The sequence below is a fragment of the Bufo bufo genome, chromosome 6 (assembly GCF_905171765.1).
Source record: "Bufo bufo chromosome 6, aBufBuf1.1, whole genome shotgun sequence".
Taxonomy (NCBI): domain Eukaryota; kingdom Metazoa; phylum Chordata; class Amphibia; order Anura; family Bufonidae; genus Bufo; species Bufo bufo.
This window is the reverse complement of record NC_053394.1, coordinates 337,126,940-337,199,028: the sequence shown is the minus strand read 5'-3', so window position 1 is coordinate 337,199,028 and position 72,089 is coordinate 337,126,940. Positions and strand designations below refer to the sequence as shown.

The 72,089-nt window shown below is 43.4% G+C and overlaps 1 protein-coding gene across 1 annotated transcript; it reads left to right on the top strand.

Moving 5' to 3' along the window:
- The first annotated feature begins 22,453 nt into the window (after window positions 1–22,453).
- Window positions 22,454–69,596, top strand: GGT7 (gamma-glutamyltransferase 7). Its single transcript, XM_040437721.1, has 15 exons — window positions 22,454–22,610; window positions 42,263–42,489; window positions 47,862–48,013; window positions 49,190–49,304; window positions 49,883–49,950; window positions 51,217–51,290; window positions 54,114–54,307; window positions 57,231–57,318; window positions 57,485–57,612; window positions 58,804–58,892; window positions 62,221–62,373; window positions 62,568–62,685; window positions 64,250–64,387; window positions 65,091–65,190; window positions 68,672–69,596. Exons 1-15 carry the CDS (start codon window positions 22,454–22,456, stop codon window positions 68,833–68,835), a joined length of 1,965 nt encoding a protein of 654 aa, XP_040293655.1. The 3' UTR covers window positions 68,836–69,596.
- Window positions 69,597–72,089: the final 2,493 nt, after the last annotated feature.

Here is a 72,089-nt window from a genome sequence, read left to right as displayed (position 1 = left end):
GAGCAGCAATTAAGCATAATAAGCACCAATTAGGCAGATTTAAAAGGACTGTGATACTCAGCTCCTTCTAGACATTTACTGGTGTGTTTACAAACATGGTGAAGTCAAGAGAATGGTCCAGGAAGACAAGAGAAGAGGTGATTTCTCTTCACAGGAAGGGCAATGGCTATAAGAAGATTGCAAAGATGTTAAACATACCAAGAGACACCATAGGAAGCATCATTCGCAAATTCAAGGCAAAGGGCACTGTTGAAACGCTACCTGGTCGTGGCAGAAAGAAGATGCTGACTTCGACTGCTGTGCGCTACCTGAAGCGCAAAGTGGAGAAAAGTCCCCGTGTGACTGCTGAGGAACTGAAAAAAGATTTGTCAGATGTGGGTACTGAAGTTTCAGCTCAGACAATAAGGCGCACACTGCGTAATGAAGGCCTCCATGCCAGAACTCCCAGGCGCACCCCCTTGCTGTCTCCAAAGAATAAGAAGAGTCGACTGCAATATGCCAAAAGTCATGTGGACAAACCACAAAAGTGTTCTGTGGACTGATGAAACAAAATTAGAACTGTTTGGGCCCATGGATCAACGCTATTGTTACGCTGAGCGCTCGGGGTCCCCTGCTGGCCTCGGAGCGCTCACAGCGTATGCCCCCAGGCAGCACTCCAGCGTCTCCCGTGTGCGTCCTCGCTCTCCAGGGCGCGCGCGCGCGCCGGGACTCTTAGATTCAAAGGACCAGTGCACCAGTGATTGGTGCCTGGTCCAAAAGGGTTATTAAGGGTTAAGGTTGTGAGAGGCAGTGCTGACTTAATTAGGCTGCACCTGTGCACTGCCCATTTATACCTTCTCCTCCCACAGCTTTCTGCCGGATCTTTGTGCCTTGTGCCTCAGAGATAGCGTTCCCTACGATGTTAGTTTGCCTTACCTGTTGCCGTACCCATTGCTACCGTCCACTCGCCTTTGAACCTTTGCCGCCTGCCCTGACCGCTGCTACGTCCGACTACGCTCTTACCTTCTCCCTGTGTACCACGCCTTATCAGCTGCCAGAGAGGTCGAGTTGTTACTAGGGGACACGACCTGGTAGTTACCGCCGCGGCAAATCCACCCCGCCTTGCGGCGGACTCTGGTGAAGACCAGTAACTGCTTAGAACCGGTCCTCTAGTACTACCCGCGCCATCGCCTCTCTGGTCCAGAGGATTCACTACCTGTCCTGCCGGTTCGTGACAGTAAGATCCGGCCATGAATCCCGCTGATGTTCCCCTGCCAAGCCTGGAGGACCTCACCACCATTGTGGCCCAGCAGGGTCAACAGCTGGCCCAGTTGACCGCTATGTTGCAGCAGCTCCTGCCTTCTCTGCAACAGCTAGCTCCTCCGTCTCCTCTTGCTGCATCACCTCCGCCTGCAGTTACCACCGGTTCCAGAATCCGTTTGTCCTTACCAGACAAATATGACGGAGATCCTAAGCAGTGCCGTGGGTTCTTGTCGCAGTGCTCTCTCCACCTCGAGCTTCTGTCCGACCAGTTTCCTTCTGAGCGAGCCAAGGTAGCCTTTATACTCAGTTTACTGTCCGGGAAGGCCCTGGCCTGGGCTACACCACTATGGGACCGCGCAGATCCTGCCACCGCTTCCGTCCAGAGCTTCTGCCTAGAGTTCCGGAATGTTTTTGAGGAGCCTGCCCGGGTTACCTCCGCAGAGACTGCCTTACTAAATTTGACCCAAGGAGGTTCTTCCGTGGGTGACTATGCCATTCAGTTCCGCACCCTGGCCTCTGAGCTGAACTGGAACAATGAAGCCCTTTGCGCCACCTTCAAGAAAGGACTTAACAGTGAAGTAAAGGACGTTCTGGCTGCACGTGAGCTTCCTTCCACTCTTAGTGACCTCATCTGGCTGGCCACTAGGATAGACAAACGTTTCGCCGAAAGACAAGAGGAACTCCTCCTTGAAAAGGAAAAAGCTCGTCCTAGACGCTTTCCTCGTCTGGCTCCCGTTTTTCCGCATCCACCTCAACCCGCTACTGGGTTTTCCGCCGTGGAAGCCATGCAGGTGGATCGGTCACGCTTGACTCCGCAAGAACGAAGCCGCCCAGAAACGAGAACCTGTGTCTGTACTGTGCCAGTACCGAGCACTTGCTTAGAGATTGTCCTCTCCGTCCACCGCGTTCGGGAAACGCTCGCACCTATTAAGCGTGGGAGAGGCGTTGCTAGGTGTGGATTCTTCCTCTCCACGTCTCATCATACCCGTGCAGTTGATCATCTCTTCCAAGTCCTCTTTCTCCGCAGCCGCCTTCTTGGATTCCGGTTCAGCTGGCAACTTCATTCACGCCTCCTTGGTTGACAAGTACCGTATTCCAGTAATCCATCTACCCAAGCCGTTTTTCATCTCTACTGTTAACGGTGAGAGACTCTCAGCCACCGTGCAGTTCCGTACCCAGCCTCTGCAGATGGACATCGGAATATTTCATACCGAGACTTTAGAGTTCTTTGTCCTTCCCTTCTGTTCCTCCGAACTCCTCCTGGGTCTGCCGTGGCTTCAACGTCATAGCCCTGTCCTGAATTGGTCCACCGGTGAGATCCTGCGTTGGGGCTCCTCCTGTTCGGACCGCTGTCTCAAGCCTGCTCTGGTCAAACGGAACCCGCAAGTTTCTCCGCCTTCTGGGCTGCCCAAGCCATACCATTCCTTCACGGATGTCTTCTGCAAGAAACAAGCTGAGATTCTTCCTCCTCACCGTTCCTATGATTGCCCGATCGACCTGATACTCGGTTCTACTCCACCTCGGGGCAGAATTTATCCTCTCTCACCTCCTGAGACTCTTGCCATGTCCGACTATATACGTGAGAACCTACAGAGAGGATTCATAAGAAAATCTTCTTCTCCTGCTGGGGCCGGTTTTTTCTTCGTGACTAAAAAAGACGGCTCCCTCCGCCCCTGCATTGACTACAGAGGTCTTAATAAAATTACCATCAAGAACCGTTACCCTCTGCCTCTAATCTCTGAGCTATTTGATCGTCTCCGAGGGGCTAAGATCTTCACTAAATTGGACCTTCGAGGGGCCTATAATCTGATCCGTATCCGTGAGGGAGACAAATGGAAGACCGCCTTTAACACAAGGGACGGCCATTTCGAGTATTTGGTGATGCCCTTCGGCCTCTGCAACGCACCTGCTGTCTTCCAGGAATTCGTCAATGATATTTTCAGGGACTTACTTTACACCTGCGTGGTCGTATACCTGGATGATATCCTCATCTTTTCCTCCAATTTGGATCAACACCGGGTCCATGTGCAACAAGTTCTTACTCGTCTTAGGAGAAATCGCCTGTACGCTAAACTTGAAAAATGTATTTTTGAACGGACCTCCCTGCCTTTCCTGGGATACATTATCTCAGCCCAAGGACTTCAAATGGACCCAGCCAAACTCTCGGCGGTTCTGGATTGGCCACGTCCCTCTGGTCTCCGAGCCATACAAAGATTTCTGGGCTTTGCGAATTACTACAGGCAATTCATCCCTCACTATTCCACTCTGGTAGCTCCTATCGTGGCCCTCACTAGAAAAGGAGCTAACCCCAAATCCTGGCCTTCCCAAGCCGAGGAAGCCTTCCAGTCCCTGAAATCCACCTTTGCCTCTGCACCCGTTCTCTCTAGACCAGATTCCACCAAGCCCTTCTCTCTTGAAGTGGATGCCTCCTCGGTGGGAGCCGGAGCTGTCCTCACCCAGAAGTCTTCCAGGGGCAAGACTTCAACTTGTGGCTTCTTTTCTAAAACATTCTCTTCCGCAGAGAGAAATTACTCCATTGGGGACAGGGAACTGCTGGCTATTAAATTGGCACTGGAGGAATGGAGACATTTACTCGAGGGCGCCACACATCCTGTGTACATCTTCACGGACCACAAGAACCTGGCTTATCTCCAGTCTGCTCAGAGATTAAATCCCCGTCAGGCTCGTTGGTCTCTGTTCTTCGCCCGCTTTAACTTTGAGATCCATTTCCGTCCGGCTTGTAAGAACATTAGGGCAGATGCTCTGTCTCGCTCCTCTGATGTGGTGGGCAACGAGTTAACACCTCGATATATTATCCCTCCAGAACGCCTTATTACAGTCGCTCCCGTGGACCTGCGCCTTCTTGCTCCTGGCAAATCCTACGTACCTCCACGTCAGCGGCTGCGAATTCTCAAGTGGGGCCACGCCTCCCCTTTTGCCGGTCATCCAGGGGTGCTAAAGTCTCTCCAACTAATCTCCCAAAGGTACTGGTGGTCTTCTCTGGAGAAAGATGTCTCGGACTTCGTCCAGGCCTGTACGATTTGCGCCCGGGATAAATCGCCTCGCCAGAAACCAGCGGGTCTCCTCTTGCCTCTACCTGTTCCTGAAGTTCCCTGGTCTCACATCTCCATGGACTTTATTACAGATCTTCCCTCCTCCCATGGCAAGTCCGTTATTTGGGTCGTGGTGGATCGCTTCTCCAAGATGGCTCACTTTGTACCCCTGCCCGGTCTACCCTCTGCACCCATGTTGGCCAAACAATTTTTCCAACACATCTTCCGTCTCCATGGCCTTCCCAAACATATTGTCTCGGATCGTGGGGTACAATTCGTCTCCAAATTCTGGAGGGCTCTATGTGCTCAGCTCGGGATCAAATTGGACTTTTCTTCTTCGTACCATCCTCAGTCTAACGGCCAAGTAGAACGGGTGAACCAGATTTTGGGTGACTATCTGCGTCACTTTGTATCCTCACGCCATGACGACTGGGCTGATCTACTTCCCTGGGCGGAGTTCTCCTACAACTACAAACAATCCTCTGCCTCTAACAAGTCTCCTTTCCTTGTAGTTTTTGGCCGTCATCCTCTTCCATCTCTGCCGCAGTCTCCCACTCCTTCTTCTGTACCTGCCGTTGACAGTCTTGTACAGGATTTTTCCTCCATCTGGCGAGAAACCCACGCTGCTCTCCTCAGGGCTTCCGCCCGTATGAAGGTTCAAGCTGACAAGAGACGCAGATCTCCACCGGAATTTCGTCCGGGTGACAAGGTGTGGCTCTCCTCTAGGTACATCCGATTTAGGGTCCCAAGTTACAAGTTGGGCCCTCGTTTCTTGGGACCCTATAAAATCAAGAGTCGTATCAATCAAGTTTCTTATCAGCTCCATCTTCCTCCCTCCCTCCGAATCCATAACTCCTTCCATGTCTCCCTTCTTAAACCTGCTGTCTTTAACCGTTTTTCTCCCAAGCTTGTTTCTCCCTCCCCTGTCGCCGGCACCTCCGATATATTCTCTGTCAAGGAGATCTTGGCGTCCAAGATCTCCCGGGGGAAAAGATTTTTTTTGGTCGACTGGGTGGGCTGCGGTCCTGAGGAGAGGTCATGGGAGCCGGAGGAGAACATCCTGGACCGCAGTCTCATCCGCAAGTTCTTCGGTACAAAAAAGGGAGGGAGACCAAAGGGGGGGGTACTGTTACGCTGAGCGCTCCGGGTCCCCTGCTGGCCTCGGAGCGCTCACAGCGTATGCCCCCAGGCAGCACTCCAGCGTCTCGGCGTGTGCATCCTCGCTCTTTAGGGCGCGCGCGCCGGGACTCTTAGATTCAAAGGACCAGTGCACCAGTGATTGGTGCCTGGTCCAAAGGGGTTATTAAGGGTTAAGGTTGTGAGAGGCAGTGCTGACTTAATTAGGCTGCACCTGTGCACTGCCCATTTATACCTTCTCCTCACACAGCTTTCTGCCGGATCTTTGTGCCTTGTGCCTCAGAGATAGCGTTCCCTACGATGTTAGTTTGCCTTACCTGTTGTCGTACCCATTGCTACCGTCCACTCGCCTTTGAACCTTTGCCGCCTGCCCTGACCGCTGCTACGTCTGACTACGCTCTTACCTTCTCCCTGTGTACCATGCCTTATCAGCTGCCGGAGAGGTCGAGTTGTTACTAGGGGACACGACCTGGTAGTTACCGCCGCGGCAAATCCACCCGGCCTTGCGGCGGGCTCTGGTGAAGACTAGTAACTGCTTAGAACCGGTCCTCTAGTACTACCCGCGCCATCGCCTCTCTGGTCCAGAGGATTCACTACCTGTACTGCCGGTTCGTGACAGCTATGTTTGGAGGAGGAAGAACAAGGCCTATGAAGAAAAGAACACCTTGCCTACTGTGAAGCATGGCGGGGGGTCAATCATGCTTTCGGGCTGTTTTGCTTCTACAGGTACAGGGAAGCTTCAGCGTGTGCAAGGTACCATGAATTCTCTTCAGTACCAGGAGATATTGGATGAAAATGTGATGCAGTCCGTCACAAACCTGAGGCTTGGGAGACGTTGGACCTTTCAACAGGACAATGATCCCAAGCATACCTCCAAGTCCACTAGAGTATGGTTGTAGAATAAAGGCTGGAACATTTTGAAGTGGCCATCGCAATCACCAGACTTAAATCCGATTGAGAACCTCTGGTGGGACTTAAAGAAAGCAGTTGCAGCGCGCAAGCCTAAGAATGTGACTGAACTGGAGGCTTTTGCCCATGAAGAATGGACGAAGATACCCGTAGATCGCTGCAAGACACTTGTGTCAAGCTATGCTTCACGTTTAAAAGCTGTTATAACTGGAAAAGGATGTTGTACTAAGTACTAAGATTGAATGTCACTTGGGGGTTGAATAAAACTGATAATGATGTGAGCACAGAAAATACATTTGTGGTTATTTCATTATAAATGTTATGTTATATTTGTCTGACTTACAAGTGCCTCATTGATTTAATTGTAAACAAGATGACTGAAATGATCAAAATCAATGTCAAACTGGCCAAAACACTCAATTTCAGTGGGGGTTGAATAATTTTGAACACAACTGTATGTGTAGTAAGTACTTAGACAACCACTAAAGGTGTGGGATAATCACAACCCACAAACATTGGCCTTTTAGCCCCATAACTTTGTTGCGTCTATAGTTATACCTATTAATGAGGGGGGTATGCTAATTTATTATTTTAACTCGGTTCTAGAGACCTGATTATCAGGCAGTTGTGTCCTGGGGACATGTATCAGACTATCAGATGATAAGGACTGCATCCATGAGAAGATCTTGTAGCTTTATTGGGTATATTGATGATTTGTGATTTTTCTGCTTCTTGATATTTATGATGTTTTCTACTGGTCACAACTGGAAAAAAAAACAGCCTGGGGTTAAGAAGGCAATAGCAGCAGATCGGATCACCAGAGGTCTGAGACAAAATGAGGCGCAGAATAAACCATCCCCTGATCTTCACCAGTGACCTCTGCTAGAAGGTATTGGTCTCAAGTAGAGATGGCCTTGCGGTTTGCCCGGCGGTCGTTTTGCGGCGAACTTTGCGTGTTCGTGATTCGCCGAACATGCGAACATATGGAGATATTCGCACCCGCCATATTCTTTTACATTGTGAAGAACTTTGACCCATGACACATCCTTTAGGTGGTACAGGACAGCCAATTGAGACATTTCAGCACATGGACATATCCCCTACCTTATAAATAAACCCGATCTGGCCACCATTTTACATTCAGTGTTTTGCCAGTGTAGGGAGAGGTTGCTGTGTGGCGCATGGACAGGCTGTTAGGGACACCAAACGCTAGCTAATAGGGCCACAAAAGTCCTTTTAAGGACTGGTATAGGTGTGCTATCGATAGGTGTGATACACAGACGGTTGCGATATACTTATAATATACTTTTATAATGAGTCAAAAACACATAGATCTATATAGTGATTACCTGGAAGTCAGGGGCCTAGGGGCTAGGGGCTTACTAGGGCCATTTTTATATAGGGTAAGGTTCCGGACGGGGTCGCTCTTATCAGGGCGGGTGGTCTGTGGTTAGGCTATCAGGGCCAGAATAGCATCCCCCTGTATGGCAATATCAGGGACAGTTCTTTGCCCACCCTGTCCTTTAATACCACATCATCATCTGGCCCAGGGATGGATGGTTTTTGCTTTCCCTCCGGGATTCATGGATGTGCACTGGAACCCCCGGGATTGTGGTAGGACATATGGTTTCTGATTTGGTGCCGCCGAGCACCTGATTTAGTGCCGCCGAGCACTTGTTATTGCCTACCACATCTATGCTTTTTGTTTAACTTTAATAATTTAATTTATTTTCATTTTGAGGGATATCTTTTCCATTCACACGTCCGCAAAATGGGTCCGCATCCGTTCCGCAATTTTGCGGAACGGGTGCAGACCCATTAATTTTCAATGGGGCCGGAATGTGCTGTCCGCATCCGCATTTCCGGATCCGCACTTCCGTTTCCGCAAAAAAATAGAACATGTCCTATTCTTGTCCGCAATTGCAGACAAGATTAGGCATTTTCTATTATAGTGCCGGCGATGTGCGGTCCACAAATTGCGGAATGCACATTGCCGATGTCCGTGTTTTGCGGATCCGCAAAACACTTACGGACGTGTGAATGGACCCTCATAGTAACATTATTAAAGGTTACATTTATCTTTATGTATATTCTAATGGATTGCCTTCCTTGTACAATGTAATAATATACTTTCTATGTTAGACAGTATATTATAGTGCATTTGTATTGTGCGGCAGTTGTGTGCGGTTCTGCTGCGATACTACAGGTATATAGAGGGACAAGCGTTATTGGAACAAATAATTTCTACTGGTGTGATATACCAGTTGCCCCCCAAAAAAAATGATTGAAGCGGGGTGTTATATACCAATATACTTTCTTTATAGTGCATTTGCGCATGCGCGTACGCGAAAATTATATTGCCAATATTTTATATTGAAAAAAATTATAAATGGAGATCGCAAATTCGAATAATACATCTGGTATGTCGCTGTACATGCTGTGGGACTATTTGTGCACTTCTATTAATTATTTCTTGACTGGAAATATGAGCTGAAGGTTTTTCAGGTTCGCCTGCCATTATAATGAATGGGACCCGCCGCGAACTTGCGGTTCGCGAACATTTGATCGTGTTAGCGCGATCGTGATCGCAAACCGTCCCGGCAGATGTTCGTCCATCACTAGTCTCAAGAACTAAAAAGATCTCTAAATAGGGTAAGGTAAGATCCTTGTTACCTAAACGTAATGTGATTTATGACAGGAGCTCATAATAATAACAGACATGATGCCAAATTCTGGAGACACTAGAGTGATGACACAGAATAATTTAGGGTTTAGATTCTCCCCGAAGATTAGCAGAGCAGTGGCCATTAGTAGAAAATCATCCAAATCGCCTGATACATGGCATATAAATATTATAAAATTCTAACTGACTGCAGTCACTACTAGGGGGAGCTCCCATTGACCGTGATATGTAGATCACCTTGAGCAATGGCTCCCAGAAGTTTAACTATGGAAGTGTGTAAGGAAGCAGGGGTTTTGATGATTTGTATCAGGAAAACTGAGCTCCAAACCCTATAAAAATATATGAAAATAAATCAGCCCACGATTATAAGGTATATTCTGTTTATGTTGGACACAGGAGTGGGTCCCAGAACAAGAATAACAGCTATAACCATCAATGACATTGATAAGCGCTGGTATCGCTGTTAGAAACACAGGCCCAAGTTTAATACAGTTAAAAGGATTACAATGACCCACACAGGGCCGGTGCAAGGATTTTTGCCGCCCTAGGCAAGATAAAAATTGCCTTTCCCCCCCCCCCCCCTTTATCAGACATCACATATGTTCCACCCCTTTCTCAGCTTTTAAATTAAAAGAACTGCTATGCTTCCCTTACGGTTAATCCGGCTTCTTGTAGCCGTCTCTTTTTGCGGAACGGAATTGTGGACCCATACATTTCTATGGGGCCGCCTGAAAAAAATAGAACATGTCCTATTCTTGTCCACAATAGTGGACAAGAATAGGCATATTCTCTTAGTGTCGGCAATGTGCGGTTCGCAAAATGCGGAACGCACATTGCCGCTGTCCGTGTTTGTGGATCCGCAAAACACACACAGATGTGTGAATGGACCCTAAATGTGAGGTAAATTAGTTTTCAATGTAGTATTAATAACTAAACAATTAAATAATAAACATATTGCATTGTCTACTTACCACCAGGACAATAAGATGATCTGGTCTCTGGCTGCAGTCTGGCTCTTGGTCTAGCTCTGGGGACTCCCTTGTCACTCTCTTCTCCCCCCTCCCTCCCTTGTCACTCCCCCCCCCCTCCCTCCCTTGTCACTCTCATTCCCCCCCTCCCTTGTCACTCTTATTTCCATTCCCCCCCTTGTCACTCTCATTTCCATTCCCCCCCTTGTCACTCTCATTTCCATCCCCCCCTTTAACACTCTCATTTCCATCCCCCCCTTTAACACTCTCATTTCCATTCCCCCCCCTTTAACACTCTCATTTCCATCCCCCCCTTGTCACTCTCATTTCCATCCCCCCCTTGTCACTCTCATTTCCATCCCCCCTTGTCACTCTCATTTCCATCCCCCCCCTTGTCACTCTCATTTCCATTCCCCCCCCTTGTCACTCTCATTTCCATTCCCCCCCCCTTGTCACTCTCATTTCCGTTCCCCCCCCCCCCCCCCCCCCGTCACCTCTAATGTAGCGTGGCCGAGCTCTGTTCGGTCCGCGGTACAGGAGCATTTGTTTCCTGTACCCGGCCGGACTGAAAGGAAGTGCAGACTAAGTGAGCACTTCCTTTCAGTCCGGCCAGGTACAGGAAACAAAAGCTCCTGTACCGCGGACCGAACAGAGCTCGGCCATGCTACATTAACAGCACTGAGCAGACACAGCAGGCGCAGGCAGGCTGCGCAGCACTGAGCCGGCGGCCGGAGATTTTTTAGAGGAGCGGCAAGCGCTCAGCCGCTCAGGAGGCGCAGCATGAGGGGTGCCGCCGGCCGGCCGAACTTATAACCAATTTTTTTTTTTTTTTACACCACACCGCAACGGGCGCCCCCTGCTAAATGGCGCCCTAGGCGACTGCCTAAGTCGCCTTACTGGTGGCGCCGGCCCTGGACCCACAGTGACTGGGAGTAAATTGTGTGCCACTTACATGAAATTTTCCACTGCTCCGTGTTCAGTCATAATCAGTGGACGTGATGACTCTACCACAAGTCAGCGACATGGTGGCCACCGTGTCAGGATCAGATGACCTGCGCATCAGCAAGAGGCAGATTCCGGGCTCGGTCTATGCACTCACCCACCAGACTTTCTGCAGTCAGAATATCACTAAAGAAGTAAGTTTCCTGCTGCATCAAATAACCACTGGACTTGACATTCACCGGACTTTCCGCAGACAGATGTATTCATCAAAGAAGTGAGTTTTCTGCTGCATTAAGAGGCAGATTCCGGGCTCGGTCTCTGCATTCACCACTGGACTTTCCGCAGTCAGATGTATTCACCGCAGAAGTAAGTTTCCTGCTGCATCAAAAGGCAGATTCCAGGCTTGGTCTCTGCAGACGTCAACACACTTGACATTCACCATTAATTCAAGGAAAAATCTACCGTCCTTGTCACGTGCCATCGTTTTCCTCCACCGCCTAGGGAAAGGGCAGTCCTTCAACCATGGTTCCCTAGAGGTTTCCTCCACTGGGGTTTTTTCCTCTCCTGAGTCAGCAGTCCCATAGAGAGTGAACACGCTCGACCTGCCACTTTATTCATAAGGGGACACAGGATCCGGTTCTCGTGATCAGTGGTGGTCCCAGATATTCTGTGGATAGGGGAAAGCTTTGTATTGACATAAACTATCTCCGGATCACATACCCATTGAAGTCAACAGGTCAGCAAAAAATGTGGATGTAACATGGACCACATCCATATTTTTTGCGGACCCATTGACTTTGATTTGCAGACCGCAAAACAGATATGGTTGTGTGCATGGGGTCTTATACAGATTCTAATAAAAAAAATAAAAAAATAAACAGGTACAGTCAGCGGTGTACCTCCAACGGAGGCAGACCACACAGCTGCTATGGGGCCCCTGGAGGAAGGGGGCCCGGTCTTGGACAAAAGACCCTGCCTCCTAATTACTTCATTCTTGGTCCTGTCTTGAGTCCCTGTCCAGGGCTCAGGCTCTACTTTGCAGCTCCCTGCTTCCTTTGTCCTGTCCTCTGGGCCCCCTTTTACTCATTGGGATTTCATTCCTCTGCAAGCAACTTGCAAATGACAGTATAGAGAATGACGAGAGTGACTTTAGGTGAGAAGTGACTGTGCTGTCAGTAATATGGGTTTTGGGTGTGAAGTGAACCCCCAGTTCTGATGCAGAGTTTTACTTTCTCAGCTCTTCAGATGAACCTGAATCTTCACCCTCTCAGTCACTGAAACAGTGTAACGCCACCATGCCCTGCTCTGTGCACTCAGGTACAGTTAGTGTCTCTGTGTCAGCTTCATGCACTGATGTAGCGACACATTGTTTGTCCTGCTTTACACTGCAGCTTAGCTCCGTAAGGGCATTACCAACACATAATTAGCAATCACAACAAATCTTTTCCCTTAAAGGGAGTCTGTCACCACAATTTGCCCTTATAGACCACTTACATAGCACTATAGCATAACTATAGATCTGTCAAATGGTACCTTTGTCTTTTTGTTTGGATGTTCACCAGGGGCAAAAACAGAGTTTTATTCATATGTAAATGAGGGCTCGCAAGTGCCCAGGGGCGGCGTTCGGGCTGTAAGTGCCCAGGCCGGTCTGCCTTCTTCTCACATAACCCCTCCCCAGCCTGTTGCTTGGCCCGCCCTGTAAGCCTCTTACATCATCCAGTGTACTGGCCGATATCCCGCCCGCGCATGCGCACTGCATGGGATGATGCTGCTGCCCACAATCGTCATCACAGTGCGCATGCGCCGGCGGGATATCGGCCAGTACACTGGATGACGTAAGAGGCTTACAGGGCGGGCCAAGCAACAGGCTGGGGAGGGGTTATGTGAGAAGAAGGCAGACCGGCCTGGGCACTTACAGCCCGAACGCCGCCCCTGGGCACTTGCGAGCCCTCATTTACATATGAATAAAACTCAGTTTTTGCCCCTGGTGAACATCCAAACAAAAAGACAAAGGTACCATTTGACAGATCTATAGTTATGCTACAGTGCTATGTAAGTGGTCTATAAGGGCAAATTGTGGTGACAGACTCCCTTTAAACTAGTATGATAGTGTGCACCCTGACTTATTGGTCTGCATCACAGTTACTGACCTAATTGTAATTAACCTACCTTTAGCCCTACACAACCGCACATCTCCTGACCTGTTTTGACCAGGGCTGTGGAGTCGATAGATAAATGCTCCGACTCCAACTCCGACTCCTCAGTTTTTGGTACTTCCGACTCCTCTGTATTTGTTATGCGAATGTATTTTATACATTCCTTGAAGGAAAGAAAGGCAACATACATGTCATTACCACAGAACTACTGTCTAGGAAGCTGCTGCCTTCTCCTTTGTGTGCTGATCTTCTGCTGAAGATCGGGCAGTGGGAGGATCCAGGAAGGGGCAGGGGAAGGGGCATTTATTTAAAACATGATTTCCCTAGTAGAATCCCATAGTCATGTTTAAAGGTTAAGCTAACAATCTGAGTTTACAAGTTTTTATAGCCTTAGCTGAATGACAGCAGTTTTTCAAATGGTTTACAGCTTCTGTCTTGAACTATTGACTATCCATTCCCTTCACTTATACAAGTGTCTCTAGTCCTGCAAAAAACATATTTACTTGATCAGTTATCAGTGAGAGGCTAGGTTAACCATGGGCGTTGCGTTCCCTGTAACAGCGGAACACAACACAATGGAAAGTATAAGTATTGCCGCTCCTTAACTGTGCGTTGCGTGCCATATAGTGAAGCATATGAAAAGCATGCTTCTTCATGGTCACTTAACGTGTTTGTTTTGCGGTAACGTGACACACTGCATGCATTGGCCTTTATTCTTACAGTAGAGAAGTACCGTATTTTTCTCAAAAGTGGGGGGGAAATAGCAGTGCGTCTTATGGGGGCGAATGCTGCGACCGTACGGTGAATAGGCTGAGAGGGAGGAGGGGCTGGGGGCCGGCATCTGTTTCTGTAATGGCAGCGGGGTCCGGTGCAGTCACTGTATTCTACTACACCGGGCCCCGCTCACTGTAGTATACGGTAATCATATCTAACTTGTGGGTATTGTTAAAGTATTCCAATCATCTTAAATCTAGCGCTGTACTGCTTACTACTAACTTCTTGGCAGTCAGGAGGCCGGGTGGGCGCTCGTAGCGTAGCTCACGGCGTCACGCGCCTGCTCCGCCCACTTTATGAATGAAGCAGGCACCGGGCCCCGCTGCCATTACAGAAACAGATGCCGGCCCCCATTCACTACACAGGGACACTGTTATGGGGGGGATCTGTGGATGACACATAAGATAAGATGCTATATATGTGTCATCCACAGATGCCCCCACAATGATCCCCCATAACAGTGCCATCCACATATGCCCCCATAACAGTGCCATCCACATATGCCCCCATAACAGTGCCATCCACAGATGCCCCCATAACAGTGACATCCACAGATGCCCCCATAACAGTGACATCCACAGACCACCATTAGTTCAAAACCCACTAAAAGCACACCTTTTGGTTCAAAATATTTTTTTTCTTATTTTCCTCCTCAAAAACCTAGGTGCATCTTATGGGCAGGTGCATTTATAGGGCGAAAAATACGGTAATTAATTATAACTTTTTGTGAATTGGGACATTTAAACTTGATTTTTTAAAATGTTATTCCAATTTAAATCTAGTAGGATTCGGAGTCGGTTCATTTTTTGCCGACTCCGACTCCAGGTACCTAAAATTGCCTCCGACTCCTCGCCTCCGACTCCACAGCCCTGGTTTTGACGCCTTTGTAAAAAGCCATTGCTTCTTCACTTTCCAGGACAATATATATTTACTTTAAAATAACCCAAACCATCTAAGTTAGATGCGAGTTCTCAAAATATTGCAGATTACCTAGCTGGGATCGCTACCCCGCGGCTTTCGATGGACAGTGCGGCCCACTTAGACCAACCTCTGTCATTGACTGAACTAGAGGTTCGATGGTTTACCGGCGGAGTTCTTTAAAAACTATAGCACTCTACTATTACCACAGTTGCTATCTCTATTTAATGACTCCCTTCAAAAAAGAGAACTGCCCGCTTCTATGAAGGAGGCAATAATAGTTGTATTGCCAAAGCCTGGGAAAGACCTGACTCTCCCCGAGTCGTATAGACCGATCTCCCTACTAACTTCTTATGTTAAGATACTGGCGAAGGTCCTAGCAAATAGGTTACAAGCAGTCATCTCGACCATTATACATAGTGATCAAGCTGGTTTTATGCCTGATAAATCTACCTCGATTAACCCTAGACAGCTATTTCTTAATATTCAGAGGCGGTCGGAATCGGAAGGGGGTCGGGCCATACTGTCCCTGGATGCCGCCAAAGCCTTTGATAGTGTTGAATGGGTATATCTATGGGAGGTGCTGCGAGTCATGGGATTTGGGGGCACCTTTATTTCTTGGGTCCAACTATTATATTGCGGCCCTAAAGCTGGGATCAGAGCTAATGGTGGTACATCAGAAGTGTTTGAGTTGGGAAGAGGTACACGTCAGGGATGCCCGCTGTCCCCTCTTCTATTCACCATTGCAATTGAGCCACTTGCATGCTTACTTCGATCTTCAGATAGAATTGTGGGATTCCCCATGGGAGCAAGGGAGGAACGCGTGTCCCTGTATGCAGATGACATGCTCATATACATGGGAGATGTTGAAGGATCGTTGGACCCCATAATGTCTTATAAAGGACTTTGCAGACAGGCCTGGTCTTCGTATAAATTGGGACAAGTCCATTCTGTTTCCGTTAGACCTGGCCCCTGCTAGCTTCTTTCTCCCATCCACTCAGCTGCAAGTCGCCCACAACGTCAAGTATTTGGGAATCGTGGTTTCATCAAACATTGGGCATTACGTGAAAAACAATATAGAGCCACTCCTGAACAACATGTCTGAAAAAATCTATGCTTGGTGTAAGCTCCCAATGTCTGAAATAGGTAGAAGTAGCCTCCTGAAAATGATACTTATACCGAAACCTATGTATGTCCTACATAACTCCCCTGTGTGGATTCCACAACGGACCTTTTTTAGAATACAAAGGTTGTTTAGAAGCTTGATTTGCCGCAAAAAACGGGCCAGGATCCGGCTGGATATTTTACAGAGAGGGAAAGATGCAGGGGGTCTCTCTATTCCTAATCCATGGTTTTATTTTATTGGCTCACAGATGCAGAAGTTGAGGGGTTGGGAGAGGACTCCTGGGGATAATGCATCTGCATTACTGAAATAAATGGACTTTTGCACAATATTCAAATTTTTTGAGTTTCACCTGTAAGGTTTGGCATAAGTGTTGTCACTTGCTGTCTATACGGGGCTTTACTCAGGTCACTCCTCTGTGGAGAAACCCTCAGTTGTCTGAAATATTTCGCCTGGAAGGGTTCTCTCCATGGGAACGTAAGGGTGTGAGGTTTTTGTATCAGCTGCAAAGAGATGGTGTGTTTAAATCATTTGAGCAATTCAGGAATGAGTTTGCCCTTCCCCATACGGCCTTTTATCAATTTTTGCAGTTACGACATGCATTCTAGGCTCAGGCAAAGCCTATGTCGCTTACATGCACAACAGTTTCACTGTTAAAACAAATTCTCACAAGTGACTCCTCGAGTGGACTACTATCATCCATATTGTAGGAAAGCGCAAGGGGCCGTCATTGACGGAAGGTATGTGTCACCGAGATTCCTGGCCTCGGTGAGGTAAGAGCCAGTAATTTTAAGTGTCAGCGGCAGCTAGTGCTGACACTATTGGTTATTTAGTGTGGCTGTAAAGCCGATCCGGGCCGGCTCTTACTGGGAGCAGCCAAAGTGCAGGGTGGGTGGCTGTTCCCCACTTTCCAGGCCGGGTTTTGGTTAGGGATATAAAAACCCAGCCAGCAGTCTCAGCTGTGTGGATTATCCTCCATTTCACAGCTGCATTGCTGGGAAGCAGGCCCTAAAGCCTGTTGGGGACTGCTACTGCCAAAACCGCTGACAAGGTGAATGCTTTTTGTTCTGTGGACTTGCCATGGTGTGAATGAACACCAAGACGACGAACTGTCATTTTTGTTTATGTGTGAATAAACACTGCACGGACTCCATCCTTTCTGTTCAAGATCGGTGTTAGGAACGATGCTTCCTGCCCTAGATGTGGGGAGAGTCCTGCATCCCTGATGCATATGTTCTGGGAATATACAGAGCTTAGGAATTTTTTGACAGGTGTGTTAACCTGTATTAAAGAAGCATATCAAATTGTGGTCCCGCCTGGTCCGAGGATGTGTGTGCTGGGAATATTGGACATTTAAAAACCGAAATTCACGCTTGGGAGTGCATCGTCTGCTCTTCCAGGCCAGGAAATGAATTGCTAACTACCGACTTAGACCCCAGCCCTCATCTGGGGCTGAATTTTTTAATAGAATGGCTGAGATCCTCCGCCTGGAAAAAGGTCTATATATTAAAAGATAATGCTTGGCCAAGTTTACCAAAGTATGGGCCAAATGGGTAGCGTATAGGACTGCTGCGACATAGCTTGGTTTATGGTTCTCTTGGCCGTGTTGGGAGGAATGGTCTCAGAGATACATGCGGTTTTGAAACATGCATACGCGTGACCGGAACTGGGAAGGGAAATTATGGTAGGTGACTTGGAGTGGAGGTGCTTACTGAAGAGTTTATCTTGGAAGGGATGGAGGTTGAGCTCATACTTAGAGTGTCGGCAATATCTTCCTCGGTGCTCTGATACGCTATACCTATATTAGTGGTGTGGTGCCCGTCTCATCGCTGGATGGGGGGTGGGTGGGAGGGATAGGGGCGGTTTATTATATACTAATATGTAATACAGTTGCAATGGTAGTTTTCTGTATCATTTGATTGTATGATGGGGTCTTTTTTTATTTCTGTATATTGAAAAATTATTAATAAAAACTATCTGATAAAAAAATAATAACCCAAACCTGTGTGTCTACTCCCCGAAAATAGATATTTTTTGTATGATATCTTAAAAACAAGACATTTTTTCTTTCTATACCACATGTTAAACACAGGAAGACATCTTCCACCAAAACATATCGTTTTTGGACCTTTTTTAATTTCAAAAAGCATAACAAATCTGAATGTGGGATACCGGACATTCAGGAGGAATCCTCATGGGATTATTAACATTCCTATGAGCGCTCTTTTGGTCTTCTTCATCACTAGGCAGATTTGATCTGGGTATTGATGTGGCTCGATTGGTCATCTAAAGATCCTATACGTACTTACCAACGTTAAGGTTGGTAAAATTGGGGCATCCAAAACCCCACTTGGGAATGCCCCAACAGTCACACCGATGAACAAAAGGGTGACCATGTTTTGAACTTTTGACTTTGAGGCTCCATATTTAATCACCCATTATAGCTTTGAACGTGAGACTACCATCATTTTATAGACAATCATCTTGGCTATCTCATACATAAATTGAACTTGCATTGGTTTAGCATATGATTAGTTATGCAGATTCTTGTCATGTAACTGCATTGTTACTGTTTTGCTCCTGGTGGTGGATCAATTTTTTTCTTCTTGTATACTACAAATTACAACCTGTGTTTTATTAGGTTGATTTCCAAGGGAAAGGTCACTGGTTTGAATCAAGGAGCAGCCATGAAGAAGATTTCCCAAGAAAAGAAAAACAGCATCATCAAGCTCATTGATAGCGGGATCTCTGCCAAGAAAATTGCCAAACTGCATCATATGAGCGCCATGACAGTTGGAAGAATTAACAATTAAGTCTGTCCATCCATTCCAAAGCCAAGAGGTGGACACCCAAGCAAAATATCAGAGTCAACAAGTAGGCTCATCACAAGATCTATCAGTTCTGGTGCGACAAACATGGCAGTGGAGGTGGCTCATATGCTTCGTAATAGTGAGTTCTCAGGCGTCCATGCAAGCACCGTGCAACGCACATTACACAAGTCTGGAATGGTGGCCCGAAAAAGGTGAAGAAGCCTCGACTTCGATATTGTCGTAAGAAGCGTCATCTTGAGTTTGTAAAAAAGTACCTACAGTGAACAGTTAAAGATTGGAACCCGGTGATTTGGAGCGATGAAATGAAAGTCAGTAGACTGGGCTCGGATGGGTGCAAATGGGTCTGGAAGAAACAAGGGAAAAGGGGGCCAACAGATCGAGAAATTGAAGAAACTATCAAGTTTGTTGGAGGAAGCCTGATAATATAGGGTTGTTTCACAGCCAAAGGCGTTGGACACTTGACCAGGATCGATGGTGGTCTCAATGCTGAGCTATATGTATGTATTCTACAAGATGAGTTACTTCATACACTTGAGTACTACGGGTATGAAAAGGACGACATAGTATTCCAGCAGGACAACGACCTGAAGCATATGTTGAGATTGGCGAAGAAATGGTTCAATGACAATGAAGTAGAGGTGCTGGATTGGCCCCCACAGACCCCAGACGTCAACCCAATCGGACACTTGTGGGTAGAGTTGAAGAAAAACCAATATGCACCAACATTGGAAACGTGTAGAAGAGACCTGGGAACAGATTTTGGTTAAGACATGCTTCAACTGATCAAGAGCATAACCAGAAGGATTCAGGCAGTGTACTAAGGGTACTCTCACACTAGCGTTTTTGTTTTCTGGTATTGAGTTCCGTCCTAGGGGCTCTATACTGGAAAAAAAACTGATCAGTTTTATCCTAATGCATTCTGAATGCATCAGTTCAGTCCCTCTTACATTTTTTGGCCCGAGATGCTGCAGTTTTCTCTCCGGCCAAAAATACTGAACACTTGCCAGAATGCCGGCATTAATTTACATTGAAATGCATTAATGCCGGATCCGGCCCCAAGTGTTCTGGCAAAACGGATTCGTTCTTTCCGTCCACGCATGCGCAGACCATTAAATATGTGAAAAAAATAAATACCAGATCCGTTTTTCTGGATGACAACCAGAAAGATGGATCCGGTATTGCAATGCATTTGTGAGACGGATCCCCATCCGTCTCACAGATTGCCAGTTCCGACGGGCAGTTCTGGCGACGGAACTACCTGCCGGAATCCTCTGCCGCAAGTGTGAAAGTACCCTAACAAAATAATAAAAATTTTAATTTAGAATCGTAGGAGCAAAACATTAACAATGCAGTTACATGACAAGAATCCACATAATTAATCATAGGCGAAATAGTTGCAAGTCCAATTTACAGTATGTATAAGATAGCCAAGATGATTGTCTATAAAATGATGGTAGTCTGACATTCAAAGCTGTAGTGGATGGTGAGATATGGAGCCTGAAAGTCAAAAGTTCAAAACATTGTTACCCTTTTGCTCGTCAGTGTATGGGCGGGATTACTGTTAGTCCTGCCAATTCCGGCCTGGGACAGCCTGAATTTGCCGGGACTGTGTCTGAAAATCAGAAAAAGTCCCTGCAAATTCGGGACAGTTGCCAATTATGCCCATAGTGAGGTTAGTGCATGGGGAAGAATGTAAGTAACAGCAGGCTTTGGGCAATGGGCTATTTTAGAGCAGCTCCGCAGGCTGGTTGTGCTTTTCGTTCATCCAGGCTTGAAGAGTTTACTGGCCCACCTGCCCTCCCGGTTTATTTTCTGTTATGGTTCCAGTCCAGCTTGGGTTTGGCTAAAGTCATTCTAAGTTTGCATGGGCTTAATATCGTTTAATTCTTAAGACTGAGGCCTGAGATTATGACTGGGTTTCTGCTTATGTTTTCAATTATCTGTAGTGGATGGCACTCCTTATTGTAGCTTTCGGTGCTCAGTGGTAAATTCAATACGGATATGAGTAAAGACCACGGCACTCGTATTTGAAATGATCAAGGATAATTCATTTATTGTCCATCCCAAGAATAAATCATATGACACTGGCCAACGTTTCCACCCGACATGTCCACCCGATGCCTCCAAATCTCCACTACTAAGGCCGTGAACAAGGTCCTGGTGGACCGAAACGTTGGCCAGTGTCATATGATTTATTCTTGGGATGGACAATAAATGAATTATCCTTGATCATTTCAAATACGAGTGCCGTGGTCTTTACTCATATCTTTTTACAGTTAATAAAGTAGTCTGTAGCCATTTTAAAGGGGTTCTGTACCTTTTTTATTACTGATGAGCTACCCTTTGGATAGGCCATCATCATCTGATTGGCGGGGATCTGACACCCACTCATCAGCTGTTTGATAAGACAGTGGCACTTGCCGTAGCACCCCGGCCTTCTCGCTGTTTCCCGCAGCTGAACCAGGACACGTACGTAGTCCTGCCGTGCGGGAAACAACGAGAATGCCGCTGCTCTACTGTGAGCGCCGCTGCCTTCTCAAACAGCTGATCGGCAGAGGTCCCGGGTGTTTGACCTCCGCCAATCAAAAAGGTACAAAACCCCTTTAATCCACTGTTTGTTTTCTATTTATTACTTTATTTGTATTTGCTATGTTATATAATACTGTGTCTTATTAAACAGGCTGTTTGTTCCACCCTCCCAACTACTATCCAATCATTGTCAGGTTGACATTACCAATGCTGTCTACAGGGGTGTAACTACCATAGTGGCAGACCATGCGACTGCTATGGGGCCCAGGGCAAGAGGGGGCCCAGTCTTAGTTGGGATCATCCCCTCTTCTACTGGAGGTGAAAACTTGGTCAGGACTCTGCCCTCTAAAGGAACAACTTTTAGCAAATGAGGCAGTCGAGAAATGGCTCAAGGGTCGTTGAAAAGGGTTTCGGCGGAAACCCTTCTGTCCTGTGTGGGGGGCCTGGTTTGATCCTTGCTATGGGACCCTTACTGCTCTATGTACGCCACTGCTGTCTTGGTCATGATATAGTCCTAGGAGACCCCAGAGTGTCATACACAACTTTTTAGGGCAATTGGGGAACTTCCGATTTGGGTCGAATTTATTCGGACCGATTGAAATCTGACTGCTGAATTGATACAATCGGAACCAAAACGCATTTCAGCAAATTTGCTCATCTCTATCAGGAACCTTTCTAACAAAAAGGGATTGCGCAAAGCATCGGACACTTGTAAGATCTGCCGCCTGGTTATGTAGCATGCCTCTTCGATGGGCGCATCAATAACATGAGTATATTATACTATATGTACCATGATATACTGTAACATTAGCAGCTTGGTACACCAGGAGCTGCTATGGCTTCTGGCAAAGCACATTCAGCCATGCAGCTTCCTTCCTCCTCCCCCTACTCTTTGTATCCCTACAGGGGAGAATGGAGGAGCAGGACAAAAGCAAGTATCCCTGGGTTTCTTGGAGTAATTCTGCATCAGTGCTGGATAACCATGGCTGCTTCTGGTTGTCCTGCCTCCATTTAAAGGGTCTCTTTGTAGTGACAGCCCCCTGACTGACCGTCAAAACAGGCTGGTAGCCTCTGTGATCACCTGTCCTCATCACAAATGACTGTTCGGACTACTGCCACCTGCCGGTGTCTCTGCTGCTCTGCAGCTCCCACCCTCCACAGCAGTGGTGACGTCACAGGCTAGTGGAGATGGCTGAGCCGGGCCCTGGGCGATCTCTGGGCTCGTATTCCCCTGTAGACTACATGAGCATCACCAGCTTTCCCCGTCTACCAGAAGAGGAAACCGGGGGAGAGCCTGTGCCGAGAGCTGGGGAGGATGATACCTTCCTGGGGGAGCATGACTCCGGTAATCTGCTGTTGTCTTGCTCGGTGTAATAAATCATGTGTACACATAGAGCATGTCTACACTGATATCCATCATCATCCCATGTAGTGTCAGTGCATGCATCATCCATGTTATCCCTGCATCATATGGACCAGTGATGTCATTTCTCCATCACATGTGTCTGAGAACCAGTATCTGTCTCCATCACATCCAGTATATCTCACTAATACATGTACCTGTGTATATCATCTCCTCACTACATATTCCAGTGTATATCATCTCATTGTATACCAGTGTATATCATCTCATCGTATACCAGTGTATATCATCTCCTCATATACCAGTATATATCATCTCATCATATACCAGTGTATATCATCTCCTTGTATACCAGTGTATATCATCTCATCGTATACCAGTGTATATCATCTCCTCAAATACCAGTATATATCATCTCATCATATACCAGTGTATATCATCTCCTTGTATACCAGTGTATATCATCTCATCGTATACCAGTGTATATCATCTCTTCATATACCAGTATATATCATCTCATCATATACCAGTGTATATCTTCTCCTTGTATACAAGTGTATATCATCTCATCGTATACCAGTGTATATCATCTCTTCATAAACCAGTATATATCATCTCATCATATACCAGTGTATATCATCTCCTTGTATACCAGTGTATATCATCTCATCGTATACCAGTGTATATCATCTCCTCATATACCAGTATATATCATCTCATCATATACCATTGTATATCATCTCCTTGTATACCAGTGTATATCATCTCATCATATACCAGTGTATATCATCTCCTTGTATACCAGTGTATATCATCTCATCATATACCAGTATATCATCTCCTCATATACCAGTGTATATCATCTCCTCATATACCAGTGTATATCATCTCCTCATATACCAGTATATATCATCTCATCATATACCATTGTATATCATCTCCTCATATACCAGTATATATCATCTCATCATATACCATTGTATATCATCTCCTTGTATACCAGTATATATCATCTCATCATATACCAGTGTATATCATCTCCTCATATACCAGTGTATATCATCTCCTCATATACCAGTATATATCATCTCATCATATACCATTGTATATCATCTCCTTGTATACCAGTGTATATCATCTCATCGTATAGCAGTGTATATCATCTCCTCATATACCAGTATATATCATCTCATCATATACCATTGTATATCATCTCCTTGTATACCAGTGTATATCATCTCATCATATATCAGTGTATATCATCTCCTCATATACCAGTGTATATCATCTCCTTGTATACCAGTATATATCATTTCATCATATACCAGTGTATATCATCTCCTCAAATACCAGTGTATATCATCTCATCATATACCAGTGTATATCATCTCCTCAAATACCAGTGTATATCATCTCATCACTACATATACCACAGTATATATCATCTCCTCATATACCAGTATATATCATATCATCATATACCAGTGTATATAATCTCCTCATATAACAGTATATATGATCTTATCATATACCAGTGTATACCATCTCCTTACTACATATACCAGTGTATATCATCTCCTCACATACCAGTATATATCATAGCATCATATACCAGTGTATATCATCTCATCATATACCAGTGAATATCATCTTTTCATATACCAGTATATATCATCTCATCATATACCAGTGTATATCCTCTCATTACATATACCAGTGTATATCATCTCCTCACTACATATACCAGTGTATATCACTTTATTATATACCAGTGTATATCGTCTCACTACATGTACCAGTGTATATCATCTCATCATAAACCAGTGTATATCATCCCCTCACTACATATACCAGTGTATATTGTCTTACTACATGTACCAGTGTATATCATCTCATCATATACCAGTGTCTATCATCTCACTACATATACCAGTAAATATCATCTCATCATATACCAGTGTATGTCATCTCCTTGTATACCAGTATATATCATCTCATCATATACCAGTGTATATCATCTCCTCAAATACCAGTGTATATCATCTCATCATATACCAGTGTATATCATCTCCTCAAATACCAGTGTATATCATCTCATCACTACATATACCAGTATATATCATCTCCTCATATACCAGTATATATCATATCATCATATACCAGTGTATATAATCTCCTCATATAACAGTATATATGATCTTATCATATACCAGTGTATACCATCTCCTTACTACATATACCAGTGTATATCATCTCCTCACATACCAGTATATATCATAGCATCATATACCAGTGTATATCATCTCATCATATACCAGTGAATATCATTTTTTCATATACCAGTATATATCATCTCATCATATACCAGTGTATATCCTCTCATTACATATACCAGTGTATATCATCTCCTCACTACATATACCAGTGTATATCACTTTATTATATACCAGTGTATATCGTCTCACTACATGTACCAGTGTATATCATCTCATCATAAACCAGTGTATATCATCCCCTCACTACATATACCAGTGTATATCGTCTTACTACATGTACCAGTGTATATCATCTCATCATATACCAGTGTCTATCATCTCACTACATATACCAGTAAATATCATCTCATCATATACCAGTGTATATCATCTCTTCACTACATATACCAGTGCATATCATCTCCTCACTACATATACCAGTGTATATCACCTCATTATATACTAGTGTATATCATCTCACTACATATACCAGTGTATATCATCTCCTCATTACATGTACCAGTGTATATCACCTCATTATATACTAGTGTATATCATCTCACTACATATACCAGTGTATATCATCTCCTCATTACAAGTACCAGTGTATATCACATCATTATATACCAGTGTATATCATCTCACTACATATACCAGTGTATATCATCTCCTCATTACATGTACCAGTGTATATCATCTCATCACTAAATATATACCAGTGTATATCATCTCATCATATACCAGTATATATCATCTCATCATATACCAGTATATATCATCTCATCATATACCAGTGTATATCATCTCACTACATATACCAGTGTATATCATCTCCTCATTACATGTACCAGTGTATATCATCTCATCACTAAATATATACCAGTGTATATCATCTCATCATATACCAGTATATATCATCTCATCATATACCAGTATATATCATCTCATCATATACCAGTGTATATCATCTCACTATATATACCAGTGTATCACATACCAGTGTATATCATCTCCTCATTACATGTACCAGTGTATATCATCTCACTACATATACCAGTGTATATCATCTCCTCATTACATGTACCAGTGTATATTATCTCACTACATATACCAGTGTATATCATCTCATTATATACCAATGTATATCATCTCATCATATACCAGTGTATATCATCTCATCATAGGTAAAAGGAAAATCACTGCAGCTCTCACATACCACCTCCCAGTGGAGCACGGATAATCAGGCCTGGACTAAGTCTGGAGCAGAATATGGAGAAAATACAGATTCCAGCTCTTCACAATAAAAAAGGCTTTTAGTCGACTTCCATAAAATCCGACATCAAAAGTAAGACATATTGTTGTGACGCGTTTCGGGCTGTTACATCCTAGCCCTTCATCAAGACCTTTGATGAAGGGCTAGGATGTAACAGCCCGAAATGCGTCACAACAATATGTCTTACTTTTGATGTCGGATTTTATGGAAATCGAATAAAAGCCTTTTTTATTGTGAAGAGCTGGAATCCGTATTTTCTCCATCATCTCATTATATACCAATGTATATCATCTCATCATATATCAATGTATATCATCTCATTATATACCAGTGTATATCATCTCATCATATACCAATGTATATCATCTCATTATATACCAATGTATATCATCTCATTATATACCAATGTATATCATCTCATCATATATCAATGTATATCATCTCATTATATACCAGTGTATATCATCTCATTATATACCAATGTATATCATCTCATCATATACCAGTGTATATCATCTCATTATATACCAATGTATATCATCTCATCATATACCAGTGTATATCATCTCATCATATACCAATGTATATCATCTCATTATATACCAATGTATATCATCTCATTATATACCAGTGTATATCATCTCATCATATACCAATGTATATCATCTCATTATATACCAGTGTATATCATCTCATCATATACCAATGTATATCATCTCATTATATACCAGTGTATATCATCTCATCATATACCAGTGTATATCATCTCATTATATACCAGTGTATATCATCTCATCATATACCAATGTATATCATCTCATTATATACCAGTGTATATCATCTCATTATATACCAATGTATATCATCTCATCATATACCAGTGTATATCATCTCATCATATACCAATGTATATCATCTCATCATATACCAGTGTATATCATCTCATCATATACCAGTGTATATCATCTCATTATATACCAGTGTATATCATCTCATTATATACCAATGTATATCATCTCATCATATACCAGTGTATATCATCTCATTATATACCAATGTATATCATCTCATTATATACCAATGTATATCATCTCATTATATACCAATGTATATCATCTCATCATATACCAATGTATATCATCTCATTATATACCAATGTATATCATCTCATTATATACCAGTGTATATCATCTCATCATATACCAGTGTATATCATCTCATCATATACCAGTGTATATCATCTCATTATATACCAGTGTATATCATCTCATCATATACCAGTGTATATCATCTCATCATATACCAGTGTATATCATCTCATCATATACCAGTGTATATCATCTCCTCACTACATGAGTTTATGTAACCTCCTAACTACATTTACCAGTATATATTATTTCCTTCCTATGTTCTGCATTTGACTGGATGATAATTTGGTCCAAGTAATATATTTATTTATTTTATGCACATACAGGTGAAACTCGAAAAATTAGAATATCGTGCAAAGTTCATTTATTTCAGTAATGCAACTTAAAAGGTGAAACTAACACATGAGATAGACTCATTACATGCAAAGCGAGATATTTCAAGCCTTTATTTGTTATAATTTAGATGATTATGGCTTACAGCAGTGATGCCCAACCTACGGCCCGCGCAGTGACCGGCACAGGCAGCAAAGCGATGCTGCCTGTAATCTCCTCGCCAAGCCCCGCTTCCTAGCTAATTTATTCACTGCACTTGCCTCTGTGAAATTGAAGAGAAGCGCCGTAATCTCGCACAGGCGCACTGGCAGAGGCATCGAAGTGCGCATGCACCGTCTTCCTGGCCTCTGCCAGTGCGCCTGTGCGAGATTACGGCGCTTCTCTTCAATTTCACAGAGGCAAGTGCAGGGGCTGGGTGGGGGGGATATCTGTGGACGACACTGGGGAGGATATCTGTGGATGACACTGAGGGGGATATCTGTGGAGGACACTGAAGGGGGGGATCTGTGGAGGACACTGAAGGGGGGGATCTGTGGAGGACACTGAAGGGGGGATCTGTGGAGGACACTGAAGGGGGGGATCTGTGGAGGACACTGAAGGGGGGATCTGTGGAGGACACTGAGGGGGGGATCTGTGGAGGACACTGAAGGGGGGATCTGTGGAGGACACTGAAGGGGGGATCTGTGGAGGACACTGAAGGGGGGGATCTGTGGAGGACACTGAAGGGGGGGATCTGTGGAGGACACTGAAGGGGGGGGATCTGTGGACGACACTGAAGGGGGGGATCTGTGGACGACACTGAAGGGGGGGATCTGTGGACGACACTTAAGGGGATGTTGGGGTGGGAGGTCCTGGAGGCGTGTTTGGGTGGGAGCTCTGGAAGCGGTGGGAGGTCCGATAGGTATGTGGGGGTGGGAGATCCGGGAGGGGGGGGGCCCATAATTTTTTTTGCTATGGGGCCCAGTCATTTCTAGCTACGCCCCTGATTGTTAAGATTGGGCGGGCACTGGAGCGATAGAGCGCCCTGCTGTAGGAGAAGCCGGCGGGAGATGAAAGGAGGAGGGGCCAGCTCCTGGTGGTGTCGGGCACACGGCGCAAGCATGGCGGTGGAGGATCTGACTGAAGCCTAAAGACCAGACATCAAGGTAGACCTGCAGAAGAAGGTGACAGCTCAGTATGTGATGTATACATGTGTGTAATGTATGTAGTGCAGTGTGTGATAATCACATACTGCACTACATACATTACACACATGTATACATAACATGCCCCCTCACAGTAATAATGCCAAGATATGTGCCCTCTTCACAGACTTAATGCTCACACATGCCCCCTCACAGTAGTTATGCCCAGATATGTGGCCCCTCACAGTAATAATGCAAAGATATGTACCCTCTTCACATATGTAATGCTCACACATGCCCCCTCACAGTAGTTATGCCCAGATATGTGCCCCCTCACAGTAGTTATGCCCAGATATGTGCCCTCTTCACAGTAGTTATGCCCTGATATGTGCCCTCCTCACAGTAGTTATGCCCTGATATGTGCCCTCCTCACAGTAGTTATGCCCTGATATGTGCCCTCCTCACAGTAGTTATGCCCTAATATGTGCCCTCCTCATAGTAGTTATGTTTAGATATGTGCCCCCTCACAGTAGTTATGCCCAGATATGTGCCCCCTCACAGTAGTTATGCCAGATATGTGCCCTCTTCACAGTAGTAATGCTCACTCGTGCCCCCTCACAGTAGTTATGCCCTGATATGTACCCTCCTCACAGCTCACAGTAGTTATACCCTGATGTGTGCCCTCCTCACAGTAGTTATACCCTGATATGTGCCCTCCTCACAGTAGTTATGCCCAGATATGTGCCCCCTCACAGTAGTTATGGCAGATATGTGCCCTCTTCACAGTAGTAATGCTCACACGTGCCCCCTCACAGCGTTTGCATTTCTTTCTGGCAAAGCTACCTGGTTCCGGCCCGCAAAATTTATACCAAGTCTAGTGCGGCCCTCAGACGAAAAATGGTTGGGCACCACTGGCTTACAGCTTATGAAACCCCAAAGTTACAATTTCAGGTACCCTTTGCTTACGGGGTATGTATTAATTAGCTGACTAGAGTGTGACACTTTGAGCCTAGAATATTGAACCTTTTTTAACAATATAAAAATTTTAAGTTGCATTACTGAAATAAATGAACTTTTGCACGATATTCTAATTTTTCGAGTTTCACCTGTATATAGCACTACTATATTCCACAGCGCTTTACAGACATTAGCATCCCACTGTCCCAATGGGGCTCACAATCTAAGTTTCCTATCAGAATGTCTTTGGATTGTGGAAGGAAACCGGAGAACCCGGAGGAAACCCACACAAACATACTCCATGCAGATGTTGTCCTTGGTCGGATCAGAACCTAGGAATGGCACCAGTGCTAACCACTGAGCCACCGTGCAGTGATTTCCGTAGCTGTATAAAAACATGGTACAACAAGAACATTGTCTAATTTAGGGTGTATATACACATGCTTAATACACATTAACAAGCATGTAAATTGAAATTTGCATATTAAACGTAATAGTAAATGTTTATATAGTACATGACCAGTGCAGCTTTGTAAACCGTGCGAAGTATATACTGTAGATATATTTTAGAAGGGTTTAAGACGCTGTAAAGTTTAGGTAAGCAGAAGTGTATCTACTTTGAGTGGATATGGTGTACACATGTAGACACCAGGGGTATCGTCCATGTACAAGCCCCAAGTCCCATGGACTCTTTTGATACAGTGAAGTTAAGTACATAGATTATACATTCATTCACTGCATTAAAGGTCTTCTCAGGGGTTTCTTCTTTGTATATCCTTACACAGAAAAGAAACAGAGAACCCCTTTGAATATTACAGACATATACCTCTATTGTCATATAATTAGTAACTATTATAATAATGAAATATACAAATGTAAAATAATAGTGTTATGTTTTGTGATGCCAATGCAAAGGTGTTCGATAAGGGTCCTACCTGAGGCAGGAGTCGGGCAGAAAACCAGTCCTGAGAGTGTACCACAGTACCTGCTGTTTTCTTGCCCGTCTGACCATCCCCTGTTCTCTATCTGTACATCTCTCCAGTGCTTGCGTCAATGTGATGTAAAGTCTGAGGTTTAGCATGCCTTCACTGCCAATATTCTCATATCTTAAGAGAAAGCAATGTGCCATCATTTTATGGGTGCAAAAAGTATGTGAGACTGGAATGTTCAGAATGTGCCACCTTCCTGACTGGTATGATGTTGGGCAGATGGAGAGATTGTATACCTTCTCAATAGTATGTGCGTACAGTATTAGAACACACTACTGTGCATAATTATATATATATATATATATATATATTGTTCTGTACATGTGAACACATTGCTGTGCATATAATACTGTACATATACACAATGTTCTGCACCTAATACTGTACATGCAAACACACTGCTATACATATAATACTGTACAGTCGTGGCCAAAAGTTTTGAGAATGACACAAATACTAATTTTCACAATGTTTGCTGCTAAACTGCTTTTAGATCTTTGTTTCAGTTGTTTCTGTGATGTAGTGAAATATAATTACACGCACTTCATACGTTTCAAAGGCTTTTATCGACAATTACATGACATTTATGCAAAGAGTCAGTATTTGCAGTGTTGGCCCTTCTTTTTCAGGACCTCTGCAATTCGACTGGGCATGCTCTCAATCAACTTCTGGGCCAATTCCTGACTGATAGCAACCCATTCTTTCATAATCACTTCTTGGAGTTTGTCAGAATTAGTGGGTTTTTGTTTGTCCAACTGCCTCTTGAGGATTGACCACAAGTTCTCAATGAGATTAAGATCTGGGGAGTTTCCAGGCCATGGACCCAAAATGTCAACGTTTTGGTCCCCGAGCCACTTAGTTATCACTTTTGCCTTATGGCACGGTGCTCCATCGTGCTGGAAAATGCATTGTTCTTCACCAAACTGTTGTTGGATTGTTGGAAGAAGTTGCTGTTGGAGGGTGTTTTGGTACCATTCTTTATTCATGGCTATGTTTTTGGGCAAAATTGTGTGTGAGCCCACTCCCTTGGATGAGAAGCAATCCCACACATGAATGGTCTCAGGATGCTTTACTGTTGGCATGACACAGGACTGATGGTAGCGCTCACCTTTTCTTCTCCGGACAAGCCTTTTTCCAGATGCCCCAAACAATCGGAAAGAGACTTTATCGGAGAATATGACTTTGCCCCAGTCCTCAGCAGTCCATTCACCATACTTTCTGCAGAAGATCAATCTGTCCCTGATGTTTTTTTGGAGAGAAGTGGCTTCTTTGCTGGCCTTCTTGACACCAGGCCATCTTCCAAAAGTCTTGGCCTCACTGTGCGTGCAGATGCGCTCACACCTGCCTGCTGCCATTCCGGAGCAAGCTCTGCACTGGTGGAACTCCGATCCTGCAGCTGAATCCTCTTTAGGAGACGATCCTGGCGCTTGCTGGAGTTTCTTGGACGCCCTGAAGCCTTCTTAACAAGAATTGAACCTCTTTCCTTGAAGTTCTTGATGATCCTATAAATTGTTGATTGAGGTGCAATCTTAGTAGCCACAATATCCTTGTCTGTGAAGCCATTTTTATGCAACGCAATGATGGCTGCATGCGTTTCTTTGCAGGTCACCATGGTTAACAATGGAAGAACAATGATTTCAAGCATCACCCTCCTTTTAACATGTCAAGTCTGCCATTTTAACCCAATCAGCCTGACATAATGATCTCCAGCCTTGTGCTCATCAGCATTCTCACCTGAGTTAACAAGACGATTACTGAAATTATCTCAGCAGGTCCTTTAATGACAGCAATGATATGCAGTGGAAAGTTTTTTTTGGGATTGAGTTAATTTTCATGGCAAAGAAGGACTATGCAATTCATCTGATCACTCTTCATAGCATTCTGGAGTATATGCAAATTGCTATTATAAAAACTTAAGCAGCAACTTTTCCAATTTCCAATATTTATGTAATTCTCAAAACTTTTGGCCACGACTGTACATATACACAATGTTCTGCTGCACCTAATACTGTACATGTGAACACACTGGTGTGCATATAGTACTGTACATATACACAATGTTCTGCACCTAATACTGTACATGCAAACACACTGCTATACATATAATACTGTACATATACACAATGTTCTGCACCTAATACTGTACATGTGAACACACTGGTGTGTATATAATACTGTACATATACACAATGTTCTGCACCTAATACTGTACATGCAAACACACTGCTATACATATAATACTGTACATATACACAATGTTCTGCACCTAATACTGTACATGTGAACACACTGGTGTGCATATAATACTGTACATATACACAATGTTCTGCACCTAATACTGTATATGTGAACACACTGCTGTACATATAATACTATACAGTCAAGTCCACAAATATTGGGACATCGACACAATTGTAACATTGTTTGCTCTATACATCACCACAATGGATTTGAAATTAAACGAACAAGATGTGCTTTAACTGCAGACTAATAATAATAATAATAATAATAATAATAATAATAATGTAAGGTTGGATAGTACTCCAATCTGATTTTGTGGGCAGCAGGAGATGGTTCCCAAACCAGATAATAATATAGATTAAGACTCCTGTACTCCACTTTGCTGTTTTGAATAAATGCTTTTATTTCAAAGAGCGGTTCCAGTCAAAAAACGTTTTTCGGCATATAGCCTTCTTCAGTACAACTGGTTGAGCCGCATAGGTGGAGAAAAAAGCGTAGGGTAAGAGTTAAAGTTGAGGTACCCACAGTGGGTTGCAAGTTGTTGCAGTGGTGTGGGGCTCTATGGCCCTGTATGGCTTGCGCTGAAGTAAGGCAGTAGACTAAACAGAAAGGCGCCTTTCTGTTTAGTCTACTGCCTTACTCCAGCGCAAGCCATACAGGGCCATAGAGCCCCACACCACTGCAACAACTTGCAACCCACTGTGGGTACCTCAACTTTAACTCTTACCCTACGCTTTTTTCACCACCTATGCGGCTCAACCAGTTGTACTGAAGAAGGCTAAATGCCGAAAAAAGTTTTTTGACTGGAACCGCTCTTTGAATTAACTGCAGACTGTCAGCTTTAATTTGAGGGTATTTACATCCAAATCAGGTGAACGGTGTAGGAATTACAACAGTTTGCATATGTGCCTCCCACTTGTTAAGGAACCAAAAGTAATAGGACAATTGGCTTCTCAGCTGTTTCATGGCCAGGTGTGTGTTATTCCCTCATTATCCCAATTACAATGAGCAGATAAAAGATCCAGAGTTTATTTCAAGTGTGCTATTTGCATTTGGAATCTGTTGCTGTCAACTCTCAAGATGAGATCCAAAGAGCTGTCACTATCAGTGAAGCAAGCCATCATTAGGCTGAAAAAACACAACAAACCCATCAGAGAGATAGCAAAAACATTAGACGTGGCCAAAACAACTGTTTGGAACATTCTTAAAAAGAAGGAACGCACCGTTGAGCTCAGCAACACCAAAATATCCGGAAGACCATGGAAAACAACTGTAGTGGATGGCCGAAGAATTCTTTCCCTGGTGAAGAAAACACCCTTCACAACAGTTGGCCAGATCCAGAACACTCTCCAGGAGGTAGGTGTATATGTGTCAAAGTCAACAATCAAGAGAAGACTTCACCAGATTGAATACAGAGGGTTTACCACAAGATGTAAACCATTGGTGAGCTTCAAAAACAGGAAGGCCAGATTAGAGTTTGCCAAACGACATCTAAAAAAGCCTTCACAGTTCTGGAACAACATCCTATGGACAGATGAGACCAAAATCAACTTGTACCAGAGTGATGAGAAGAGAAAAGTATGGAGAAGGAAAGGAACTGCTCATGATCCTAAGCATACCACCTCATCAGTGAAGCATGGTGGTGGTAGTCTCATGGCGTGGGCATGTATGGCTGACAATGGAACTGGTTCTCTTGTATTTATTGATGATGTGACTGCTGATAAAAGCAGCAGGATGGATTCTGAAGTGTTTCAGGCAATATTATCTGCTCATATTCAGCCAAATACTTCAGAACTCATTGGGCGGCGCTTCACAGTGCAGATAGACAATGACCCAAAGCATACTACAAAAGCAACCAAAGAGTTTTTAAAGGGAAAGAAGTGTAATGTTATGCAATGGTCAAGTCAATCACCTGACCTGAATCAGATTGAGCATGCATTTCACTTGCTGAAAACAAAGCTGAAGGAAAAATGCCCCAAGAACAAGCAGAAACTGAAGACAGTTGCAGTAGAGGCCTGGCAGAGCATCACCAGGGATGAAACCCAGCGTCTGGTGATGGCTATGCGTTCCAAACTTTAGGCTATAATTGATATTATAAAGGATTTGCAACCAAGTATTAAAAAGTGAAAGTTTGATTTATGATTATTATTCTGTCCCATTACTTTTGGTCCCTTAACAAGTGGGGGGCACATATGCAAACTGTTGTAATTCCTACACCGTTCACCTGATTTGGATGTAAATACCCTCAAATTAAAGCTGACAGTCTGCAGTTAAAGCACATCTTGTTCTTTACATTTCAAATTCATTGTGGTGGTGTATAGAGCCACAAATGTTTGAATTTTGTTGATGTCCCAATATTTATGGACCTGACTGTATATCTAATATATAAAACTGAGTGTATGTGTGTATGTATGTCCGCTAAAGGAATCCGCACCGTCGCATTTACAATCATGAAATTTGGCACACAGGTACATCATGTGTCCCTGAAGGTTTTAGACTGGGTCTCAGCTCTCTGGGACGTACCGTTCCTGAGATATTCTAAAAAAAGGCATTAGCCAATAGAAGGCTGGTCACATGACCTTTATCAGCCAATAGAAGCTTGCAGGCCCTTAGCCTCCACATACACAGTTTTACACCAGGTTTCCATAACAACACAGCCATTTTTCTTCACTGCTGTAGGTTAGTTTTAAAGAGGCAGGGCTCTGTGGGTGACACTATTAAGGGAGGGGAGTGCTGTGGAGGTCACAGTTCAGGGGCAGGTAGGTTGGCCATTCAGGCCACCCTCAAAAGACTGACTTAAAAACCCCGCCCCAGGTCCCACTAAGAAACGCCCATGACCCTGTTAGGCCACACCCCCTCCCACTCTGCAGCCGACAGGGATTGAAAAAAATGAAGGTAAAATCAACTTCTGTCAGCTGCAGTGGTGGCAGGGATGGTGACTTGTCCCCTGCACCTCACGCTCAGACAGCACAGTGCTGCTGTCTGAGAGTGAGCTGTTCAAAAGGACATCCCTGTGTCCGTCCAAGCCCTGACGGACGTAGGACAGGGAGTCTGAAAGCCCAACTGTCTGGCCTAAAACCGGACCTCTCTCCACCCGAGGGGCAGGCTGCTGTAAAGGTCACAGTTAGCCTACATGCACACGAACGTGGTTTGGTTCCGCATCTGAGCCTCATTTTTTGCGGGTCAGATGCAGGCCCGTTCACTTCAATGGGGCCGCAAAAGATGCGGACAGCACTCCATGTGCTGTCTGCATCCGTTGCTCCAATCCGTAGCCCCGCCAAAAAATTAGAACATGTCCTAATCTTGTCCGTTTTGCGGACAAGGATAGGTATTGTTACAATGGATCTGCAAAACACAAACGTTCGTGTGCATGTAGGCTTAAGGGAACTGTCCGCTATGGAGGTCAGTGTTAAGGGGCAGATTGCTGTAGAGGCCACTGTTAAGGGGGCGGGATGTTGTGGAAATCACTGTTAAGGAGATGGGATACTGTGGAGGTCACTGTTAAAGGGGCCGGGTTCTGTAGATGTCACTTTTATAGTGGATACTGTTGATATCTTTTAATGACACACACAAACATTAAATGAAATATACCCGTGCAAAGCCGGGTCCTTCTGCTAATATATATATATATATATACTGTTCTGTGCATATAATACTATACATATACACACTGCACCTAATACTGTACACGTGAACACACTAATGTACATATAATACTATATATATATATATATATATATATATATATATAGATATAAAATCACACAGTGAGAGGTTTCGTCTGGGAAAACAGGTATTTTCCTCCCAGCATGTGCTGTTGGGCTGATTTACAGCCAGTTGAGGTCAAATACCGGACCGGATTTTAAATGCCAGTCCAGGTTTTGGCAGCACCTGGCTGTCCTTAAATAGGCAGCTGGGCTCAGAAGCCATGTCTCTGTGTTGGGATCTGGGAGCCTTGTGTTTGGATGAAGGCTTGCTACCTGTTTGGCGTGAAAACAGGTTGGTGCTGCTATCAGCAAGGACTCTTTGAGGCAGAATTGCCGCATGGTGTGAATTACCACCAATACCGCAAGGTGACTTTTTGTTTGAATATGACTGCTTGTTTTGTCACTTGCCTAAAGTGTGAATAAAACACTGAACTGTTTGATCCAAAGAACTTGTTGTTGCCTCTATACTGCGTCCGCTAATCCTGTCTACCAGAGCGAGTCTCCACAATATATAAACACAGACTGTTCTGCACTGTACATGTGAACACACTGCTGTGCATATAATACTGTACATATACACACTGTTCTGCACCTAATACTGTGCATGTGAACACACTGCTGTACATATATCTTTCAGCTGGCAATAAGTTATTTAACCCCAACTGGTGCAATGAGTTGCTTCTCATTTCTTAAACAACCCTGTCGAAAGACACATCTCGTGGTCGTGGAAAAGATGTTAGTCTGTTTGAGAAGGGTCAAATCATTGGCATGCTTCAAGCAGAGAAAACATCTAAGGAGATTGCAGAAACGACTAAAATTGGGTTAAGAACTGTCCAACGCATTATTAGAAACTGGATAGAAAGTGGGGACCCATCGTATTCGAGGAAGAAATGTGGCGGGAAAAAAATCCTGAATGATCGTGATCGGCGATCACTTAAATGTTTGGTGAAATCAAATCGAAGAAAAACAACAGTAGAACTCAGGGCTATGTTTAATAGTGAAAGTAAGAGCATTTCCACACGCACAATGCGAAGGGAACTCAAGGGATTGGGACTGAACAGCTGTGTAGCCGTGAGAAAACCACTAATCAGTGAGGCAAACCAGAAAAAAAGGCTTCAATTTGCTAGGAAGCATAAAGATTGAACTCTGGAGCAATAGAAGAAGGTCATGTGGACTGAGTACAGATTTACCCTGTTCCAGAGTGATGGGCGCATCAGGGTAAGAAGAGAGGCAGATGAAGTGATGCACCCATCATGCCTAGTGCCTACTGTACAAGCCTGTGTGGGCAGTGCTATGATCTGGGGTTGCTGCAGTTGGTCAGGTCTAGGTTCAGCAACAGTATGTGCTCCAAGAATGAGGTCAGCTGACTACCTGAACATACTGAATGACCAGGTTATTCCATCAATGGATTTTTTCTTTCCTGATGGCACGGGCATATTCCAAGATGACAATGCCAGGATTCATCGGGCTGAAAATGTGAAAGAGTGGTTCAGGGAACACGAGACATCATTTTCACACATGGATTGGCCACCACAGAGCCCAGATCTTTTTTTTTTTACTTTTTAAACTTTATTAAACATCCAACAATAACAATTATATAAAACATATCATTATTAACCTATTAACATATATTAATTAACATTTTTATTTTTTTTAACCTCCCGAAATCCCCCCCGCCCGCGATGCATCTCCCTTCACCACCACTCCTCCGTCCCAAGACCGAGGGGTAGTGGTGACGGGTGGAAGAGCGGTGGAAGCTCTATGAATTCCAGTCTCCCCAGATTCCAACCCATTTTTTCTCAGTATTTCTCTGCTTATACAAAACAGTATGTGCTCCAAGAATGAGGTCCGCTGACCACCTGAACATACTGAATGACCAGGTTATTCCATCAATGGATTTTTTCTTCCCTGATGGCACGGGCATATTCCAAGATGACAATGCCAGGATTCATCGGGCTCAAATTGTGAAAGAGTGGTTCAGAGAGCATAAGACATAATTTTCACACATGGATTGGCCACCACAGTGTCCAGACCTTAACCCCATTGAGAATCAATATTTTTTTTTTTTTTGGTGGCGACTTTTTTTTTGGACAGGCAGTGTATATATATATATATATATATATATATACACACGCACGCTGTTCTGCACCTAATACTGTACATGTGAACACACTGCTGTACATATAATACTGTACATATACACACTGTTCTACACCTAATACTGTACATGTGAACACATTGATGTGCATATGACTGTACAGGTACATGCCATGTTTTGCATAAAACTGTACAGGCACACACACTGCTCTTCATATTCTACTGTACAGGTGCACACCATGTTATGCATATATTACTCTACAGGTTCATAATGTTCTAGATAGAATACTGTACAAGTATAGATCATGTTCCCTGCATATAATTCTGTAAAGTATTATATCCAGAATATACAGTCAGGTCCATGAATATTGGGACATCGACACAATTCTAACATTTTTGGCTCTATACACCACCGCAATGGATTTGAAATGAAACGAACAAGATGTGCTTTACCTGCAGACTGTTGGCTTTAATTTGAGGGTATTTACATCCAAATCAGGCGAACGGTGTAGGAATTACAACAGTTTGCATATGGGCCTCCCACTTGTTAAGGGACCAAAAGTAATGGGACAGAATAATAATCATAAATCAAACTTTCACTTTTTAATACTTGGTTGCAAATCCTTTGCAGTCAATTACAGCCTGAATTCTGGAACGCATAGACATCACCAGACGCTGGGTTTCATCCCTGGTGATGCTCTGCCAGGCCTCTACTGCAACTGTCTTCAGTTCCTTCTTGTTCTTGGGGCATTTTCTCTTCAGTTTTGTCTTCAGCAAGTGAAATGCATGCTCAATCGGATTCAGGTCAGGTGATTGACTTGGCCATTGCATAACATTCCACTTCTTTCCCTTAAAAAACTCTTTGGTTGCTTTTGCGGTATGCTTTGGGTCATTGTTCATCTGCACTGTGAAGCGCCGTCCAATGAGTTCTGAAGCATTTGGCTGAATATGAGCAGATAATATTGCCTGAAACACTTCAGAATTCATCCTGCTTCTTTTGTCAGCAGTCACATCATCAATAAATACAAGAGAACCAGTTCCATTGGCAGCCATACATGCCCACGCCATGACACTACCACCACCATGCTTCACTAATGAGGTGGTATGCTTAGGATCATGAGAAGTTCCTTTCCTTGTCCACACTCTTCTCTTCCCATCACTCTGGAACAAGTTGATCTTGGTCTCATCTGTCCATAGGATGTTGTTCCAGAACTGTGAAGGCTTTTTAGATGTTGTTTGGCAAACTCTAATCTGGCCTTCCTGTTTTTGAGGCTCACCAATGGTTTACATCTTGTGGTGAACACTCTGTATTCACTCTGGTGAAGTCTTCTCTTGATTGTTGACTTTGACACACACACACACCTACCTCCTGGAGAGTGTTCTTGATCTGGCCAACTGTTGTGAAGGGTGTTTTCTTCACCAGGGAAATAATTCTTCTGTCATGCACCACAGTTGTTTTCTGTGGTCTTCCGGGTCTTTTGGTGTTGCTGAGCTCAACGGTGCGTTCCTTCTTTTTAAGAATGTTCCAAACAGTTGTTTTGGCCACGCCTAATGTTTTTGCTATCTCTCTGATGGGTTTGTTTTGTTTTTTAAGCCTAATGATGGCTTGCTTCACTGATAGTAAAAGCTCTTTGGATCTCATCTTGACAGCAACATATTCCAAATGCAAATAGCACACTTGAAATGAACTCTGGACCTTTTATCTGCTCATTGTAATTGGGATAATGAAGGAATAACACACAGTTGGCCAAGAAACAGCTGAGAAGCCAATTGTGCCATTACTTTTGGTTCCTTAACAAGTGGGAGGCACATATGCAAACTGTTGTAATTCCTACACCGTTCACCTGATTTGGATGTAAATACCCTCAAATTAAAGCTGACAGTCTGCAGTTAAAGCACATCTTGTTCGTTTCATTTCAAATCCATTGTGGTGGTGTATAGAGCCAAAAATTTTACAATTGTGTCAATGTCCCAATATTTATGGACCTGACTGTAGTTTGTATCTGTACATTATTATATGTCAAACAATAGAGATGAGCGAATTTCAGGTTATGAAATTCGTTCACTCTTTGTTTACTGGTAAAAGGTGCAGGAGAGGACTCCCTTGCATAACGGAAACGGAACGGATCCGTTTTGCAGCCCATAGACTATTATTGCGGAATGAATTGCGTCATAGAATTGCGTTATGGTCCATGGTAACGGAATCCATAACGCAATTCACCTTTTACCAGTAAACGAAGCATGAACGAATTTCAAAATATGAAATTCGCTCATCTCTATCGATCAGTATAAACCTAGACATAATACTGTACAGATACACACTGTTTTAGATACAATACATAATACTGTACAGATACACACTGTTCTGCATACAATACATAATACTGTACAGATACACACTGTTTTAGATATAACACATAATACTGTACAGAAACACACTGTTCTGCATGTAATAAGAAATCTGTCTAATCCTGTGAATTCTGGTCTACTCACATTTCTATGCCAGCTTTTTTACCAACTATTTCCCAATGGGTTACAACCAGTTAACATTCACAATTAGGAAACTTTACATTCCTGCATGGTGTGAAATTTGAGGCAAATTTGTAGACTAATTTAGTTGGGGACCACTCACTCATGTTTTAGGGGCCTCAGAATCAAGCAAGTCCTAAAAATCTGTTTACTGGATGTTTTATATAATAATACATACTTCGTAAGAAGTACAATACAATACTAAAGAGTTAAACTTAGGGACTTATTATAGAAACCTGATAGCTCTCAAACACATTTGCTAATCCTAGGACCTCAGCCTCTAGTTTTAATCTTCAACAGATGGAGTATAGGGAGGGAAGCATCCACAGAAGGTCACAGTTGGTCCCCTCATCAGGTACAAGGAGGACATTTATCACGTCACCTCAAATCTCAAGATGAATTCATAGTCGAACATCAAGAGTAAAACTCTACTGCATCGATATCATCACCCTGGTATGCCAAAACCAAATCAGTGGCGGGGTATGCCAGACTCCCTATCATCACTAATGTGGTTCTGGGAGAGAAGAACCTCATTTCATCACTAGTATTTTCCTTGGATGGAGAGCTCCACTTCACCAATACAATCATCCGGATGTGAAGACCTCCATATGATTAATAGTATTTAACCAGACCACAAAACATCCAGATCATCACTAATTGAACTTCAGAACATCAATATAATCCATAGCTTCTTGAAGAACAGAGCTCCACATCATCACTGACACTGTCATTACCCTGAGACCCAGAAACCAACATCATCACTAGAACTGTCCTAGGATCCAGAAAGTCACAACTTCCACAACATCCACCTGGGACATAGAACTCCAGTTATAATTTACGCTGCCTATTTTATAGTCTTTAGGTAAAAAAGTACTCAATTCTATAATAATTTTCATGTACTAGGCAGAAGGTATTGAGTAAGTGGTAAAGGGTAAGCATTCATGAAATTTTTTATACGTTTTGATGTTTTTGTTTTCACAGACCCAGACGCCTTCCTCAAATCAGCCCGTCTGCAGCGACTCCCATCTTCATCCTCCGAAATGGGAAGCCAGGACGCCTCACCCCTCAGAGAGACTGTCAAGGACCCTTTCAGCTCAGACTGCAGCTGCCGACAGGATGGCCTCACTGTCATCATAACCGCTTGTATCACGTTCGCTCTGGGCGTCACTATAGCGCTCATAATGCAGATATATTTCGGGGATCCTCAGGTGAGAAGGTCGATTAGAAATCAGAGTTTTTATTATGCTTGACTGTTTTATCCTGTACTTTAGAATGAGGTTCTCTTTCTCATGGTCCATTATGGTTACTTTATGGGGCAAAATAGTATCAGCAATTGTGTACAGTGGGCAGGAGTTACTAATGAAAATGTGACAGAATGCTGATGAACATGCTGCAACGAACCTGCCTTGTGGGAGCAAGTTCTTTTTAACCACTTAAGGACTACAGGTTTATACCCCCCTAGTGACCAGGCCCTTTTTTACAAATCGGCACTTCACAACTTTAACGGTTTATTGCTCGGTCATGCAACTTGGCACCCAAATGAATTTTACCTCCTTTTCTTCTCACAAATACAGCTTTCTTTTGGTGGCATTTGATTGCTGCTGACATTTTTCGTTTTTTCGATATTAAGCAAAATAGGCCGCAATTTTCAAAAAAAAAGTGTATTTTTAACTTTCTCTGGTTAAATTGTTCAAATATAATTACATTTCTATACAAGTTTGTATCAGAATTTATTGTGCTACATGTCTTTGATAAAAAAAAATCCAATAAGTGTATATTTATTGGTTTGCGCAAAAGTCATAGCGTTTACAAACTATGGTACTAACATGTGAATTTCCGCATTTTGAAGCAGCTCTGACTTTCTGAGCACCTGTCATGTTTCTTGAGGTGCTAGAATGCCAGGATAGTATAAATACCCCCCAAATGACCCCATTTTAGAAAGAAGACGGAGGAGCATGGTGAGTTCATGTATGATTAAAAAAAAATTCACAAGTTAGCGGAAAATGACACTTTCTGAGGAAAAAAATAATAATAAAGTTTCCATTTCTGCTAACTTCTGGCAAAAAGGGCAATACGTTTTGGGGTGTATTTTTACATATACCCCTGCTGGGTGAGAGAAATATCTCTGTAAATTGACAACTTTGTATAAAGAAATTTAAAAAGTTGTCATTTACAGAGATATTTCTCTCACCCAGCATGGGTATATGTAAAAATACACCCCAAAACACATTGCCCTACTTCTCCTGAGTACGGCGATACCACATGTGTGACACTTTTTTGCAGCCTAGGTGCACAAAGGGGCCCAAATTCCAGTGAGTACCTTTTAGGAGGGCATTTTTAGACATTTGGATTCCAGACTTCTTCTCACGCTTTAGGGCCCCTAAAATGCCAGGGCAGTATAAATACCCCACAAGTGACCCCATTTTGGAAAGAAGACACCCCAAGGTATTCCGTGAGGGGCATGGCGAGTTCCTAGAATATATATTTTTTGGCACAAGTTAGTGGAAAATGATTTTTTTTTTCCTCTTACAAAGTCTCATATTCCACTAACTTGTGACAAAAAATACAATTTTACATGAACTCACCATACCCCTCACGGAATACCTTGGGGTGTCTTCTTTCCAAAATGGGGTCACATGTGGGGTATTTATACTGCCCTGGCATTTTAGGGGCCCTAAGGCGTGAGAAGAAGTCTGGAATATAAATGTCTAAAAATTTTTACGCATTTGGATTCCGTGAGGGGTATGGTGAGTTCATGTGAGATTTTATTTTTTGTCACAAGTTAGTGGAATATGAGACTTTGTAAAAAAAAAAAATATATATATATTAATTTCCGCTAACTTGTGGCAAAAAAAAAAAAAAATCTTCTATGAACTCGCCATGCCCCTCAAAAGTGATCTTTATAGCGCCACAGCGATGGTGTTTTTGCAGCGATCAGAAAAGAAAAAAATTCTGGCACTGCGGTGGGGCGGACTGACCCCAAGTGTGCGCACAAGATCGGGCCTGATCGGGGTAACACTGCGTTTTTTGTAGAGCCTATAGAACATGTCCTATTCTTGTCCGCAATTGCGGACAAGAAAAGGCATTTTCTATATAGTTCTGGCAATGTGCGGATCCGCAAAATGCGTAAAGCACATTTGCGGTGTCCGTGTTTTGCGGATCCGCAAAACACATACGGACGTCCGAATGGAGCCTTACAGGGGGGTGATCAATGACAGGGGGGTGATCAGGGAGTCTATATGGGGTGATCACCCCCCTGTCATTGATCACCCCCCTGTAAGGCTCCATTCAGACGTCCGTATGTGTTTTGCGGACATCTGAATGGAGCCTTACAGGGGGGTGATCAATGACAGGGGGGTGATCAGGGAGTCTATATGGGGTGATCAGGGGTTAATAAGGGGTTAATAAGTGACAGGGGGGGGGTGTAGTGTAGTGTGGTGATTGGTGCTACTTACAGAGCTGCCTGTGTCCTCTGGTGGTCGATCCAAGCAAAAGGGACCACCAGAGGACCAGGTAGCAGGTATATCAGACGCTGTTAACAAAACAGCGTCTGATATACCTTTCTGATGCGATTATTTTAACATCTACAGCCTGCCAGCGAATGATCATCGCTGGCAGGCTGTAGTATAACTTCCGAACAGCGCGCCGCTGTGAACGCATGCGCGTGCGCGTTCACAGCAAATCTCGGGTCTCACGAGATGACGCCAATCGGCGTTAGTGTGACCTGAGGGAGCCGCCACACTGACGCCGATCGGTGTTAGTATGACGGGAGATGGTTAAATATAATTCCTTTCCTTATTGCCTTTTCTCCAGAAACAGTGCCACTTGTGTCTTGAGGCTGTGTCTGGTATTGCAGCTCATCCTCATTCACTTCAATCACTTTAAAGGGAGTCTACAGTGATAAACCAGGCACAATGCCTTGTAGAGCTAGACCAGCTGAATGTAATGATACCTTTTTACTTAGCGATCCGCTGTTTCCTTCTGGATATAAAGTACTTAATCCATATGCAAATGAGCAGTTAAGTGCACCAAGGGCGGTGCTAATACACTCTGTGCACCACTGCGTCTTCTTCTGCTCCCTCTACCAGTCCCTCCCTCATCTTCTTGATTGGCCTTGTCAATCAAGAAGAAGAAGGGGCTGGCAGAGGAAACAGGAGGAGCAAGGGTGCATAGAGTGGATTAGCACTGCCCTTGGTGCACTTACAGTGGATATGAAAAAGTCTACACACCCCTGTTAAAATGTCAGGTTTCTGTGATGTAAAAAAATGAGACTAAGATAAATCATTTCAGAACTTTTTCCACCTTTAATGTGACCTATAAACTGTACAACTCAATTGAAAAACAAACTGAAATCTTTTAGGTAGAGGGAAGAAAAAATATAAAAATAAAATAATATGGTTGCATAAGTGTGCACACCCTTAAACTAATACTTTGTTGAAGCACCTTTTGATTTTATTACAGCACTCAGTCTTTTTGGGTATAAGTCTATCAGCATAGCACATTTTGACTTGGCAAGATTTGCCCACAAACACTCCAAATCTGTCAGATTGCGAGGGCATCTCCTGTGCACAGCCCTCTTCAGATCACCCCACAGATTTTCACAGATTCGGGTCTGGGCTCTGGCTGGGCCATTCCAAAACTTTTATCTTCTTCTGGTGAAGCCATTCCTTTGTTGATTTGGATGTATGCTTTGGGTCGTTGTCATGCTGAAAGATGAAGTTCCTCTTCATGTTCAGCTTTCTAGCAGAAGCCAGAAGGTTTTGTGCCAATATTGACTGGTATTTGGAACTGTTCATAATTCCCTCTAGCTTAACTAAGGCCCCAGTTCCAGCTGAAGAAAAACAGCCCCTTGGCATGATGCTGCCACCACCATGCTTCACTGTGGGTATGGTGTTCTTTTGGTGATGTGCAGTGTTGTTTTTGCGCCAAACATATCTTTTGGAATTATGGACAAAAAGTTCCACCTTGGATTCATGAGACCATAACACCTTTTCCCACATGCTTTTGGGAGACTTCAGATGTGTTTTTGCAAAATGTAACCTGGCTTGGATGTTTTTCTTCGTAAGAAAAGGCTTTCGTCTTGCCACTCCACCCCATAGCCCAGACATATGAAGAATACGGGAGATTGTTGTCACATGTACCGGACAGCCAGTACTTACCAGATATTCCTGCAGCTCCTTTAATGTTGCTGTAGGCCTCTTGGTAGCCTCCCAGACCAGTTTTCTTCTCGTCTTTTCATCAATTTTGGAGGGACGTCCAGTTCTTGGTAATGTCACTGTTGTGCCATATTTTCTCCACTTGATGATGACTGTCTTCACTGTGTTCCATGGAATATCTAATGCCTTGGAAATTCTTTTGTACCCGTCTCCTGACTGATACCTTTTAACAATGAGATCCCTCTGATGCTTTGGAAGCTCTCTGTGGACCATGGCTTTTGCTGTGGGATGCGACTAAGAAAATTTCAGGAAAGACCAACTAGACAGCTGAACTTTATTTGGGGTTAATCAGAGGCACTTTAAATGATGGCAGGTGTATGCTGACTCCTACTTAACAGGATTTTGAATGTGATTGCCTAATTCTCTACACAGCTACATCCCCAGTTATAAGAGCGTGTGCACACTTATGCAACCACATAATTTTAGTTTTTTTTGTTTTCTTCCCTCCATCTAAAAGATTTCAGTTTGTTTTTCAATTGAGTGGTACAGTTTATAGGTCACATTAAAGGTGGAAAAAGTTCTGAAATGATTTATCTTTGTCTCATTTTTTTACAGCACAGACACCTGACATTTTAACAGGGGTGTGTAGACTTTTTATATCCACTGTAACTGCTCATTTGCATATGGATTAACTACTTTATATCCAGAAGGATATGGATTAAAAGCATTTTTTATGAAGCAATGGATCTCGAAGTGAAAGGTATCGTTATATTCACTGATCTAGCTCTACAAGACGTTGTGGCTGTGAATTTTCTGGTGACAGATTCCATTTAAAGGGGTTGTCACAACTGATCACCTATTGACAAGAGACGTAATAAGCTTTCATCACTGGGGCCTACACTGATGATGAAAATGAGGTTGCTGAGTCCGCTAAGTTTGAATTGAGTGACGTCGCGAATGTGCGCTGGAAATCAATTCATCCTCTATGGGACTCCAGGAGATAGCTGAGCACCGTACTCGACTATCTCTGTCAGTCCCATTGAGAATGGAGCTCCATTAAAATAAGGACTTGAAACCCCAGTTCTTAATATTGGTGTGGGTCCTATCGATGGGTTGTTACAGTGGGAGAATCCTTTTAAAGAGCGTGTCAGAATGATCAACCCTATTAAACCAAGCATGGTGCCTGGTAGGGTTGATCATAGAGAAGGGAGCTCCATTAAAATAAGGACTTGAAATATAAAAATCAATATATCTCTGCAATTTTACTCAGCATGATCAACGCTACCAGGCAATAGGCCTAGTTTAATAGGGTTGATCATGCTGAGGGATGCTCTTTAAGTCTTTTTGCAACAGACAAACATTCACATGAATACATATCGTTAATTAAATTTTTTTTATTATTGATTGATATTTGCTCCTTCTAGATCTTCCACCAGGGGGCAGTAGTAAGCGATGCTTCCCATTGTACTGCTCTGGGTATTGAAGTGTTGGAGAAGCGGGGGAGCTCTGTAGATGCCGCCATTGCTACATCCCTGTGTCTTGGGATTGTAAATCCACATACGTCAGGCATTGGGGGGTAAGTATGGGTGCAGAATAACTTATTAATTTGCAATATTTAATAATAAATATTAAAGGGGTTGTTCAAGAAAAGAAGAAAATGTTTTTTTTTGTTGTTGTTGTGGGTTGCGTTAGATATTACAGCTACATCCATTTAAGTGAATGGTGTGGAGCTGCAATACCAGAAGAACCCGGTTCAAGTGTGGTGCTGTTTCTTCATTTTGGACAACCCCTTTAAGAAAAGAGAAGGTCAAGGGATAATAATGAGGCTTGATCACTTAGCGGGTCACTATTACAGTTGTCCCAGCATTTAAACCGTCGCCTGCCAATTTTGTATGTTATTACCGTACTTAAGGATCACTTTACCTTAACACAATGGAGACATTTATAGAAGATTTAGGCAATTAGCTGAATAAACACCCTTGAAATGCCAGTACGTCAGGTTCACATACCGCCTTAATAACTATTTCCCTGCCAATCACACTGCCTCACGTGAAGAAACGTATACTACCGACTACTGCTGTTATCAATGGAGGTGTTCAGGAAGCAACAGAATGGGGCACCTGCTGACATGTTCCAATTTAGTTTAGTTTTGTTTTTTTTAGAAAAAGTTATAATTTAGGTAATGTTTAAAGGGAATCAGCGACGTCTACATCCAACTGATTGCATTGACACAGCGGTGGTTCCCCTGATTAAAATGCTGTTTTTTTTTTGTTGATCCGAGGATACGTTCCCGAGTTAAGATACTTTTTATAACTATTCAAATTAGGCCTTTGGTGCAATGAGGGCATCACCATTGCTCTTGTTGCATCCAAGCTCCGCTCCTTTCTGTGGCCGGACCCCCCCCTTTCAGGCCGTGGCAAAGCAACGAGGGTGGAGCTGACCACAGAAAGGAGCGGAGCTTGGGTGCCACAAGAGCAATGGTGATGACCTCATTGCACCAAAGGCCTAATTTGCATATTAATAAAAAGTGTCTTAACTCGGGAACGTATCCTCGGATCCAAAAAAATAAAAAAGCACTTTAATCAGGGGAACCACCGCTGGGTCAATGCAAACAGATTGGGAGGTGACAGATTCCCTTCAAGATGAAGAAACTAACAGAGAAATAGTAGACGCTACAAGTACGTAGATAGCTTAGCGGAGATCTGTCTTTGGCCATCCCTGATGTATGTCTGCTCCTGTCTTTTTGTATCAGGGGGGGGGTGATGCTGGTCCATGACATCAGAAACAACCTGACAGAAGTCATTGATTTCCGGGAGACGGCACCATCTGAATTACATAATGAGCTTCTCCAGTACAGTAGGCATAAGGTAAGATATGGCTGGAAGGAAAGGATGAGGAATGAGAAATGGCTGCCACGCACCTCAAGGAAAAACATACCAAACATCCACAGAGATCCTGCGTAGCGGTATCAACCCCATCTCATATATATGTGGGAGATCCAGGTGTAAAGGACAGGATCTGTCAACAGCAATCTAAGGATCAATACATATATGTAGAGTTGTAGTCAGATCACCTGCGCATCCGCTCCTGTACATGTCTACTCCTGTGTCATCAGGGGTGTAGCAATAGGGGAAGCGGCTGCTATGGGGCCCGACCTCAGAAGGGGCCCGTCCAGGAGGAGGACTAAAAGATTCTATTGTCAGGGCCCCTCTCAACAGTATTATACAATGACATTGTATACAGTGACGCTGTAGGAAACTGACGGAGCGGCTGCTGAGCCTCGTCTGAGAGAGAGAACTTGACTAGATGCAAGAGTGGGGGGTGCGCAGGAGGAGGGGGTTGCGAAGAAGTTGTTTGGGTGCCGGGGGCCTGTTCAAAAATTTGCTGTGGGGCCCAGTCATTTCCAGTTATGCCACTGTGTGTCATGTTCCTCTGTGTTTATTAGGCAGGTATTCTGGTCGGCGTTCCTGGGATGTTAAAAGGGTTGGCTAAAGCTCACAGCATGTATGGAAAGTAAGTCTATCTATCTTCTGTCTATCTGTTATCTATCTATCTATCTCCCATCTATCTATCTACATTCTATCTATCTATCTATCTATCTATCTATCTATCTATCTATCTATCTATTTATCTATCTATCTATCTATCTATCTATCTATCTCATATCTATCTATCTATTCTATCTATTTATCTATCTATCTATCTATCTATCTATCTATCTCATATCTATCTATCTATCTATCTATCTATCTATCTATCTATCTATCTATCTCATATCTATCTATCTATATGTCTATCTCATATCTATCTATCTATCTATATCTATCTATCTATCTATCTATCTATCTATCTATCTATCTATATCTATCTATCTATCTATCTATCTATCTATCTATCTATCTCCTATCTATCTATCTCATATCTATCTATCTATATCTATCTATCTATCTATCTATCTATCTATCTATCTATCTATCTATCTATCTATCTATCTATCTATCTATCTATCTCTATCTATCTATCTCCTATCTATCTATCTATATCTATCTATCTATCTCTATCTATCTATCTCCTATCTATCTATCTATCTATCTATCTATCTATCTATCTAATCTATCTATATCTATCTATCTATCTATTATCTATCTATCTATCTAGCTATCTATCTATCATCTATCTATCTCATATCTATCTATCTATCTATCTATCTACATTCTATCTATCTCTCTCGTGTCTATCTATCTTATATCTATCTATGTATCTAGCTATCTTCTGTCTATCTCACATTTATCTATATCTATCTGTCTGTCTAGCCTTCTGTCTATCTATTCTATTTATCTATCTATCTATCTATCTATCTATCTATCTATCTATCTGTCTGTCTGTCTGTCTGTGTATCTATGTATCTATCTATATATATCTGTCTGTCTAGCCTTCTGTATATCTATTCTATCTATCTTCTGTCTGTCTCTCATATCTATGTATGTATCTATCTATCCTTCTATCTATCTATCTATCTATCTATCTTCTATCTATCTATCTATCTATCTATCTCATATCTATCTATCTATCTATCTATCTATGTATCTATCTATCTATCTATCTATCTATCTATCTACATCTATCTGTCTGTCTGTCTCTTCGCTATAGCCTGCAGTACACTGCTAGCACTCACTCATTCTCGGTTATATAACCATGTGTACATGATCTGGGCAGTTGGATCTGCCAGTACCAATTAATATCAACCAACTTTTCATACCAATTAACTATTTTCCGCAGGCTGCCATGGTTGGATATTATATCTAAGGTGAAGGAAGTTGCCAGTGGAGGATTTAACACCACACATGACTTGGGTAAGGCACTTTGTTACCAGCAGACCTTAGGAGGAAAGTGTTTTTTTTAAATTTTGATAAGGGAACGACATGAAGATTTTCCTATTGGTCACACTGGGGGGCACCATCTAATTGTGATACTAGACTGTACATCTAAACAGCTGATCGTCAGGGATGCGGGTGTCAGACCTCCACCAATGACCTAGTGATGGCCTATCCTGAGGATAGGCCATTATTTAGTATAGACTAGATAACCCCTTTAAGGAACGGTAGCTAGCACTTATATCACCCATGTAAAATATAATTGCCCTCCTTCTTTCCTTTCCTCTGCTAGTGTTAGTGGCTAAGGAGAGTTTTTTTTGCTTTCCTTAAAGGGGTTATCCCATGATGTGTCCTTTCTCAGGGGAGTGTCCTTTCTGCTGCAGATCAGGGGAACATATCTCTCCCTGTAACTGTCACAGCTTCTAACAGTAGATCTGGCTGGTGACAGTTGAAGGATGGAACTATGTGTGTCCACCTCAGCAAGGTGGACAGAGAAATAAGAAAAAGAACAAACAGCAGGTGGCGCTACACAGATAGATTTTATTGAAAAACTCACTGGCTATGCTGAATTTTTAATTACATGCAATTACAAAAGTATTCAGATCCAGGTGTTTGCTTGAAAAATGTAGAATGGTTTTGTTTTCTTGGGACAACATCTTTAAGGAGACCAGGTATGTATGGAGACTTGGTGGTAATGCTCCATGGAAAAAATAATATGTAAAGAGGTATGTCCTAGAGAAAGGGAACTCGCTAGGGCCAGCTTCTGGAAGTAAGTGAAACAGGGTGGGACTTTGCGAGGCAACCTAAGACATGCCACCCTGCTCAACTCCAGTAGGTGTTCGTAGCTTGCAGAGGTCAGTCACTACTTGGTACTCTGTCTCTTTAAAAGCATGTTCCCCATAATATTACTGAAGGCTTGTGGACTGATATTACTTTACCCAACTAAACACTAATTAAATGAAATCCCAAGATTTTGTCAACACTCGGTGCCAGGCAGAACTGGTCGGACGAGTTTGGCTTAAACTCGCCAGTTTATGACTTCTGAGCATTTCACTCATAAATAAGATTATTGTTGGCGAGGTAGATTTATAGATGGTGCGGACATTCATCTGCAGGTAAGTCGGTACACATACAGTATAACTGCATTACATGATGTCCTTCTAGAAGAGAAAATCACCAATGGTGAAAACGTTGGCTTCATTCCAGTCGTCAGAGGGGGTACTAGATCATGGACCCCCAATGCAAACTGATGACCGGGGATGTCAGGAAAAAAATAGGCCATCAATATCTGATTTGGCCAATATTCCAAACCCCCCACCGATCACCCGTTCTGCAGTAGGTCACAGCTCCATCCGCTATATAGTGGACGCAGCTGGTTACTGCAGTGCTGTTCTCATTGAAGTGAATGGTAACCAGCTCCGTCAGCTACAACTATGGACGGAGGCGTGCAGTTCGGCTGCTGGCTTCCAGCTACTGCAAAACAGCTGAATGGCGGGGGTGCGTTATGTCAGACTCCCGCTGATCAGATATTGAAGGTCAAATAGGCTGTCCGTCAGTGTACCAGCGATAGGTTATATTGCTTTGGAATACGGTGGCTCACATTTAATAACGTAAGTCCATTTATTGTGTAAATTGCAACAAAATGTGGCATAGTTTGGTGCATCTCAATTCAGAGAAATGTTCTGCTTTTAGGCCAAAAAAAAGTGCAGAGTACTTGAAAAGAGGGTGGCGTCTCAGAAAAAGGAGACGTGCCCCGTTAGGCACCAAAATTACGCCACAATACTGGTGTAAAATACTGTCACAGAGTAAGACCTCATGCACACGACCATGTCCATTTTGCATTCTGCAAACTGCACACCCACAAAATTACGGATGCGGTCCAAATGCTGTCCCATTTTTTGCTGACCCATTGACTTCACTGGGTCCGTGGTCCACATTTTGCGGACATGTTCTATCCCTGTGTGGAATGGACATACAGATGTGGAAAGCACATGATCCATGTGCTTTCCGCATCTATACGTCCGTTTCACAAAAAGATAGAACATGTCCTAAACTTGGCTCCAAAATGGACCACGGAATCATTGAAGTCAGTGGGTCCGCAGGAAATGCAGATGCAGCACGGATAGTATCCATATTTTGGGGACTTTTACTAAAATCCCTCTGCCTTTTAACCTGTGGAAGTAAGATCGTTTCAGCAGTACTTACCCCGCCGATTCTGCCATCCGTGCTGCTGTCACGTTAGGTAAGTACTGCTAAAACAATCTTGCTTCCACGGGTTAGAAAACAGAGGGATTTTAGTAAAAACGCAGAGAATCCCTTTAAAAGAAAATGACCGTCCCCCTCTAAAAAACCCTTGTTAAAAAAAATATTTTTTTCAAAATAGTTAGTTATGAAAATCTACATATTTAATACCATCATAGTCGTAACAACCCACAGAATAAAAATAACGTGTTCGTTATACTGCAAGACACATTGCATAAAAAATGGCAGACTTGCTGTTCCTTCCATTCCCCTAACCCCTAAAAAATAAATAAAAATGGGTCCATAAATGATATGTATACCCAAAAGCTTCCAATAAAATGTACTACTCATCCAAGGTAAAAAAAACAAGCCATGTGTGGCTTTTGCCTCTGGCAATGTGGAACATAACTTTTTTTTTTGGGGGGGGGGGGGGGGGGGGAATAACTTTTCCGATAAACCCGCTCTTTATTGTGTCTTTCGCAGGCTTTTGGGGACATTTGTGATAGAATTCCATATCAGTAAAGCACAGGCCTTAACGTGTAACTATGTAAATTTTGACAGCTAAGGCTATCAGTGACTTGAAAGAAGATGACCTATCAACCACTTTTCAAGATATTTTCTTCCCGCATGGACTACCTTTAACAACGGGAACGTTCGTCAGAAGGCCCGACCTGGCTGCCATTTTGCATGAAGTAGCGACAAAAGGGGTGGACGCATTCTATTCCAGCAACCTGACACGAGAAATGGTGACTGAGGTGAGACGAAATGCGTACATTATGATACTGGATTTGTTTCAGATCCCTGATATCCTGCCAGTTTTATTTCGTCACTTTATGCACTTTATGCCTCATACACACAGCCGTGACTGCATGCAACGGATGCGCAAAATATGGGCAACTTCCATGTGCATTCCATTTTTTTTCACTCCCATAAATAGAAAGAGCTATTCTCAGCCACAAAAGGGACCAGAATAGAGCACATGCTATAAATCGTGGAACCGCAAAAAATACGGATGTATGAATGGGTAGGTGTGTGATCCACAAAAAATGCGGATAGCCAAGGGATGAGAAATACAGTCGTGTGCATGAAGCCTTAGGCCTCATGTACACGAACATATTTTGTTTCCGTGTCCGTTCCATTTTTTTTTGCGGATAGGATGCAAACCCATTCATTTCAATGGGTCCGCAAAAAATGCGGACAGCACACCGTGTGCTATCCGCATCCGTATGTCCGTTTCGTAGCCCTGCAAAAAAAATATAACATGTCCTACTCTTGTCCGTTTTAGGTATTGTTACAATGAATCCACCAAAAAAAACAGATGGCATACGAATGTCATCCGTTTTTTTTGCGAATCCGTAATTTTTGGACCGCAAAACACATACGGTCGTGTGCATGTAGCCTTATGAATAAGAAACGTAAAATCCAAATGTAGGATTTGGGATGTAACCTCCAAACATCCAGACTAGTAGTCAACGCACCCATTACAAATTGCTCCCCCAAAGTGTCCACGGACGAGCGAGAAATAAGCACCCTAGGTTTGTTAATACTAGTTCTGGAATGTATTGGATAACACTGACATAAGGCTGTCAGTGTTATCCAATACATTCCAGAACTGTAAGGGTTACATAGCATTATAAATCAGTATAATCCTATGTGACCCCGGCAGTGCTGGGAGTTCAGGACGGGAGCTGTTGCATACTGCGAGTCCGGAGTGTTCAACTCGCTCGTCTGAAAGCGGCCATAGCCTTGGATTTTTACAGATTCCTTTTTTCATATTTTTAATTTGTTTACCATCTTTTACACTTACCATATTTTTATAAGATGCACCTTTTTTCCCCAAAAGTGGGGAGAAATTAGCGTTTTCATTATGGAAACGCAGCAGTGCTCATTTATATGCAGGAGGCGAAGAGAGGCCTCTTGCTATACCCACCGAAGAGAACAAGTGTCCGCTGGGAATTTGTTACAGTGTTTCCTGGAGTTTGCTCCTTCCCGTGCCAGCGCACATAAAGATCCAGTGCTGACCATCTCCCTCTTTTGAATGCATATAGCGTCAGGCGTAGACGCAGTGCACGTAGGCCTGCATTATGACCTGATGCTATGCGACTTCACGGCACAGTGCAGAGTGGCACTGGCAAAAGACCAGCGAGTGGTGAGTGCAGTAAGGCCTCTTTCATACGGGCGTCGCGTGTGAGGGCCGGACAAGATGCGGGTGTGTTGCAGGAAAATGCGCGATTTTTCAGTGCGGTTGCAAAGCGTTTTAATGCGTTTTGCGCGTGTGTAAGAAAAATCGGCATGTTTGGTACCCAGACCCGAACCCGGACTTCTTCACAGAAGTTCGGGTTTGAGTTAGGTGTTGTGTAGATTTTATTATTTTCCCTTATAACACGGTTGTAAGGGAAAATAATAGCATTCTTAATACAGAATGCTTAGTAAAATAGGAATGGAGGGGTTAAAAATAAGAAACTGATTTAACTCACCTCATCCACTTGATCGTGTAGCGGATCTCCTCTTCTTTCTACTTTCTTCAGGACCTGGCTAAAGGACACAGTGACGTCATCAAAGGTCCTCTAGCCAGGTCCTGAAGAAAGTAGAACGAAGAGGAGATCCGCTACGCGATCAAGTGGATTAAGGTGAGTTAAATTTGTTTCTTATTTTTAACCCCTCAATGGACAATTTACTAAGCATTCTGTATTCAGAATGCTATTATTTTCCCTTACAACCATGTTATAAGGGAAAATAATAAAGATCGGGTCCCCATCCTGATCGTCTCCTAGCAACCATGCGTGAAAATCGCACCGCATCCGCACTTGTTTGCTGATGCTTGCGATTTTCACGCAGCCCCATTCACTTTTATGGGGCCTGCGTTGCGTCAAAAACACACAATATAGAGCTTGCTGCGATTTTCACGCAACGCGCAAGTGATGCGTGAAAATCACCGCTCATGTACACACCCCTATAGAAATGAATGGGTCTGGATTCAGTGCGGGTGCAATGCGTTCACATCACGCATTGCACCCGCGCGGAATTCTTGCCCGTGTGAAAGGGGCCTAAGAGTGTTTCGTCCAGAGTAGGAGAGGCAGGTTGTTTCATTAAGACCTCATGCACACGACTGTATGTATTTTGTGGTCTGCAAAAAACGGATCCGCAGAAAATACGGATGATGTCCGTGTGCATTCCGTATTTGGCGGAACGGAACAGCTGGCCCCTAATAGAACAGTCCTATCCTTGTCCGTAATGCGGACAATAATAGGACATGTTCTATTTTTTGGCGGAACGGAAATACGGACATACGGAAACGGAATGCACATGGAGTACCTTCCGTTTTTTTTTGTGGACCCATTGAAATGAATGGTTCCGTATACGGTCCGCAAAAAAAAAAAAAACGGAACAGATACGGAAAGAAAATACGTTCGTGTGCATGAGACCTTATTTTAATTTTTGATCGGGGGTCTAATTGGAGGGGTCTGATCAGAGGGGTGGTTTTTTTAAAATATATTTGTCCATAGGCTTCTCTATAGGAAAAAAAATGCATAACAAAGCATGCAAAGATGCCAGAATAAAAAAAAGCTTGTAAAAAACGTAAGACATTTAAAAAAAATAAAATAAAAAAAATAAGCAAAACAAAGTCAAAGATTTTGGATGGTTAATTTTATTAATTTGTTTATGTTTTTCGTTCAGGTTAATGCACAAGGTGGAGTAATGTCAGAAGAAGACTTTACTAACTATAATGTATCGGTTGAAAAGCCTGTACAAACTGTATATCAAGGTATGCGCATTAGAAACGCCTGTCTACCTACCTACCACTCATATAGTTCAGTGAATGAGTGCCCATGTGGCGATGATCACCACCCGAGGCTGTATATGACCATCACTTCTATATAAGGTGTACATAGGAGCATTCCCTGCTATACTTCTTACTGTCTTCTTTATAGGCCATCTTGTGTTTGCTCCACCTGCTCCTCATGCAGGCCCCGCTCTTATAAGTGCCCTCAATATTCTGGAGGGGGCAAATCTGACCAAGCACACGTCTCGCTCTATTGCCCTACATTGGATAGCTGAGGTGAGTTTGAGGCCTACAGGTATTTTTGGTTATGTGAGGTAATTAATTGTATAATAGTTTATTTTGTGGCTTTACTAGTAATATGTTAGATCATATCCAAGATGGAGTCTGAAGCCTAAGGCTAGGGCCACACGACGACATGTGTCACGCGACAATAAGTCGCAACTACACACATTTATGTCGCATAACAATTTTTATAAGAATAGTCGCAGTGCGACACCATAGACTAAGATTATAAAAATTGTCGCGCGACAAAATGTGTAACCCTAGCCTAAAGGCCCGCTTACCTGTTACATTTAGGCCTCATGCACACGACCGTTGTTGTGTTCCGTTCCGCAAAATGGGGTTCCGTTGTTCCGTGATCTGTTTCCGTTTTTGTTTCCGTGTGTCTTCCTTTATTTTTGGAGGATCACCAGACATGAAGGAAAGTAAAAAAAAAATCTAAGTCAAGTTTGCCATGCAAATAATAGGAAAAAAACGGACGCGGATCACGGACGCGGATGACAATCTTGTGTGCCTCCGCGTTTTTTCACGGTCCCATTGACTTGAATGGGCCCGCGAACCGTTATCCGTGAAAAAAATAGGACAGGTTATATTTTTTTGACGGACTGGAACCACGGATCACGGACGCGGATGACAAACGGCGCATTAGCCGAGTTTTCAACGGACCCATTGAAAGTCAATGGGTCTGCAGAAAATCACGGAAAACGGAACAACGGACACGGAACACAACAACGGTCGTGTGCATGAGGCCTAATAGTTACGATTCATTTATTTCTGAGTAAGGTTTCCCACAAAATGCAAAAGCCTGAGGCTGCACTACTGAAATATGCTAATGAGATTCCAGGTGTAAGTGCTTGTGAGGAATCACAGGCAGACATACAGTTCCTATCTGCTGCTATGCAAGTATGATTTAGGTTGTAGATAGTGATGTATATGGCTAGCTCTTGATCCATACAAGGTCACAAAACAACATCAGAACATTTCAGTAGTGCAGCCTCAAGCCTTGTGCCTGTCTCAGCATAGACGTATGATAAGTAAAGTTGGGAAAAGTGAGAGACGTGCCACCGATTGAGAAGCGAGGCTCCCATAGTTGGTAAATCTGAGCACCTCAGTTGAAGGCAGATTGAGCCAAGAGTCATGACTCTTCCATCTTCACTTATATATGTTGTTCATTTTGTTTCGTTACAGACACTGAAGATAGCCCTTGGTTGTGCCAGCAAGTTAGGCGACCCCTCCTTTGAACAGACAGTGACTGGATACGTGACAGAGATCCTGAGGTGGCTATAGCCATTTGCTTATTTGCAGTGTGGCACAATCTGGGCACAATAGGCTTTTGCCTAGAGGCAGCTTTGGGTAAAAGGGCACCTGCTGAAGGGGTAATCTTAATCTGAATTTGCAGAGACAGTCCTGGCAAATTTAGGCTTTCCCAGGATGAAAATGGGTGGGGCTTATGTAAGCCCTGCCCATAAGTGGGCTGTCCAGTGGGTAGGAGGCATGCCCAGGGGGTGGGGCCTGCATGCCCTGAATTTGCCAACTACAATGTTGGTAACTATGAAACTGTGTTAACAGGAGAACTGTCTTTGTTGCCCATGGCAACCAATCACATCACAGCTTTTATTTCTCATTCTGCTTTTTGAAAATGAAAGCTGCAATGTGATTGGTCGCCATGGGCAACGAAGACAGTTCTACTTTACACCAGTTTGATAAATCTCCCCCAGAGTCCGTACCATATCCTGACAGAATGCATGATGTGTGAACATGGCCTTAGGGAGCTAGCTACCCCTGAAGCTTTATCACAAAATGTCATCAGATTGTGTACAGTTGTGTGCGTAAAAAAAAATACTCAAAAAAATGATTCTTCCAGAATGTCAGAGATGCATCTGTGAAGATCTTTTAGGTAAAGTTGTGATCTCAGACGGCCACAGATTTCCTGACTGAGTTCTTAAACCCTTAAATTTCTGTTAAAGGGGTCGTCTCACTTCAGTAAGTGGCATTTATCATGTAGAGAAAGTTAATACAAGGCACTTACTAATGTATTGTGGTTGTCTATATTGCTTCCTTTGCTGGCTGGATACATTTTTCCATCACATTATGCATAGCTTGTTTCCATGGTTACAGTCCACCCGTGCTTGCACACTATAGGAGAAAGCACCAGCCTATGTGAGCTCTCCCATGGTCCTGGCCACCAGAGATTCTGATACTTTTTCCTATAGTGTGCAAGTACGACCACCACTGAAGGATTGCAGGGTGGTCTGTAACCATGGAAACGAGCAGTTTATAATGTGATGGAAAAATAAATATGGATAATCACAGTATATTAATAAATGCTTTGTATTAACTTTCTCTACATGATAATCGCAACTTGCTGAAGTGAGACAACCCCTTTAAGGGTCTATTCACACGTCCGCAAGTGTTTTGCGGTCTGAAAATTGCGGATCTGCAAAACACGGACACAGCCGGCACTTTAATAGAAATGCCTTTTCTTGTCCGTGTCTGCGGACAAGAAAAGGACATGTTCTATTTTTTTGCAGAACGGAAGTGCGGATGCGGACAGCACACTGTGTGCTATCCGCATCTTTTCCAGCCCCATTGAAAATGAATGGGTCCGGATCCGTTTCCGCAACGTTGCGGAACGGATGCGGACCATTAGGGAAATCTTAATCCATGTTCACATGGTAAATATAGAAAAACGCACTGTAGATTTTCTTGCATTACCAGCAGAATATGAGCGGATTCTGACAAAATCCTGAACGTCTGAACATACAACCTTCTAAGCAAAGGGATATACCAAATGAATGGCAGGGGGAAACCGTGGCAGACTGAGACCACCGTGATCTATGGCATATCACAAGATCATTTTGAATAGATTTCCCCTTTAAGGAATATAGGTCATTTAAGATTCAGCGAGACCTGTCTTGGACCGACATTCCGAGGCTAGTAGGTTGGAGGACAAAAACTGCTATCACTAGTGGTGGATGTGTGTAACTACAGCTACAGATACCTTCTGTAATAATCTGATAGAGCCATCTAGTGGAGAAGAAAGGTGGGAATAAGGCCTCTTGCACACAAACTTATTTTTTTCCGTTTACTTTCTGTTTTTTGCCTGCCGTATATGGACCGTGTACGGAACCATTAATTTCAATGGATCCGCAAAAAAAACTGAAGGTTTCCGTTCCGTTCAAAGATAGAACATGTCCTATTATTGTCCGCATAATGGACAAGGATAGTACTCTTCTATCAGTGGCCAGCTGTTCCGTTCCGCAAAAAATGGAATGCACACGGACGTCATCCGTATTTTTTGAGGATCCGTTTTTTGCAGACCGCAAAATACTGAAAAAGCCATACGGTCGTGTGCAAGAGTCCTAACTCTGTTGGTGTCCATGGATGTGGATTCAGAATGCACGTTTGGGTCTGCTGAGCATGCATGTTATGTCTGTGTGTAATGTATGCACAGTACATACAGTTGTGTCCTATTAGTGGCTTGTACATGTTGTGGCTCCACGGCAATCCCATAGGGAATGAATGGAGAGGCAGTGCACAGGCTCAACACTGCTTCATCTGTCCACGTTCTCACCATCAGTGGTCAGACCTCCACCAGCCAGACCTATCTGGTGGATAAGTATATCTGGGTAAGTACTTGATCATCACAAAAAAAGGAAAAATAGAAAACCTTGCCACCTCCTCCGCCAGTCTCCGACCCCACCACCCCAAACAAAAATGATTGACCTCCATTTTAGTTGCAGTATTAACATACATTGCTATTTGGTCAAGGCTGCATTTTCAGCTTGCGTCCCAATGGAGGTGTAGTGTCCATCTAGATGGCTAATATGTTGGCGGTTTGGCTAAGGGGGTGGACAGTGGTGACCGACAATTGTCATAATGGTTTTGTCCTATGTAAACAAGTGAAAAAATAACAGATGTTCACAGTTCAATCACAACATGTTTTTGTTGCGTTTTTTGTATTTTTTAGGGTGGCTTCACACAAAGGATTTCGCTGGTGTTTTGGTGTTTATCTGCAATTTTTTGTTGTTAGCGGCTTTTTTTTTTTTGCACCTGACTTTTTGGGTGGCTTTTTTTTCCAGTAAGAACGCGATCTCCAGATGTTAATTGAAAGTCTATAGGAAATATGAAATGCAGGAAACACAAGAGGTTTTTTTTTTTTTTTGTGCTACTGGCGCTAATTTGTTAATTAGGTAGTTTTTTGGGGTCTCTGGTATGAAAAAAACAAAAAACGCAGTATGGCTTTTGGCTTTTTTTTATGGCGTTTTGACATCTTCTTCTCTGGGGAAAAAAAAGGCAGAACAAAGCCAAAAAAAAACTGGTTCAAAGCTGCTAAAAACTCTATGAAACTGTAGGCGATCAGCGGTTTCTGTGGTGTTTAATTTGGGAGCAAAAAACGCAAGACAAAATGTGTATATGAAGGGGCCTTAATGCAGTTTTTTATGTCAAACCCAGAAGTGGGTTCAGAAGAAATGTGGAAGTATACAATAAGGACGACTTCTTCCTGCCGAATCCACTTCTGGCTTTTGCTCAAAAACTTTATTAAAACTGCACATGGGAGTTATATAAAGTTTATAAAATCTAACTTGATCTGTCTTTTGTCAGTAAGGCGGAAGCAAGTTTTTTCCGGAAGAAGATTAATGAGTTCCAAGCTGCGAATCCTAAAGATTATGTGCCCTTCCATTCTCTTCATGTGGGCCCAGCTGCAAGTCAAGCCTTAGTGATCGGTCCAGATGACTTCATCGTGGCTGTTGTCAGGTGAGACTGATGACATCACAAGCTTCCTTTTCATTCAAAAATGGTGTCAATTGCAAAAATCAGTTGCCAGGACTATTATAGGTCTGACTTGTCATACAGTATAGGGTGTTTATATGACTTTTGTGATAGGATTACTTTCCTGACGTTCCCCTATTAAAAATATTTCCATCTTGTATATCCTTCACCCTGTTTAGCTCTCTAAATCGCCCCTTTGGCAGTATGATTATGACTCCTTCAGGGATCCTTCTCAACAGCCAGATGCTGGATTTCTCCTGGAGCAATAAAAGCACCAACCTTTCCTCTCCAAATCCAGTAAGTACTCATGAGAAACAAGTGTATAGAGGCCCCATTTATGTACCGATATACGCGTTTTGTGGTGTATATCTGTCGTAGATTTTGTCGCAAGCCATTTTGCAACAAAATTTGCAACTGTTCCCGCTCACATGTATTTCTGGACAGGTCTAAAAAAAAGGGGCATGGTGTGGGCATCGAAGAGGGCGGGCCGACAGGCCTGTTTCATTCATCACTTTGTATGCCAGTTTATGGGGTACAAAATGACTTAAATCTATGCCAGTGATAAAGACGCCCTAAATTAGGGCATTTAAGATACACTCTGGTGTTCCAAATCAATGTACCCCCCCAGGGGTTAATATCCACGCGTGGCTGAGAGACTAGACGCTGACACATAGATGGTCAATGCAATCTCTAACTTTTATTAGTATAGGACATGTTTAATTTTTTTTGCGGGGCTACGGAACGGACATACTGATGCGGACAGCACACGGTGTGCTGGCTGCATTTTTTGCGGACTCATTGAAATTAATGAGTTCACATCCTATCTGCAAAAAAAACGGAACAGACACGGAAACAAACAACATTCGTGTGCATGTGGCCTAAAGCTGAGCTCAGGGAAAAATGGCAATTAGATATAGAGCCTACAGAGTGGAAACTACAAAAAAATGCAGAATACAAGTTATATAGTGTCCAGAAGTAGCGCTACCTCCTCATGTGCACACACAACAGCTTACTGTCATGTGAAATGACAGATACGATTTTAATTTTTGGTGGAGAATGAGAGACAGTGTAGGTGCCCATCACTCAGGACAGATGTCTTTACATAGAAATCTGTCTTGGTCCCTATTCTGCCTACTTCCTTTTCTCTTCTGTACTATCAGTCATTGGCTACATTCAGTTGCCGATACAAATCCCATACACTTTAAATGGAGCGGCAATGCGCATGCACAAACGCCACTCCATTCAAACTCCGCCTGATCTTGTTCCGGCAGTAGGAAGGAACTTTGGTCCACTGTTTGCTGGGGTTCCAGTGATCACACACTTATCACCTATCCTGTGGAAAGGTTATAAATCTGCTTTTTTGGACAACCTCTTTAGCACAATGGATATAAGGCTCTATTCACATTTATCAATGGGTGTCTGCAGTTTTCCACAGAGTGGTCCCTGCACACACTGTACACAATTCTCTCCATTCACTTCTATTAGAATTTCTAAAATAGGTGAGCTTGCTCATTTGACTATTTACAGAACTGCTATAGAAGTGAATGGAGAGAGTCACACATGCATGATCACCTCTCCATTCACAGCTGCCAGGAGAAGGGGCTCTGTTCTCAAGGTAGGTGCAGGTCCCAGAGGTGGAATCCTGCACTTCTGGGACTTGTATGGCACTGGGGTCCTACCAAGGACAATATCTTCATGGAGGTTGTATGTTCTCCCCTTGCTTGTAAGGGTTTCCTCCCACACTCCAAAGACATCATCTAAGGAACTTAGATTGTGAGCTCCACTGGGGACAGTAATGTCTGTAAAGCACTGTGCAATATGTCCTCCACTCTTCCTTTACATGTTCTCATTTTGTTTGCAGCAGAACATTGTTGAGCCGGGGAAGCGGCCTCTCTCTTTCCTGCTCCCTACTGTGGTGAGGCCGGCTCAGGGTCTGTGTGGAACATACCTATCCCTTGGTGGATCCAATGGAGAACGAGCGTTGTCTGGCATTACCCAGGTATGGTTACACTTAGGGCCTACTTACTTCTAGATGGTAAACATTTGAAGGCCAGCATAGTATTATTATTATATTGACATATTACACTGCACTTTAAGACATGCATCTACTAAGCGTGCAGGAAGCACCTCACTTTTTCACTGTTCCTCCAGTGTTATTCAGAAGACCAAGTTGTTGGCTCTCTTTTCCTTGGATGGTTGGTTGTGTTGACCTGTACCAGCAACCATGAGGACCCTGTTCTAATTTTCCTTTTTTCTTCTTCTTCCTTTCTATGTCTTAGGGTGTATTCACTTGGCCATATCCGTTTTGCGGACTGCAAACTGCGGATCCACAAAAAACAGGTACCGGCCATGTGTACCTCACATCGCAATGCGGACTCATTGACTTCAATGGGTCAGCAATCCACAAGATGCGGCCAAAGATAGGACATGTCCTATCTTTTGTGGTGTGGGGGCAAGGACCCAGAGGCACATGGAAGCCCTTTTGTTTGCTTCCGGGTTCGTGCCTCCACGCCGCAAAAGATCGGACATGTCCTATCTTTGTCCACAACATGCAGATTGTGGACCCATTGAAGTCAGTGGGTCTTCACCGCAATTGGGGGTGCACACTGCCATTGCTTGTGTTTTGCAGATCCACAAAATGGACAAGGTCGTGTGAATGCGGCCTTATCGCTAACCTTATTTCCTTATTCCTTTATATTCAGGTTCTCTTAAACGTCTTATCATTTAATAAAAACTTAAGTGACAGTGTGTCCCAGGGGCGACTGCATCCTGATCTTGAGACCAATTTTCTGCAGATTGACAGTAGGTATTTTGTAACTCTTCATTTTTATTAAAAATCGTGGTGTAGTATCACACTTTTTAGCATGTTTTATGGTTTTAGTGTCTCAGGAAATGTGAACTTATGATCCCAGTCTTATAGGGGAGATTTAGAATTAGAAAGAAGTCTCTTGTTTTTGCAGCTTTTTCTTAGGGTTCATGCACACGAGCGCGTGCGTTCCGTGCCTGCGCTGTGGAACACAAATAGCAGTCCACAATGCACGAGCATCGGCCGTGTGCCCGCCCTTTGCGGATGCGGACCCATTCACTTGAATGGGTCCGCAATCCACAACATTCAGTCTGCAACGCAAAAAAATCGGTGTTCTATTTTTTTGCGGTGCCGAGGCAGGGACTGAAATCCATGGTGCTCCATAATGCTTCCGCAGGCTTCCGCTGCATTTTGCAGATTGCGGACCCATTCAAGCCATACAGGCTGCATACTTTTGCGTGTATGAGCCCTTACTTGAATGTGTATGAGCTGAGATACTAGGCACAGCCCATAACAGATACTTTCCAATATATTTAATGGAGTTGTATGCAAAATCCTAAATTTAGTATAAAACATTGAGAACTATTAAATCTGAATTTATGGACTACCTTTGGAATTTTCAGGTGACCCGATTTTACTATCCTAGCTACTACAGTTCCTTCAGTGCAGTGTATTGGCATCCCAGCCCGCTCAGTATTTCCCACTAAACCTTTTTATTTGCAAGAAACATGCCCACTACATGTCCTTGCCGCAGACTGATCCTCCTAGTACACTTGCTTTCATTGACTAAGTGCTCTGGACTGGTACATGTACATCTTACATACCTGTATATAAGAGATCCACTTAGATTTGCCTGGGTCATTGCAAAGGAACAAGCCATGCATCTGGTGACAACCCAGGTCTCCATTAAGCTGACAACCAGGATGACCTGCTCGTCCTCTCTCCCTCTGCACAGGTCACAAAGCATGCCTAGAAATCTCCCAAGAAGTCAGTGAGGTCACCTTCAGTCTAATGTGCCCATGTGGCTGCTCTCAAAGAACAGGAGGTCTTGGCTTATCTTTACAAATCACTGGGTACAGATTAAGAAAAAGATAGTTCTGGTATCCTTATAAAGAAAGTATAAACACAACTCAAGGAAAATTAAGGACCCTTAAGACTTAACTTTTAATCTACATCAGATAAAAGAAGGGGGAGAAAAAAGGAACTCTCCCTATGCCCGCCCTAACTAGGCCTCTGCCCAGGGACAATCCCTGATGGTGGGATTTCCCTGTCCTTGTGCCTGCCCTGTCTGACCCTAAATTAGTCCTAGGTAGAGACAAATCCCCATAGAGGGGAGTAAATGGATGAATTAGTACAGATAGAAAAAGAAGTAACAATGTACCTATCCCTTAGTCATAGTTAATTGATATAATGACCCCAATTGATATAATAAATCCCGACGCGTTTCTGCCGCAGTATCTACCTGGCAGGAGGCAGTCGGTACGAGGAAGGGGCACATCACCTGTGGTATCATCTCATTATAATGGGAAAGATGTGATGCAATCAGCTCCCTCTTTTGGTGTACCCAGCGTTCATCATACGTTCTGCCTATCTTTTATAATCTTTTTGGAATGGTATCAGTTCTGATTGTTTTCAGCTATTATCCCTGGATTATGTATGTGATTGTTATGAGTTATGTGTATTCAGCTACTATCCATTATCCCTGGATTAAGTGTTCTATTGTTATGACTTGCATGTATTCAGCTTTTCTATATGTACCCAGCTATTTATGTATTCAGCTACTATCTTGATATGTACTTAGCTATTACCAACCCCCTGAGGAACCCTTAAAGGGGGAAACGCGTCGGAGTTTATTATATCAATTGGGGTCATTATATCAATTAACTATGACTAAGGGATAGGTACATTGGTACTTCTTTTTCTATCTGTACTAATTCATCCATTTACTCCCATCTATGGGGATTTGTCTCTACCTAGGGCTAATTTAGGGTCAGACAGGGCGGCACGAGGACAGGGAAATCCCACCATCAAGGATTGTCCCTGGGCAGAGGCCTAGTTAGGGCGGGCATAGGGAGAGTTCCTTTTTTCTCCCCTGTCTCTGGTCATTTTTCTGGACCTCTGATTCTTGCCCCTGTCATTATCCTAACCAATTGCATCTTTATCCTGATATCAACACATTCCACTATTGGGTGTTTTTAGTGGATGCCACACGCCCATTTGTTTTTGAGCTATATTATTGCCCTTTTGTATCTTTTTGTTCGTCCAAAATTATAGGGCGTACTTTTATCTGATGTAGATTAAAAGTTAAAGGGGTTTTGCAGTTTGTTTTAACTGATGATCTATCCTCTGGATAGATCATCAGCATCTGACCGGCGGGGGTCCGACACTCGGGAACCCTGCCGATCAGCTGTTTGAGAAGGCAGCGGTGCTCCAGCAGCGCCACAGTGTTCTCACTGTTTACCGCTGGCCCAGTGATGTCACGACTTGTATCAACTGGCCTGGGCGTGGCTAAACTCTGTTCACTTGAACAGAGCTTAGCCCCGCCCACACTAGTTGATACTAGTTGTGACGTCACTGGGTCAGCGGTAAACAGTGAGAACACTGTGGCGCTGCTGGAGCACCGCTGCCTTCTCAAACAGCTGATCGGCGGGGGTCCCGGGTGTCGGACCCCTGCCGGTCAGATGCTGATGATCTATCCAGAGGATAGATCATCAGTTAAAACAAACTGTAGAACCTCTTTAAGTCTTATGGGTCCTTAATTTTCCTTGAGTTGTGTTTATACTTGGCTTATCTTTAGCCCAGTGCAAAAAAAACTGCATTATTTTAAAGGGTTTGTCTAAAGTCAACCCATGGACGGGGGTGGTGCTGTTTTTGAAGACAGTAGCCATATTTTTCTAATGTCAGGCGGGTTTTTAGATTTAAAAAAATAAAATGAAAATAAAATTAAATTGATTTTTTTTCTTAATAAAAAGGGACATGGAAAATGAAAAAAAAAAAAAAAAACATGTAAAAAATATGTTTAACATAAAAAACTTGAATTAGACAATAGTCAATTTTCTCATAACATATTCCCCGTAAAGGGGTTGTCTGAGATCTTGATATGGATGGGGGTCTGACTACTGGCACCCCTGCCAATCATCTGTTTTTAAGAGGCCGCGGCACTCTGGTGAGTGATATGATGTTTTTATAGGCCGGTGAGATCACATTCATCAGTCTCATGGCCTGGGAGCAGCTCAGTCCCATTCAAGTGAATGGCCCTGAGCTGCAGTACCAAGCACAGCCACTACACAATGTACAGCGCTGTGCTTGGTAAGCTGCAAGGAGGCTGCTGCACGGCGCTGATCGGCGGTGGTGCCGGAAATGAGACGCCTGCGGAGCAGATCACCATCAGTATCAAATCAAATAATATGACGGGTAAACAACATGGTAAATGTGACTTCCTTCTGTAATAAACATGAATACTTCCTTTCTAATTAGGTAATTTCCCTGAAAATGACACCCAGGACCTAGAATTGAAAGGACATCAGCTGGACAGAACAGACATCTTATCTTTGGTCCATGGTTCGCGCAGGAGTAACGATCTTATTATTGGCATTAAGGACCCTCGAAGTACTGACGCAGAAGCGGCCACTATTTTGTGAGAACACCTGGTCATATTGTAAGAAATACCCAGGATGTTCATGCCACGACCCTCTGACCTTCCTAATGGGTTCGGAAGGGGTATTTCAGCCTCTGCCATTTGCACCCCAATGAACAAAGGTGACGTCAACAGTAGGACCAAATTATACTAGTGAAATCAAACCATACAATGTCTCCTACGTCAGATCTCTAGTTGTCGTGGAGGACCAGTCACTGCAGATTAACTTATTGCAAGAAGTGGTTCGTGGAGCTTCTAAATTTGTTTGGCCCTTATACCCCAAGAAAGGAAAATGAAATTACAGAATTAGTATGCTCTTAAAGAATTTTGCAAAACAGCTTTGAGGAAATCTGACCGAAATCTCTTTTAACTCCATTTCTTTTCCAGCTGCGGAAGGGCCAGAACTTTTCTAGAGGGGCCATAGTTTAGCTTGCCTAGAGCAGGGCAGGAGGTTTCATCTGCTGCAAGCCGCTTCTCAGTCGGATCCTGTGTTTTTTCACGTGCACTAGCACTTAAGGTGGGGGAGACAAAACAGATGCCCCCTGAGAACCATTTGGATTAGGTTATAGGAAGGAATATTATTAAAAAGTAACTAAACCTTTGAGTGAAATTTTAATAAGATGTCCCTATTGCCCTAATAAAAGTTTTCGTAATATACGTTATTAATGGATTTTGTATTTTTATTCGATTTTTCCCTACCTAAAGCGCACCATTTGTGAACACCACTGACTGCTACTGGCTGTAGACACTTTATGAATTAGGCCTCTTTCACACTACCGTTTTTTTTTTCAGTTTTGCGGGCCGTTTTATGCGTTACGTATACGGTCTGTATACGGAACCATTAATTTCAATGGGTCCGCAAAAAAAACGCAATGTACTCCGTATGCATTCCGTTTCCGTGTTTCCGTATCTCCGTTCCGTGCAAAGATAGAACATGTTCTATATTTGGCCGCAAATCACGTTCCGTGGCTCTATTAAAGTCAATGGGTCCGTAAAAAAAAAAACTGAATGCATACGGAAATGCATCCGTATGTCTTCCATATCCGTTCCGTTTTTTGCGGAACTATCTATTGAAAATGTTATGCCCAGCCCAATTTGTTCTATGTAATTACTGTATACTGTATGTGCCATATGAAAAAAACGGAACGGAAAAACGGAACAAAAAAAACGGAACAACGTATCCGAGAAAAACGGACCGCAAAACACTGAAATAGCCATACGGTAGTGTGAAAGAGGCCTTCGGCCGCAGCAGCAGTGCGTACGGGCAGGAGCGCATATTGCTGCACCTGCCCATGCTCCCCAGAGGATTACTAACTCCTGGCGTAGTACACGGTTATCCTGTACCCATGTGCTATGCCAGGATTAGCTGAGCGGAACGGGCTCCTGCTTCTGCCTGCTCTGCTAAGCTAAGATAACTGTATGTCAGCTTTTAGCTTAGTGAAGCGGGCAGGTGTCCGTTCCGCTCAGCTGATCCTGGCATAGCACAGGGTTACAGGGTACCCATGTGCTATGCCAGGAGTTAGTAAACCTCCAGGGGGTACAGGCAGGAGCAATAATATGCACACCTGCCCGTACGCACTGCTGCTGCGGTCCCATTCATACACTGTCTACACCCCGTACACCGCTGAGCAGTCAGTGGTGTACAGAAATGTCAGTTTTAGGCGCACAGCAAATTGTGCGCTTTAGGTAGGGAAAAGTCTAATAAAAATACAAAATCCATTAATATTTATTAGGAACATCTTATTAAAATTTGACTCAATGGTTTAGTTACTCTTTAAAGGCAGGATACTATCATAAGATATTACTTTAGATTCCCTTGAACTGCAGGACCACAATGAAAAGGTTATTCGTGGAGGGTTTGGAAATATTGGTAGGGTAGTTTGTTTGTACACAGTAGTCACAATGATGATCACAATTAGTGGGGTAAGGGTGCCTGTACACGGTAAGGCCTCTTTCACAAAAGGTGCGGGTGCGTTGCGGGAACATGCGCGATTTTTCCGCGCAAGTGCAAAACATTGTAATGCGTTTTGCACGCGTGTGAGAAAAATCACGCATGTTTGGTACCCAAACCCGAATTTCTTCACAGAAGTTCGGGCTTGGGATCGGTGTTCTGTAGATTGTATTATTTTCCCTTATAACATGGTTATAAGGGAAAATAATAGCATTCTGAATACAGAATGCATAGTACAATAGGGCTGGAGGGGTTAAAAAAAATAAAAAATAATTAAACTCACCTTAATCCACTTGCTCGCACAGCCCGGTTTCTCTTCTGTCTTCTTTTTTGCTGTGTGCAGGAAAAGGACCTGTGGTGACGTCACTCCGGTCATCACATGGTCCATCACATGATCCATCACCATGGTAAAAGATCATGTGACGGACCATGTGATGACCGGAGTGACGTCACCACAGGTCCTGTTCCTGCACACAGCAAAAAAGAAGACAGAAGAGAAGCCGGGCTGCGCGAGCAAGTGGATTAAGGTGAGTTTAATTTTTTTTTATTATTTTTTTTTAACCCCTCCAGCCCTATTTTACTATGCATTCTGTATTCAGAATGCTATTATTTTCCCTTATAACCATGTTATAAGGGAAAATAATAATGATCGGGTCCCCATCCCGATCGTCTCCTAGCAACCGTGCGTGAAAATCGCACCGCATCCGCACTTGCTTGCGGATGCTTGCGATTTTCACGCAGCCCCAATTACTTCTATGGGGCGTGGAAAACGCACACAAAGAGGAGCATGCTGCGATTTTCACGCTACGCACAAGTGATGCGTGAAAATCACCGCTCGTGTGAACAGCCCCATAGAAATGAATGAGTCAGGATTCAGTGCGGGTGCAATGAGTTCACATCACGCATCGCATCCGCGCGGAATACTCGACCGTGTGAAAGCAGCCTAAGGTCCGTAACCGTGGGCTGATTACCGCTACTTGCCAGGAAAATTGCACGCTCTTACCATGGCCGCACCATGCACAGGCATCCTGACAACCATTCCTATTAATATGGACACCTATGACACTTGTTTGATGATATAAAACAATCACCGTGGAAGTTGGTATTGCACATTTTGTAAGGCAGAATGATTTCTCTTTAGCCTAAGCCACAGTGCCACTTCTCTGTAAGCTACATGTACTATGTAATCAAAGTGTGTACGTGTTACTGTGCAATGTCAGGGGCGATCATCAAGATCTTCATGCACACAACCATATGTATTTTGCAGTCCACAAAACACTGATCCGTAAAATATGGATTACTTCCGC

What these genes read in the sequence shown, in the direction of transcription:
- GGT7 (XM_040437721.1), top strand. Translation starts at nt 22,454, where the DNA reads ATGGCTGAGCCGGGCCCTGGGCGATCTCTGGGCTCGTATTCCCCTGTA. An exon ending in TAACACCACACATGACTTGG is followed by an intron (nt 51,291 to 54,113) that starts GTAAGGCACTTT and finishes AAATTTTGACAG; the next exon opens with CTAAGGCTATCAGTGACTTG. An exon ending in TTCATCGTGGCTGTTGTCAG is followed by an intron (nt 62,374 to 62,567) that starts GTGAGACTGATG and finishes CACCCTGTTTAG; the next exon opens with CTCTCTAAATCGCCCCTTTG.